The following is a 72089-nucleotide window of genomic DNA, read 5'->3' on the forward strand; positions in this document are numbered from 1 at the left end:
TTAAGCGTGTGACTAGGGAACTCAGCTCCTCTTTTTCCTCCTCCAGTGTGAGAAAAGAGGCCAATCTCACAAGAGACAAAAGAATCAAGCTTTATTTAAAATTCAGACAGAAAAGGCAATCATTTTTTAGGTTTAAGTGGTCACTTGCAAAACAATCAATGATACAGGAGATAAAAGTATAGAATATGAAAATCACAGGCAATATTGTAATGAACACCAGTAGAAAAATCACAGAAAATACACAGAAAAATGTAAAGCTTTGAACAGACCATAAGATGTATGAAATCACTGAATCACTAAACATCAGAGACAACAAAGTAAACTAAAAAAAATTAAAAAACGTACAATGAAAATAAAAATAGTCTCACATAGGTAAACTTACTCCTCAAAGGTAAATTACCTGAAGCAAAAGTCTTCCCCTTTCTTCCTTCTTCATTTTTTAAAAATATATTGCAACCATTTTTCAAGGGCTCAGGGGTGTTGTACCTTTACCTTTACCTACTCCCCAAGGCACAGCTTTTGTTTTGGTTTTTAAGACACAAATACTATTCCTACTATAAAAAGGGAAGCATCTGGCTGAACTTCCTGCCTTTGCAACATAATCTTCAACCATGCCTCAATCAGACAGAATTAAATGTCTAAGGCTACCTCCCATGAGGATTGAAAGTGGGCTATTCTCACAATAGATACTTGCCAGTTCTATATATTATTTAATCATTGTAACCATGATTATCGATGCAGAGAAAATTTAAGGAAGTCTCAGTTTAAGCAGAAAGGAATTCTTTTAATTTCTACTTCCTCCTGTGCTCCATCTGTATATTGGTAAGTAAAGTTCAGATTATACAAAGAACCATATATTTCAGGAACACCATATATTTCCAATGGCTGCTCTGAGGGAAAGCAAATGTGCTGAACTCATGGAACTTCTCAGCATTTGGAGAAGTAGATGAATGAAACAGTATTTTAAGGTGAGCAATGTGTTTTTAGCCATATCAAGTTCCTTTTATTCAAATGGGATGTTCAGCTTCAATAAAATCAATTGTACAAACATTTGAGGAATAAGACTTTTCAACACAATCAAAGCTTACATTGCACTAAGCCATAATGTGGTTTGCATGATTTTGGTTGTTTATAAAAGTACACACATCCAGAGCTTCTGATTTGGTGTGACTTGTGAAGCAAGACAATAATAGGTACCCACAAAGTAACAGTAGCAAGTGAATTTATAGCAGCCATTTATCTTTGCTGTTTCACCAAAAAATGAAGCACATTCTAGTCTTTTAAAATAACAGGGCATTGGAGCATCCTTATTGTATTGAACAGTACAATATTTTACTCCATCTTAAAGTAGTACAGTCACTCAATACTTTTTAATAAACAAATCATTATGTTTGTTATTTACCAGTATCTTCCCTTTTTAAAAAAAACATCTTTTTTATGCTTCTATATTGTAGGAAGTTAAACTGTAGATCAGCCGGGTGTTGTTTGACCTTGCTTGTGCTAAAATGCTTGAAAATCATTTTAACCAAAGGCCCTGAGAGAAGTGAAAAACTAATGTACTGTGCAGAACAACACTGACAATCCATGCCGCTCCACAAGCCATTACTTTACATGATTTTACATTTGAACATGGAACCCTATGAAGATGGGGGGAAGCTATTCATCAGTTACCATGGATGACTCAACTGTTGGTTAAAACCAACCATACCAATTTGTTTACTGATTCTATGCCTAGTGTTCTACAGACTATGAAAGCAGTAGTGGGTCAATAGGTTGGCAAGAAAATTAAGTAGCCAAAGATGACAGGTTTCAAATGGGGCCTTTGGGTTTTCCTGTGTTTAAATTGTATTAGGTCTATTCTCAATTTTATACAATAATTTGCAGGAAATAAATGGTAATTGTGCTGCTGATTTTCAACATTGATATTACTGAAATTAAATGACATTCACAAAATATTTGGGGGGGGGCACCAAAAAGATTTTCAGGGCTGCATGTGGTCTTGGGCAGGTGATTATATTTTTCAATCACTTTCCTTGAAGTCATCAGCCTACAGTTCTATAAGATTACATGGTGTACCAAATTGTAAGCAGGAGGAATTGACAGAAAACATATGCTGACCTTCGTATATTGTCATTTAGAAATAATACTCTAAAAATATACCATTTGTAGTGTCTTCTCAAAGTAGATCTGAGACACAAAGCATGATCCGTTAAGAGAAGCGATCATTTTCAACTTTATAAATAATTGTCATTATGCTATGGTAATTTTCACTTAACAGCTGGTGGCCTTTGATGCTGACAGTTAGGCTACCAGCCAGAACTCTTGTTACATCATAAAACCTTGCTCCTTAAAATACATTAATCCACTGTATCTCCTCAGAAGCTCAAAGACCATCAGAGCAGACAGGCTAACCTCACCCAATGAACAGATGTATCCGTCTTATTAGGGAACTTAAATCAAATCAACCTGAACAACAATGGCAAGACACAGAAAGAGTTGTGCTTGTAGATCTAGGCGCCAAAAGCCTCGGCGGCGTAAAAGGGGACAGAAGAAAAAAAAAACTTGCAAAAAGCAACTAATCAGTAAGAACAACGGTAACAACAACATCCTTGCTCTTAATTTATACTATTTATTGCCTTATTTTGGTATGATCTAGGTTATTCCCTCTAAATTGGCAGACTGGTTGCGATTCATATATTTTAAGGATAAGATGTTACATTGAGGTTGGGTCATATGTGAACTGAAAAGATCTGCTATTATATCTCAAAGCAAATTTCATTACCACTATTCATAATAAATTACTTTTAGAATAGTTGCCAAAAATATTTAGAATGTCATCATTTTGTGACAAATTCAGATTTCCCTTTGTTCTAGGACCTCTGTGTTCTAGAACATAATACATATGACTTATTTCAGAATAGCATGGTACACTTAGAACACTAAAGAACATGGTATGCTAAGCAAGAGGTTATTTTGTGCAGGAATTTAATAACTTGGGCTGATGAAATGACACCACAAACTCAAGCCAAGCCATGACCAGAACTGTCATGACTAAGATGGAGAACAATTATCCTTCCTTTACACCTTGTTTCCAAGTTGCTGCAAGGTCACAGGGGGTGAAAAAAGTGGAGAACAGAAGGAGTTGCCACTGCACAGTTACACTTGCAGCTGTTCCTGTACCCTGTATTGTTTTCTGGAGGAGTAATGGCTGCTTAACCATAAGCTAACCATTATTCCAGGTTCAGATGACATGCTAAGCCACGTCCAGAACTGCTTAACCATGGACAAAGCAAGATTACAGATTGTGATTAATGGGGTCTCAACTGACAATGAAGTGCCCAAGTTTCCAGGTTCAGATGAAACGGTAAGCCAAACTATAATATGGCTTAGCATGTCGTACGAATGTGGTCTATCGCTACATATCAAAAGTTCTCTTGTTATATGATAGGTAAATTCTCATCTCTGAGGGGTGCACAGATTTCTAGGGCAGAGACTATAAGAAAAAAAAACTAATTTCAAGCATGTATACACATCCTAAAGTATAGATACACCTAATCCTTCTTCCTGCTTTGTCCTCCTTCCTCTAAGCAACTTTGAACAATGGGGGATTTTTTGGTGGGAGGAGAGGAGATCCAGAAAGGGATGCTATGGAGCAGCAAGCAGGTTGTTGTTGTTTTTAAAAAAAGCTGTTTCCCAAAATGCCAGTTGAGAAGCTAAAAGTAATATGTCAAAGAATTGTCAATAAAAGTACCAACTAGCCAACTGTCACAATTCAGCCTTTCTTCATGCTATCCACCAAGGCACAATTATGATTTAATATTTAAAAATAAATTTTAATTTAATTTTAAAAGGCACTAATTTAAACATGGAAAGGTACATCCAGGTAATCCTGTTTAGAAACGGCCAAGGGCTTTTAATACACAATTGCATCTAACTACATTCATCAGGATTCCTTAATTCAAGAAAAAAATACATTCTTATTTATTTATTTAATTTCTATAGCTGCCCATGTCAGTCAATGATTCTGGGTGGCTTATAATTCAAGCAATATATTACAGTCAAACTACCCAAAAACATTTTAATAAAAACAATAGAAACATGCAAATTAAATAAATATGGCAGCCGAGATACTTAGCCAATACAGCCAGGAAATGGGTCCCTTAACTCATTCAGCACCTTAGGCCCAAGAACATAGCCAGGCGTTTAGGCCTTTTGAAAGACTAACAGAGTTTGTAGATTATTGTTACCTCAATCTTGTATAGAGCATCATTCTGGCAGAATCTAAACCAGAGGTGTGCAACATTTTCTAAGTCAAGGGCCACACATGAAGGTCATGCAACAACTTAAAAGAAATATACCTCCTTTCATATTAATAAAGCAGCTGTGGCTTTTTAAAACGTGCTACAGAAGCTATTCCCAAATATATATATATATATATATATATATATATATATATATATATATATATATATATATATATATATATATATATATATATATATATTTCTGAGGTTCTCGCGGTATTTGTATGTGGATCTTTGGTTATTGGGTTTTCTCCGCGTAAGATTCAAAGTATCTAGCAGCGTTTGGCGAGGTCCCACTCGCCATCTTCAGGCTGGTGCTTCGGCTTGTGCCAGTGCAAGCAGTGCTTGCACTGGCACTCAGCACTAGCCTGGTGGCAGTGGACCTCGCCATGCCAGATACTTGAATCTTGCGGAGCAACCGAATAACAAAGATCCATATATATATATATATATATATATATATATATATATATATATATATATATATATATATATATATATAAACTTAAGAAAACATATATATATATATATATATATATATATATATATATATATATATATATATATATATATATATATATATTCCCAATTATATATATATATATATTTCACGTGCATATACAGCTATTTATAAAGCATCTCTTTTGGACAGTTTGAAGAACGTACCCCACAGTTTTGTCCTGGAGGGCCATGGGTTCTACTCCAAAAAAGGTAGTGAGTAGAACTGTAGAATTATCTATGTTGCATTTTGCCGAGAGGTTTCAGACTGTGCTCCTCTGTCCTACATTCTACACAGACCCAATGAGTAAAAATGAAATAAGATCTATGAGCATTTCTTGAAAGATACCACACCCATATTGATAGCATCACCCTTTGTGGATTATTTGATTGTTAACCAAAAGTTTCAGACAGTTGAGAATCAGTGTTTCATCTTACTGACAATACCTGATAAGAAGCAAACTCCAAGGAGATGACACTGGGGAAGCAGCCTTAAATGGAGAACAAAGTCCAAGTGTAGTTGTGCTGAGATTGACCTAAAAGAATGGATAAAGAAAATGAGGAGACATGAAGATGGAAACAGTGAAGATTAGAGAGAGGGAGGGGGGAAAAGCAGGGGAGGAACTTGTGATGTCTGCATATGTGTATGTCTGTGATTGAGAATTAGGAGTTTAACTGTGTATTGTAAGTATGGAGAAAATTATATGGACAAAGAAGAAACACAGATGTTTGAGAGGTTCCTTAAGCAAGAGAGACAATTATGGGTCCCAATGTGTGATCCTGTATTCTGTATTCTGAGTTTCAGGGCACATTCACATATGCCCTGTCAACAACTCAAAGATGCCTCACTAGCCATTTTTGAAAGGCCCTTCCTCATGACCCAAAACTTCTTCTCATCCCAACCCATAGCTGAGGCAAGTCAACTTTGGATTTAGCTCATGTGATGTTAAATTGGTGTTTACAACTATTCTCAATACAAGTTTTGTTAAACTACATAATGTCACTTAGGCAGCCATTGTGGCAATTATATGGCAGCATCTGGATCTGACAATCTCTTAATGGCTACTTTCAACTGTTGTGACCATGCCCCTTTTTTCCAGTGGTTGCTGGCATATCATCATGGCTATTTTGATTTGTGGTGCTTGGCTGATGTGACATCAAGAAAGGAGAAGCAGCACCCAGTACATGAGAGGAAACCATAGTTCAGGAACTCTCCAAAGTAACCAGCCTCTCAGACCAAAATAGTCACAATGCTGTGACTTTGCAAATCACTCTATGGCAGGGGTGTCAAACTCACGGTGTCGCGTGACATAACACGACTTTCCTCCTCCCTTAGCTAAACTGGGTGTTGGCGTGGCCAGCACATGACGCATTAGGCCCGTGGCCTGCAAGTTTGACAGCCCTGTTCTCTGGCATGTTGTTTCTATGGGTCTGCCAGGCAGAGGTCCTCACCTAAATGCTATTGCAAGAGCAGCAGCAAGGATCCATGAAAAAGCAGTAGACCAAGACATCTCCAAAGTGACCTGCCATCAGAACTTTTACTGTCAGAAAAGAATGGAGAGCACTTTTTTCCATTTACTACATCTTAATTTGTCCCACAGTAATATAGCTTTTTATCAAGAAGGTTAAATACAAAATCTTGGATATTGGATATACCAACATTCTATTGTTGTTTTTTAACTGAACCCATTAAAGTTTGGTCTCCAAGAGTGATTTAACTCTGCTTTTCCCAAAATGCAAGACCAAAGAACTAACCGTTATTTTTCGGACAGGACTGACTTTAAAATATTCCTCTGATGTTCATTATTCGTGTATTCAGATATTCCCATCCCATTTCTTTCACAGTCCCAAAATCAGCTCCAGAGATCTCTCCCAGATAGATTTCAGGAAATTGTTCTTAGTTGCCTAATTAACAAAGCATAGATTAATTATGGAGGAAGAGCAGATTTACACTGGCATCCTTTGCAATTCCTCACAGAATGGAGAAAAACATGTTAGTCTTTGATTTGGATGTGTCTTCATCTCTACATCTATTTGCATTACTTATCTGCTCTTCTCCACAGCGTATATTTCTATGGGTTAAAAAATGAGTTTTTATTTTGAGGGTCAGAATCCCCATCCCCACCTATCTTTCTGGGAAACAGGTATTTTTTGACTGGTTACAATCACTCTGTATAAATTATTCTTTACATTTGTGGTCATTTCTTCACTAGTGATTTATAGTATCTTAGGATCATCAAACATCACTGAGATACTCTAACAATAATGGCAACAAGCTTATACTGTCTCAATAGTGTCTTGGTGATACCATAAGACAGTCTTTCTCAACCTTGATGACTTTAAGATGGGTGGCCTTCAACTACGAGAATTAGCTGGGGAATTCTGGAGTTGAAGTTCATTGAGAAACTCTGCTATAAGATGCTAAAATTCCTGGTCAAGAAAGTGGCTTGTAAAAATCTCACAACATTCCAGATATATTTGTTGACCTGAGAATCTTTACTTTATAAAACATTTATCCTACAAACATTATTTTTAAACAAGATTATGACTTTTGGATTAGTCATATGAATTTAACTTACAATTACTATTTGTCATTAGAATGTATTACAATTTTTAATAAGCCACAATGACCACCGTGGAGAGAAATTTCTTTGTAATTTTTTATATTCAGTGAAAGCTGTATGTTCCCACAACCATTAAAAAAATGAGGAATTTGGGTGTGGAATAAAGAAAAGTGACTGGATGAAAAGAGTAACATTCTACTCAAAATGTATTCAGATGATACAGGTGATAATCATTTTGCATAATAAGAAAGCAAGGTATATGGGTAGCATGTGCTAAGTGATGCAGTTTGTCTCAAAGTTTTTCATGGCATGTTTTCTTAATGATAAAGCATTGTATTCATGTGTCAACAGGGTATGTACGTATCTCAACCACCTGCCATTACAAAAGAAAATAACCCCTGCTTTGTGACCCGCCTTGAAAACATCTGTTTCATTGCCATACCACACATGAAAACGCCACCTCCTTCGTGAAGGTGAACAGCAACCATTGGGAATCATCAACAACAACATCTAAGGGACTAGAACATCAGAGAGTTGACAATGCAACAACTGATTCTACTGATGGAAGTGATGGTAGCCTGTCAATACAATTGATAAATGCCTCTGTTCTGCAATATATTCCTCCAGCTTATTGGGAAGAAGGGCATTTCATAGACTAGCTCTATCATTAAGCAGAACATCACCATCACTTTAGGCATCTGATATGGACTAGCAGAACATGCAATTTATTTACTGTTATTCACTGTGTATTCATTGTGTATTCACTGCAAGGAGGGAAGAAACTCTGGGAGTTTCTGTCACATTTGCTGTTATATTTTGATCAGTCTTGGGTAGCATAAGCCTTGATCTAAAAGCTAGGGCACCATATGGGGTTCTATCTCAAGCAACAATTGCATTTATTGTATTGTTTTGAATACATTGAGTACATTTAAATATTAAATTTAATTACTTTAAATTAAGTATTTAATATTTAAAATAGATTTCTTTAAAGATAAAGTAGAATTAAAAAATGAGTTTTCTGCCATTATCCCATTTATTGCGGCACCAAAGAAAGCTTTGCAGCCTTGTCCCCTTTGAGCATTCAAAGCCTTCTTCTAAGAATATGAGATAGTCTCTGTTTACAAGAAGGGAAGAAACATGTATGTTCCTTTCTTTCAGTTAATGACCAGCATAAAACAAAAACAAAACAAAAAAGTGAAACAATAAAAAAGAAATACAAAGCAGATCCAAATGAGCTCTTGAACAACGTTTGTGTTTTGATTATAGAAGTATAATATGCTATAGTAAAACAAAATATTGCCAAGACTTAAATTCAGAACTAAAACTAATATTCTGAATCTATCCACAAAGAGAGGGAAAATAGTGGAAAGTACATTAGTGGATAGTACATCTTCATAGTAAGAAATATGTGAGTTATAAGCTGCATAGCCAATTAGGGAAAATATTTTTTCAAAGATCCGTGAGGAGAGTTAAAAATACAAATGTGAATAACACAGTCCCAAGAGAGAAGAAAGGAAATTGGGTCTACAATAGGTTATTAGTAATAGTAACAGTTACATGCAGTATATATTACAGGGACTAAAATAAATAGACTAAGATATTGAAGTTTGGTATTAAAAAATAAACCTGGGGACTTAAAGCAAGAAAAGAATATTTAATATCAACTTATCTGAAAGGGAATGGATAAGTTATTGGATCAAGAAATTGACCAGGTGATTTTAATTAAAGGAAGACTGTTCAGTTTAAAACACTATTGATGATAGCATTAATGATAAAGAATTTTTAAAATCTGGTTTTTAATGTATATTTTCCTATGTTCTAGCCGTTTGTGGATTTTAATTGCTGCCACATTATAATCAACATATAGATAAATGTAATGACCAATGACCTATTAGATAAGAGAAAATCCACAAAGCATACATTTTGGCCTACAATATGTAGGTGGCTTGGGGTGAAGAAACACGGGAGAATGTACCTGAGTAAAAAGTATTCCACCTTTTATTGAAAAATAGATAGAAGCCTAGTAACCAAGATTCCATGGAAAAAGTTCCATTCATACCAATGGAACTTCCACTTGCTCTCCTTTCTTTAATCCCCTGAACTGGTTTGGAAAATGAAGATCACGTGACCAAGGGGTGCTGCAACAGTCATGTGAGAACTGGTTGCAAACCTCTTTTCTCAGTGCTATTCTACATTTGAACGGGCACTAAATAAATGGTTATAAGTTAGTGACTATCCATATGGTAACTCCAGCTAAATTCTAAATTGAATTTAGAAGCTCAGGGTTGGCTTAGATTAGTATATAAATCAGAAAATCAGGTAGGTCTTGGGAATGTAAGCTGAACTAAGAAATAAAAACAAAATCTTTTCTATACCAGTACTAATTACATGAACATTAGCAATACAGCTTGATTTGAAGGACCCTACTTTTTTACTGTAATAATTGTACTCTCCAATTATTCATTTTCTCACCATTTCTCAACTCAAGAGGCTATTTTAAAAATTATACAAGCTTCAGAGGTGGTATTCAGCAGGTTCTGACCAGTTCTGGAGAACCAGTAGCAGAAATTTTGAGTAGTTCGGAGAACTGGCAAATACCGCCTCTGACTGGCCCCGCCCCCATCTATTCTCTGCCTCCCAAGTCCCAGCTGATCAGCTGGGTCTTCTTTTGTTGCCCTGCACAAGAGAATGGAGCTGGAAAGCAGGTTAGTGGGGTGGAGAGGGAATGGAATTTTGCATGCTCGCTAAGCCATGCTCACAGAACCGGTAGTAAAAAAATTTGAATCCCACCACTGACAAGCTTGTGTACGTGATTTATGATTTTGATGATTAGACAAGACAGATTATAGAAAGAAGAGCAATATAATGCATATTTAAAGAGAGAGAGGTCAAAATACATTTGCACTTATACCATAACTGCTGTGGTAAATATCGGAAGCCACCTTTTTCTATTTTCTTTCTTTTCTATTTTTCTTCAACTTATTTTCTTTTATTGCATTGTTTGCTTTTTCTTTGATTTTTTTTTATTCCCTGTGTGCTACTGTGTGTTAGCCTTTTGTTTATTAAAGATTTTAATAAAAATTATATGTAAAAACAGATTATGCAGTTTTAATTTTTTTTTTTAAATAAGCAATTCTAATTCTTGAGCTGTTGTTCTTTTTCACCTTATGCAGGAATAATAATAATCTTAATGGCCTCGTATGGTTCCTGTTGTGTTGGTGTGGTTCAGAAAAAGGTGAAAGAGAAAAAGGAAAGAAATTCAATTCTGGCTTGAAGTGTAGGCGTATTGTGAGGAGAGTGCTAGCCAGGGTTCCTGTGGGTCAGAGAGAGAGCGAGAGCTGCTGCTTGCCTTACCCCAAACTGGAAAGAGAAAGGAGAGAAAAGAAAAAGAGAGCATTAAAAAGACTGTTGTAAAAGAGAGTGGCTGTAGAAAAAAAAATGCAGACTAAGATTGGTGTGTGTGTGTGTGTGTGTGTGTGTGTGTGTGTGTAAGAAAAACTGGCAGGTGGCTTCCCTGGAGGAAGAGAAGCATATTCCTCATGTGACAAAATTTTCACAAGACTAGAAAGAGGCTGTCTTTGACAAAATTCTTTGAGGTAGACTGGGCAGAGAGGTCCTTCTTCCAAGGAAGGAGACACAGAAGGTGATCAGGTAAATGGATCCAAGGAAAGGAGAGAAGCAGGACTGAGCGCTCTCTTTTGTAAGCCCAGCACTTTTCTTTTACTTTCTTTCTCCCCCCCTCCCAGAAATGAGGGAAGGAATCTGAAAGAGAGACTTAAGAAACCAGGATCTTGTTGTAAACACCTATTGTAAATAGTTCTGCTGTCTATAGGGGCAAAAAAGAAAACATAAAAGCATCCACTCTCTAGGTTTCTCTATTTCAATTGTCATTCTTGTAAACCTAAATATCCCTGCAGTTATTTTATATTTCTCCTCACTTTCCTTCTTTTTATTTTATTTATTTTTATTTATTTTATTTTGTCAAGCAATTATAAGATAACAGGTATAAGTATAAAACATAGTTATGAATACATGAAATAGATACATATAAGAAAATAAAAAGAAACAATATGACAGGGACGGTAGGCACATTGGTGTGCTTATGCACACCCCCTTTTGTGACATATAGAATATATATTTTGTTTCTGAATACTGTAAAACGTCTGTAATGATTTTTTAACCAGTAAAAACAGAAAAGCTACCTGTAACCTGAATACCTTCAATAAACATTGAATGCATAGCCACAAAATCCGACAGCTTTCATCTAATACTTTAGCTGTTCAGCACTACTACCAGTTGAATCATGCATGCAAATATGTAAATGTTATGGAATCATGTCAGAAATTCTTAAAATGATTAAACTGAGAAAAAAAATATTCAGGCTAGAAAAATGATGCATTCACATTTAAACAAAGTGAAGAAAAGATGCTGATTTTTCTGCTGTTGTTTGTATTATACACAATAGTAAAAATGTTGAAAATATTCCATGCATTGTGTTCCATTGCACAAACATGACACTTCATTCAGCTCCCATTCTAAAATAATACCATTATTATGAGTCAATAATATGACTTCAAAGTAAGTGTGATATCTCCTCCTTAGGCAATCAGAGATCACTTCAAGTCATCACAAAGATGTCTCTTAGTCATGCTTCAAAACGCGTAAGATTTGTTCTTCTATACAGCTGATATAGTTACAGGGAAGAATATATCATAATAAATTTGTTAATTTCTGAAGTGCCACACAAATTCTTTGTTGTTGTTCTGAGTTAATCATGAGTGAGAACCGTCTGAATGATCCAAATATATAAGCACCATCCAATTTCAGAAAGCTATTCGAATTCTGTGATAAAAATTATCCTGGTTAGTTTTTTCCAATTTTGCAGAACAAGGTTCATAATGAACTAACATAATAAGAACATAAAAGATGTTCTCCTGGATTGGTACCCTAGCCCCACTAGTGTAGGATTCTGTTCTCATACCAATCAATTCTGATCTCGCCAATCAATTGCACAAGCAAGGCCATTAGTTGTCCAGTGGACGGTTTCAAAACAGTCAAATTGCCATCAAGGCACTGATACCAATTCCACATGCAAAAATTATAATGTCCATGATCCGGTATTATTGAGATACTGAACATTTCAGATCACCTTAAGTAAAAAAAAATGGTATTGCTATTTCCCCCAAAGGGTAAAGAGCCACAAATTATATTCAACTGCCGTCAAGAATCGGAATATCTAAGAGAACTGCTCAGCTTGCTTATTCAGATCAGTTTGCTCTGCAAGTTTGCTTCTCTATGCTGAAGATGAACAATAAACAACTCCTTATTACAACAGAGACAGGGTATCTCAATTTTTTTCCACATAGGATAAAAAATGATGATAAGTGCTCAATAGGTTTTCTCCTAAGTGGATACTCAATGACCTTGAAGACTCCAACAAGATAAGAGACACACAAAGAATGTACTATTGTTGACCTCAGGAGAAGATGACCTTAACTGACTTTTATGACTATCAATGACAGCTGCAAAAAAGATGACTGACTTTAATACTTAATGTTATTAAATATCCAACTCCTTACATCTTCATATTTTTCTAACTTTTCATAGTAATTTTCTGCTTTAGAACTATTTTATGTCTTAATGTGGTTGAAACTATGAATTGGCCCAACCAAATGCTGAATGTGTTTGTTCCTGGTGCAAAATAGCCAATTATCACACAAGGCTGGAAATGGCAACCTGTTTATTTGTACAGCACTCATGTCCTTTCAAGACTAAATCACAAATCCAAAGCTCATAGTGCACAAATCAGCATAGCTTTTACACACTTTTGAAAAATAAAGGCACATGAAGGCAACAAGCAACGAAGTAGTCACACCCATGGTAGAGGATGGCCCTCCCAGAAGGTGGATTCATTAATAAAATATTACAGTGCTTCCCTTTCTGTCTATAACTGATAAGGCTGGTAATTTAATATTCAAAAGTTTCTAGTTAATTTTATCTGAAACAGGAATTGCTGGCCTGGTATGTGTTCCTTGATAAAGTTATCACATAGCCTTTGGGGAATTTTAGGGCAAAAGGATGAGCAAAAAGGAGCGGCCCAAAGAGAAAACATCTTAAAGCAAAATGAAGGTTTGTCAACAAAATGGGGCATCTCTACCTAAAATTAGCTATACCAGTCCTACAAAGTCTAACACCTAATCTCAAATGTCAACATAGTAAAGACTACATACCTCAGTGACCATATTGAAAAATACTTTGTAGAACATTATGAATTTGGTGAAGTACCAGAATTGCTAGATCAACAAGAAGTGGCAGAATTAAATAAGAGAGAGTTTGGCAGTTTATCCTACTGCAAACACTATAACCACACTACACAGCTGACACCAAATTCCCATATATATTATTGCTTTACTTTTAGTTGTGATTTCACCCATCCCAATAAAAAGATTCCCCAATAGTATCAATACATCTGCCTCCTTAAACTTCTGAATATCCATCGTTTGCTGCCGTATCTATTTTACTAATCAGGAAAAAGATGTACTAGTCAGGGATCTTGTGCAGAGCTTTGGACTGAAGGAAATATAATCATTCAATTTGATCTATGAGATGTCCTTGTCTCATTTGCCTTTTAATCCTTTCAAAAGTGTTTATGAAGTACTTTTCCCTGACCCTTTTTTTTCTACTTTCCCAAAAATGCATGTTTGCAATGATACTTATGTCATGAGTTTTTTGAGAATGGGAGTATAGATAAGCAAGAATTTCTATTTTTACAAGAATATTTAAAGCATAGTTCATGGGCTTGGTTTATTTACTTCTCAGAATCTCTTTCTGAAGCTACTCAAGTTCTGAGGTGGTTTTGCTTATTATACTTCTATGTTTCAGCCTGAAGAGAGACTATAGTGGATATGCCTGAGTAAGCAGCAGATATGAACATTGAAGTTAGGATAGAAGAGGAAAGAATGCTAGGACTACTATAATAATAAAATAATTCCATAGAGTAGGCCAATTTCACTGGAGAATGTCTGTTTCTATTTCTCCTGAAACTAATACTGCATCTACAACCTGCTGCTTCTGTGAAAATATAATTCATCATCTCCCAAAATCCCCTAAGAATGGTAGATTAAGTCTCGATTGCATGCTGGCTGGGGAATTCAGGGAATTTGAAGTCTATACAACGAAAACACTGTCCTGGTGAATAGATGCAACTCATCAAATTATTCCTCCCTCCTTTGGAAAATGTATTTTCGCCTCTGAACATTTCAGATACTGAACCAATTGTTAGTTTTACAAGATCAGTTCACACAAATCATGATTAACAGGTGCCAGACAAATGGAAATATTAAAAACCTAAGATATTGGTTCCAAATAAATATATTACAGTCTTAACATTATCATTAATATTATACATAATGGGAAGGTAAGTAGCATTCCAGATCAAAATTACCATAGCAGTGCATTTGATTCATCATATTTTTTTTTAATCATGTAAATAATGCACTAAATTTGGGGCGCCTTGATTGTATATGGATTATTGTGAATGAGTTTAAGAACAATCCATCTATTAAATCTTTATACATGAAGAAGTACAAAAAACTTTAGCAATACATATTGACTGGGATTTTTCAGTGCTTAATGGCAAAAGGAATAGAGATGCTAATGTAAAGTAACCCACTTAAAGCAATAGGTCTAATTTTAGGCTGAAAATGCTAGGCAACAAATGAGAAGGACTATAAGAGGTTATAGGTTGTCCTGACTCCATTTCCCCCCTCCATTCCTTTGTGTTTGCATTCTGCAGGTAACCCATATCTCAGCCTAGAGGAAGGACTTATGTAACCTGGATCTTTACAAAAACAAACATCAGTATTGTAAGTTATTTTGAACTAATCGTTCAAGATGAAATAGAAGACAAGAGTTCCGATTCTACTTCAATATTTTTTAATTACAGTTGGACTTAAATATGCATAAACTAATCCCAAAAGGATACACGTGGCATTTTATAAAAGATCATGAAAGCATATTGAGTCAAGCAGCATTTTAACTACTGTATATACTGTCTATGCTGATCTGGCCAGAGGAATCCTTCAGTCTTCTTAAAATTTAATTAACTCCTTAAATTCAAAATATCAATTCTGTTAGTTGTAAAGAAAATATGAGTTATCAAGACACAGTACCATCTTGTGGCAATTAACAGTATTATTCAGAAAACAAGCCTGAATGAAATGCTAGAAATATCACCAAGACCAATTGAAACAGTGCACTTAAATATATGACATATTTATTTTTTCAGTTTTGGAGGGGGTTGTTAAAAAAAACACAATTATCTCAAATCTTTCATCTGGGCAATGTTTTCAAATGTACTTATCTACTAATCTGGATGCTTTTCTGCTGATATGGCTTTTGGAAAATATACAAAACCTAAACAGTTGTCAGAATTTTGACATAATACTACTTATTCCAATTTATGTATTTATTACACAGAAATCAACCATATAACTACTTTCTAAATTTTAAATAAGGATTTTATATTCATTGGGAAAAAAAACATCTTATAGTATCAAATATCTTAAATTCAAATTCACACAAATTCTCCAAATTCCATGAATTTATCTCTTTGGGCATGATAGAAGTTTCAAAACCATATTACAAATTAGAGAAAACAGACAATATTCTTGTTGAGTTCTACCTCCATTTTAATGACTAGTGAAGAAAATCTATCCTGTGTTTTTACATTATTATGAGTTTTTGAATTACTAGAGTTCACTTTCTGAGCAGTTCTAGCATTGAGTCGCTTTGAACCAGTTCTTATCAGAATGCACATTCTTGATTCTTTTTCTTATCAGAATCCAAATTCTTGCTTCTATTTACTTCAAAGAAATAGAAACATTAGGCAAAGGCACTTGTTACTAAAAATATTGTCTCCCTGCTCCCATCAGGTAATTGCATGAGTTGAAGGATGAATATTCTACAGGAAAACTAAACATGCAAGATTTGATTACACCATTGGGAGACTTGAAAGAACAGGTTAGGGATAGAAAACCTATGCAGTTATTAGGAATAGAAAAAAACTTCATGGCACATAATCAATCAATTTATATAATGGGCAAGATCCTTACCACCCTTTAAAATTACAGTGATATAATCTTCATAGTATGAAGCCAGTGGGGCCATATATTCAAAAGATGATCAAACTTGTTCTGAAAGTGCTTTCTACTTCAAATGTATGTACCATTCTTCCTGTTCTAGGAACCTTTCTGTATTATTGTATCAATATTATCAAAGATGTTAAGGGTGCAGCAAATCTCTAAAATTCCTGAAAAATGAATTATGTTCAGATAAGTCCAAAGATCCTGCAAGTTATTAGTATAATATAGCATAGTGAAATGTAGTGTACAAAATGAAGCATTAATTCTTTTCCACACCTTTTTTAGGCTTTGTCATTCTATATAATTAGAGTTCAGTAATTAGAGTTCAACAAAGTAGACCATAATCTACTTCTTGGTAAACTAGAAAAAAGTGGGATAGATGGCATTACCACCAGATAGATTTATAACTGGCTGACAAACCATACTCAACAAGTAATCCTTAATGGTTCCACATCCACGTGGAGGGAAGTAAAGCAGTGTGCCACAAGGTTCCGTCTCAGGCCCAGTACTCTTCAATATCTTCATAAATGACTTAGAAGAGGGAATAGAAGGGGAATTTATCAAATTTGCAGATGATACTAAACTGGCAGAATAGCCAACACCCTAGATAATACCGTAGGCTCAAGATCCAGATGGATTTCAACAGACTTTGAACACTAACAAAATGAAATACAATGTAGAGAAAAGTAAAGTCTTACACTTAGGCAAGAAAAACCAAAAGGACACGTACAGATTAGGTGAAACCTGGCTTAATAGCAGTAACCGTGAGAGGGATCTTGGAGTCCTAGTGGACAATCAATTAAATATGAGGCAGCAGTGTGTGACAGCAGCCCAAAAAGCCTGTGCAATCTTAAATTGCATTGACAGAGGGATTGAATCAAGATCACGTTGAGGTACTAATACCATTCAATAAAGCCTTAGTAAGACCACACCTAGAATACTGCATTCAGTTTTCATCACCACACTATAAAAAAGATGTTGAGACTCTAGAACAGGGGTGTCAAACTCCCAGCCCGGAGGCCGGTGTGTCACACGCTGGCCATGCCCATATCCAGTTTAGCAAAGAGGTTAAAGGTCATGATACATCACGTGATGCCACTGTGATGCCACACGTTTGACACCCCTGCTCTAGAAAGAATGCATAGAAGTGCCGCAATGATGATTAGGGGCCTAGAGGCTAAAACACATGAAGAACAGTTGCAAGAACTGGGCATGACTAGTCTAGTGAAGAGAAGGACTGGGATGACACGATAGCAGTGTTTCAATATTTGAGGGGCTGTCACAGAAAGAAGGAGGACAATCTATTTTCTAAAGGTACCTCAAGGCCAGACAAAGAACAATGGATGGAAATGGATTAAGGAGAGAGATTCAACCTAGAAATAAGGAGAAATTTTCAGACAGTGAGAACAATCAACCAATGGAACAACTTGGCTTCAGCAGTTTTGGCCGCTTGGAGGTTTTAAAGAAGAGATTGGACAGCCACTTGTCAAAAGTGGGTATAGGGTCTCCTGCTTGAGCAGGGGATTGAACTATTTGTTTTTATTTATTTATTTTTGTCAATTGCTTACAAGATAGTAGGTATAAGTAAAAACATAGTTATGAATACATGGATACATATAAGAAAAATGAAAAATAAAAAAATAAAAGAAATACGACAGGGATGGTAGGCACGTTGGTGCGCTTATGCATGCCCCATACAGACTTCTTAGGAAAGGGGTGAGGTCAATAGTAGACAGTCTAAGGTGAAAGTTTTTGGGGTTTGGGGAAAAAACCACAGAGTCAGATAGACTATTCCAGACATTCCAGTCGTATTTCCTGCAATCAAATTTGGTGTGATCAACCTTGAGTTTGTATCTATTGTGTTCTTGTGTTGTTATGGTTGAAGCTGAAGTATTCATTGACAGGTAGACAACATAGACAACTAGTTGACCTACAAGTCGCGTTCAAGTCGAACTCTGTGATTTTGTAAAGTCTGTTTTTAAAAAAAATACGAGGGCAACAAGGATACAGTAAATCCCTCGTTATCTTCGGAACTAGGAGAACCATTGAAAGAATGAGAAGCCCTTCTTTTAGCAAACTTCCCTATCAATGGAGGACTACATCCCCCAGAATACCACGCACCCATACTCCACGAGATTATTGTCAGTCGGACGCCCTGGCGTAATACAACGACGCTGCGGAAGGCACAACCGGAACTTCATGTAGCTTCGCCCCGGAAGTAGTCTCCCTGACTCCATCTAATGAGCCGGTGCGGGAAAAGAAGCGTGTCTTTTCGCCGCGTGCGAAGGGCTCGTGGCTATGGCTACCCTCTTGGTCGAGGACTTGCTGGCGCGCGCCGAAGAGCGCGAGGCGGAGACCCAGCGCTGCGTGGCGGTGCAGAAGGAGCTGGAGTTGGAGTTCGACTTGGGGAACTTACTAGCGGTGGATAAAAACCCGGCTCCACGCGCCCTTGCGCGAGTCTCCTCGGAGCGCGAGTCTCTCCTGCGCGCTTTGGCCCGAGATAACAGTCAGTTGCTGGTGGGCCAGCTGTGGGCGCTGCCGTCCGAGCGGGTGGAAGGGGCGCGGGCCCCGTGGTGGCCCGCCTGCCCGAACCCTCGACGCGCTTGCCCAGGGAAAAGCCGCTGCCCAAACCTCGGCCGCTCACCAAATGGGAGCAGTTCGCGCGCCTCAAAGGCATCCGGCCGACGCGGAAGAAGCGCGGCACCTTGGTCTGGGACGAAGCCGCCAAAGAGTGGCGACGGCGCTGGGGTTACCGCCGAGCTGGCGGAGATCCTTCCCGCGACTGGCTCTTGGAAGTGCCGGACTCGGCCGACCCGATGGAGGATCAGTTCGCAAAGCGGCGCCAGGAGAAGCGGGAGCGGGTGGCGCGCAACGAGCTCAACCGCCTGCGGAACCTGGGGCGCGCTCACCGGGGCCGGGGGCGGCCGACCTGCACCCGACGGGCCACCAAGACCGGGCCGAGATGGGCCGCGCCTCCGTCCTGGCTCGCGTCTCCACCGCCTCCCGCGGCCGCTTCCAACCTCGCCTTCCCAAGGAGCCCGCCGTCGCGCAGACCAACACAGCCCGCGGAAAGAAGCGTCGTTTCCAGCCGCTGCTGGGAGACCTTGAAGGGGAGAAGAAGCGGCACCTGGAGTTAGCCCGCAGCCTGAGCAGCAAGAAGCCGCCCCTGGACTTGACCCGCGCGGTCAACAAGCAGCTCCGCGAAGAGGAGGCCGAGGCTGCCAGAGGCAAAGGCAAAAGGCGCGAGCAGCGGGGCAAGAGGGGTCGAAGGCAGCAGCAGAGGTCCGGACACGCCAGGGGCAAGAAAAGCGCAGGAGCAGGTCGCAGAGGGAATCCGGGGGATCTGGAAGCTTCAACAGGAAAAGAAAATAGCAGACTGAAGCGGTTTATTTTATGTAAGGCTGCAGCAAAATGTGGACTTGCTAAGTTAAACATTATTCTAACTTTACTTTGGCTTTTAGCCCCCAAAGAACTTTGTGAGACCTGACGAAAGAGCGTATAAAGACATTGGCAATAAATTAAAATGATATATAAAGTTTGAAAGAATCTACTCACTTGAAGAAATATCACATTAGATGTACAGTTCAGACAATGCCTTGACTGGGAATTGGAATGACTTCAAAGAATAAAACTTCAAAGCAGTTGAAATATATAGAAGGACTTGCTTTTTTTTATAATGAAGTCCTAATATGCCCTTTTAAATGAGAATTGAAATGGACACTTCTCAGCTGCAGTGTTTTTCTGTACTTCTTTTTCATGTATCTGAATTATCTCCATTGTCAACCAGGCTAAAGGCAAATCACTAGAAGAATATTGTGTTTACATCGTGGTAACTGACTTTTATATCTGTTGAGATTATAACTGCATATAAAATGTCAAATTGTCTCATCGAAATACCATTTTCATCATTTTGGCACTATGAATTCTGATTTCAGCAAAACTGTAGATTTTGTCTGGGGAGATGTATGTGGATATATGTACGTGCCCACTGTTCTTACAGCAAGATTAAAGACATTGAATTAAACCTGTGTTTTTTTTCTGCTTCCCAACAACCTCAACTTTATTAAAAAAATGTATATGCTTTATATGTTAAAAATCCCAAAGTAATTTATAGGAATATAAAATCTATTAAAAACAAATGTTAGATGAAGTCAATGGTTGGGAAAGGTCAGCATAAAAAAGTTTATATGTTTTTAAAAGATGCACTAAATTATTTACTATAAGGCCTAGTGTATAACAAAGCAAGCACAACACAGAAGACTTGCCTCACTATAATGTAAAATTAGATTAGACTTGGTTTTATTTTAAAAACAATTTGTGTGTGTGTGTGCGTGTGCGTGCACCATCTGTGGTAAAAAAATTCTATTAAGTGCTCTACCCCAACTCACCAATCTTTCTGGCTTTGCAGACCAGCAGAGTGGGGTAGAGAACAGTTCCGTGTGAGCTGCAGGCAAATGTGCACACCCACTGCTCCATTTGTGCAAGCGGCCGGCAAACCGCTCATGCAAGTTGCGTGCACGTGCGCATGCTTGTCCGTTGCTCATGCAAGTGGGGATTTTTATACTTTGAAATAGAAAATTCTTTGAGCTTTAAAAATTCCATCTTGCAAATTAATCTTGAGGCTTGGTGACCAGAGCCTAAAAGGATTCTTTTTTAAAAAAATCTACAAAGTGATCAATACTAGTTGTATCTGGATTTATGTTTCTCATTAAAGATGAATCTACAATTGGCCGTATATTTAAGTAATAGAATTTAAACAAACAGGACATAGATTGTCTCCGTGAACATAAAAATATGCTATTTTATATGATATTTCCTTGGAGGGTGGAACCTTTTTATTAATTACAACACTACCTTGTTATATGAAAAAGTGTTCTACGGAATTAAGAACGTGTATGCTATTTTTTTTATTCCATTTTTATATGTGTTATTGTCAATGTGTGAAATTAGGCATTTTATAGAATGTCTAAGAAATCTGTAGAATGCTAAAAAATAGGACATCAAAATATGAAGCACAACATTTCACACATTGCCAAAAGACAAAACAGCGAAGTATAAAATACTCCTGCTAAAATGCCATTCTAGCCTTCCTTGTTGCATGCAACAAATTTTGGTCTTTTTTCAGTAAGAATACTTCATTTTGTATTTTTCATTTTCTTACATGTCTTTTCAATAAAGGCTTAGGGTTAGCGAGATAAAGTATATAGCAGTGGTTGGGGGGTGTCATCATAGGGGGTCCACGAAGGCCTGAAGAAATGCCATGATTTAAACTTTTAAGTCTTGGGGGTCTGTTGCCATGCTCCATGGGCACAAAAGGTATTTAAAAAGGATCTGTGGTGAAGAAAAGGTTGAGAACAAATGGTATTTAGCATATTAAAATAACAGACATTTCATACTTCGCCTAAAACGTCACACATTCTATAGATTTCCTAAGGATACAATGCCAGCTTTTCATACATTGTAGGTAACATATATAACTCAAGGCAGCAAACATACCTGCAAAATTACAGGTACCAATATATTTTCTCATTTCTGGACATATAAGGAAATTTTTAATGGACCTTCATGTCCATTATTTATTTGATTTATATTCCACCTTTATACCCAAATAGTATATGCCATTCAAACACAATAACATGAACACAAAATGCTTAGTATTACTGTAGAGATGCTAAAAACACTGCACATTCCAAATAAGGAGCTACACAACTGGCAATCCAATTTTCTGGCCCTTTAATATCCCCATATCCTTTCTACCGGTAGACCTTCTTTACATGAGCTAAGAAACTAAGTCTGTAACTCCAAAGAACACAAGATTTTGTTAACAGCATTCATACCGTGGTTTATGCAAGCCAATTTTGCTGGGGTCACACAGCATAATGAACCATAAACTAAGCCAGCAGAGTTTATGAATACAGTTTGTATATGGCTGGCTAATTTGTGATTCAATATGTGTGGTGCTACTTTAATGCAGTCAGCGTCGGACCCGCACCTGTGGCAAAACCTGTTGCAAGAACTGGGCATGACTAGTCTAGTGAAGAGAAGGACTGGGATGACACGATAGCAGTGTTCCAATATTTGAGGGGCTGTCACAGAAAGAAGGAGGACAATCTATTTTCTAAAGGTACCTCAAGGCCAGACAAAGAACAATGGATGGAAATGGATTAAGGAGAGATATTCAACCTAGAAATAAGGAGAAATTTTCAGACAGTGAGAACAATCAACCAATGGAACAACTTGGCTTCAGCAGTTTTGGCCGCTTGGAGGTTTTAAAGAAGAGATTGGACAGCCACTTGTCAAAAGTGGGTATAGGGTCTCCTGCTTGAGCAGGGGATTGAACTATTTGTTTTTATTTATTTATTTTTGTCAATTGCTTACAAGATAGTAGGTATAAGTAAAAACATAGTTATAAATACATGGATACATATAAGAAAAATGAAAAATAAAAGAAATACAACAGGGATGGTAGGCACATTGGTGCGCTTATGCATGCCCCATACAGACTTCTTAGGAAAGGGGTGAGGTCAATAGTAGACAGTCTAAGGTGAAAGTTTTTGGGGTTTGGGAAAAAACCACAGAGTCAGATAGACTATTCCAGACATTCCAGTCGTATTTCCTGCAATCAAATTTGGTGTGATCAACCTTGAGTTTGTATCTATTGTGTTCTTGTGTTGTTATGGTTGAAGCTGAAGTATTCATTGACAGGTAGACAACATAGACAACTAGTTGACCTACAGGTCGCGTTCAAGTCGAACTCTGTTATTTTGTAAAGTCTGTTTTTAAAAAAAATACGAGGGCAACAAGGATACAGTAAATCCCTCGTTATCTTCGGAACTAGGAGAACCATTGAAAGAATGAGAAGCCCTTCTTTTAGCAAACTTCCCTATCAATGGAGGACTACATCCCCCAGAATACCACGCACCCATACTCCACGAGATTATTGTCAGTCGGACGCCCTGGCGTAATACAACGACGCTGCGGAAGTCACAACCGGAACTTCATGTAGCTTCGCCCCGGAAGTAGTCTCCCTGACTCCATCTAATGAGCCGGTGCGGGAAAAGAAGCGTGTCCTTTCGCCGCGTGCGAAGGGCTCGTGGCTATGGCTACCCTCTTGGTCGAGGACTTGCTGGCGCGCGCCGAAGAGCGCGAGGCGGAGACCCAGCGCTGCGTGGCGGTGCAGAAGGAGCTGGAGTTGGAGTTCGACTTGGGGAACTTACTAGCGGTGGATAAAAACCCGGCTCCACGCGCCCTTGCGCGAGTCTCCTCGGAGCGCGAGTCTCTCCTGCGCGCTTTGGCTCGAGATAACAGTCAGTTGCTGGTGGGCCAGCTGTGGGCGCTGCCGTCCGAGCGGGTGGAAGGGGGCGCGGGCCCCGTAGTGGCCCGCCTGCCCGAACCCTCGACGCGCTTGCCCAGGGAAAAGCCGCTGCCCAAACCTCGGCCGCTCACCAAATGGGAGCAGTTCGCGCGCCTCAAAGGCATCCGGCCGACGCGGAAGAAGCGCGGCACCTTGGTCTGGGACGAAGCCGCCAAAGAGTGGCGACGGCGCTGGGGTTACCGCCGAGCTGGCGGAGATCCTTCCCGCGACTGGCTCTTGGAAGTGCCGGACTCGGCCGACCCGATGGAGGATCAGTTCGCAAAGCGGCGCCAGGAGAAGCGGGAGCGGGTGGCGCGCAACGAGCTCAACCGCCTGCGGAACCTGGGGCGCGCTCACCGGGGCCGGGGGGCGGCCGACCTGCACCCGACGGGCCACCAAGACCGGGCCGAGATGGGCCGCGCCTCCGTCCTGGCTCGCGTCTCCACCGCCTCCCGCGGCCGCTTCCAACCTCGCCTTCCCAAGGAGCCCGCCGTCGCGCAGACCAACACAGCCCGCGGAAAGAAGCGTCGTTTCCAGCCGCTGCTGGGAGACCTTGAAGGGGAGAAGAAGCGGCACCTGGAGTTAGCCCGCAGCCTGAGCAGCAAGAAGCCGCCTCTGGACTTGACCCGCGCGGTCAACAAGCAGCTCCGCGAAGAGGAGGCCGAGGCTGCCAGAGGCAAAGGCAAAAGGCGCGAGCAGCGGGGCAAGAGGGGTCGAAGGCAGCAGCAGAGGTCCGGACACGCCAGGGGCAAGAAAAGCGCAGGAGCAGGTCGCAGAGGAAATCCGGGGGCATCTGGAAGCTTCAACAGGAAAAGAAAATAGCAGACTGAAGCGGTTTATTTTATGTAAGGCTGCAGCAAAATGTGGACTTGCTAAGTTAAACATTATTCTAACTTTACTTTGGCTTTTAGCCCCCAAAGAACTTTGTGAGACCTGACTAAAGAGCGTATAAAGACATTGGCAATAAATTAAAATGATATATAAAGTTTGAAAGAATCTACTCACTTGAAGAAATATCACATTAGACGTACAGTTCAGACAATGCCTTGACTGGGAATTGAATGACTTCAAAGAATAAAACTTCAAAGCAGTTGAAATATATAGGACTTGCTTTGTTTATAATGAAGTCCTAATATGCCCTTTTAAATGAGAATTGAAATGGACACTTCTCAGCTGCAGTGTTTTTTCTGTACTTCTTTTTCATGTATCTGAATTATCTCCATTGTCAACCAGGCTAAAGGCAAATCACTAGAAGAATATTGTGTTTACATCGTGGTAACTGACTTTTATATCTGTTGAGATTATAACTGCATATAAAATGTCAAATTGTCTCATCGAAATACCATTTTCATCATTTTGACACTATGAATTCTGATTTCAGCAACACTGTAGATTTTGTCTGGGGAGATGTATGTGGATATATGTACGTGCCCACTGTTCTTACAGCAAGATTAAAGACATTGAATTAAACCTGTGTTTTTTTCCTGTAAGTTGTTTTTCTGCTTCCCAACAACCTCAACTTTATTTAAAAAATGTATATGCTTTATATGTTAAAAATCCCAAAGTAATTTATAGGAATATAAAATCTATTAAAAACAAATGTTAGATGAAGTCAATGGTTGGGAAAGGTCAGCATAAAAAAGTTTATATGTTTTTAAAAGATGCACTAAATTATTTACTATAAGGCCTAGTGTATAACAGAAAGCAAGCACAACACAGAAGACTTGCCTCACTATAATGTAAAATTAGATTAGACTTGGTTTTATTTTAAAAACAATTTGTGTGTGTGTGTGCGTGCGTGCACCATCTGTGGTAAAAAAATTCTATTAAGTGCTCTACCCCAACTCACCAATCTTTCTGGCTTTGCAGACCAGCAGAGTGGGGTAGAGAACAGTTCCGTGTGAGCTGCAGGCAAATGTGCACACCCACTGCTCCATTTGTGCAAGCGGCCGGCAAACCGCTCATGCAAGTTGAGTGCACGTGCGCATGCTTGTCCGTTGCTCATGCAAGTGGGGATTTTTATACTTTGAAATAGAAAATTCTTTGAGCTTTAAAAATTCCATCTTGCAAATTAATCTTGAGGCTTGGTGACCAGAGCCTAAAAGGATTCTTTTTTTAAAAAAATCTACAAAGTGATCAATACTAGTTGTATCTGGATTTATGTTTCTCATTAAAGATGAATCTACAATTGGCCGTATATTTAAGTAATAGAATTTAAACAAACAGGACATAGATTGTCTCCGTGAACATAAAAATATGCTATTTTATATGATATTTCCTTGGAGGGTGGAACCTTTTTTATTAATTACAACACTACCTTGTTATATGAAAAAGTGTTCTACGGAATTAAGAACGGTGTATGCTATTTTTTTTTATTCCATTTTTTATATGTGTTATTGTCAATGTGTGAAATTAGGCATTTTATAGAATGTCTAAGAAATCTGTAGAATGCTAAAAATAGGACATCAAAATATGAAGCACAACATTTCACACATTGCCAAAAGACAAAACAGCGAAGTATAAAATACTCCTGCTAAAATGCCATTCTAGCCTTCCTTGTTGCATGCAACAAATTTTGGTCTTTTTTTCAGTAAGAATACTTCATTTTGTATTTTTTCATTTTCTTACATGTCTTTTCAATAAAGGCTTAGGGTTAGCGTAGATAAAGTATATAGCAGTGGTTGGGGGGGTGTCATCATAGGGGGTCCACGAAGGCCTGAAGAAATGCCATGATTTAAACTTTTAAGTCTTGGGGGGTCTGTTGCCATGCTCCATGGGCACAAAAGGTATTTAAAAAGGATCTGTGGTGAAGAAAAGGTTGAGAACAAATGGTATTTAGCATATTAAAATAACAGACATTTCATACTTTGCCTAAAACGTCACACATTCTATAGATTTCCTAAGGATACAATGCCAGCTTTTCATACATTGTAGGTAACATATATAACTCAAGGCAGCAAACATACCTGCAAAAGTACAGGTACCAATATATTTTCTCATTTCTGGACATATAAGGAAATTTTTAATGGACCTTCGTGTCCATTATTTATTTGATTTATATTCCACCTTTATACCCAAATAGTATATGCCATTCAAACACAATAACATGAACACAAAATGCTTAGTATTACTGTAGAGATGCTAAAAACACTGCACATTCCAAATAAGGAGCTACACAACTGGCAATCCAATTTTCTGGCCCTTTAATATCCCCATATCCTTTCTACCGGTAGACCTTCTTTACATGAGCTAAGAAACTAAGTCTGTAACTCCAAAGAACACAAGATTTTGTTAACAGCATTCATACCCATGGTTTATGCAAGCCAATTTTGCTGGGGTCACACAGCATAATGAACCATAAACTAAGCCAGCAGAGTTTATGAATACAGTTTGTATATGGCTGGCTAATTTGTGATTCAATATGTGTGGTGCTACTTTAATGCAGTCAGCGTCGGACCCCGCACCTGTGGCAAAATGCTAGGATAAAAAAGGTAAGATATCCACCAACTAGGTCTAATAGGTCTAATAGTCTGAAAAAAGATGAACGCATGGCTGTACTCTTCTTCCCCGCTTTGATGCCAAACCCATTCCGGTTGTCAGCGAGCTGCTGCAGCGGATTGCCCAGCATAGGAATAGAATAGCCATTTCTTCCTTTCTCTTTTAAAGCGCTTTACTCAATTTGTCCTCAACTTCGCTTTCCCGTCGTCCCTTGCTATCCCAAGCAGAGCGGCAGAAGTCATGGCAGGAGGAGGACGCGAGAAGGTGGCTCGTTTGCTGAAGCAGCTGCAGCTGGCAGCGTGAGTGTTTGTGCCTTAAGTTTCTTGCTTCCTATGGGAGCGCCTGGCAAAAAGCAGCTTGGCTCACTTTCCACGACATTTGAATCAGGCTTGGAAGCTTCGTTTGGGAGCATCTGGCAAAAGCAGCTTGGTTTACTTGGTTTGCTTTCCACGAAATTGGAATCGGGCTTGGAAACTTCGTTTCTTTACGGCATTAGGAAAAATAAAACCGCAGCAAACCTTCCGTGTAAGGAAAGATTTGAGAATTCTACAAGTCCTAAAGCCAAGTTTGGGGATAATTATCTTTGAAGCCGATACTTTAATTTACTTATTTCCATCTAGTTTCTTGCTAAGAGAGAGACAAGCAGAATGCTAGTCTTTGTTTCAAAAAGTTATTTGATCAAGCACAGAAATGGACTTTGGTTTATATGTAACATTTATTTTCGAAGTAAATACAAAAAAATAAAATAAAAGAAACGGAGTTTAGTGCATAGTGAAACTGAGCAGCAACACTTCTATGTAATTTACAATTTTATTTAATATTATTCATGCACTGAATGTGTAGCTACCCTCTGCAATATTGCAGAATTGCAATATTGGGGGGGATGAAATATTGAAATATAAAATATAGTAATTAAAATGTCATACGTTTTTTCACTGAAGAAAAATGAAACCAATTAGTAATTGTGTAGAATAAAGATATATTTCCCTATGTAGTTTGCCCTTTTTACAAATATAAATAAAACAACTCACGTAAACATATCTTTCAGAGGAGAGCAATACATTTTTAACAAGAATTGAATGATATTACTTCAAAAATGTGCAGGTATAAATGGATTAGAGGCAGTAGGTGGAAAGTGTTGACATGGGAGACATCCATATTTATTGAATCCTATTAAAATAATGGACCATGAATTAATGTTTATTGTATAAAATGTTCAAATTGCCTAAGTTTTAAAGAATTTTAAGTAGTGTGCAGGAGCTGGAGCAACAAGTCTATGCAAAATAATAAACAGGTAAGAATTCAGTAATTGAATAAGTAGTTTTAAATTATATGCTACTTGTAAATACACTACTTGTAAATAAATTCCATAGGAGCCAATGAAACTGTTCTATAAACATGGTTCAATGGGCTAGGCAAAGTGAACATGAAACATACCCTTAGCCTTAGAAAGATACTTTAAAGTCTTAATAATTTGTTGCTCCTATAACTACTTTATAAAATAAAAGATAAAATATAGCAAAGATAAACAGCCATTAATAGATGTAATAAATAACGAGTTGAAATCTTACATTGCAAATGAGTGTAAATTGCCTCATTTTAAGCCCTGTTTAAATTTAATTCAGATTAGATTGTGACAATCATTGCCATTTCAATAAAATGTAATTGCCACTAGATGGCAGAATATGCTTGTAAATTAAAATTATAAATTGTTTCTATATAGAAAGTTGATATTTCCTCTCAATACTTCGTTACAGTAATCATTTTCTTTTTTTCTTTTCAATAGATGCATGTGTCCAGTTCATTCTCACACTTACAGTCAAGGTGAACTGTTATTTTGTGTGTGTATGTCAGTACATTAATTATTCCCTGTTCCAAGTTCTACAAATATTTAATGACTATTACAAAGAGTAATTATTTTACCAAGTAAACCAGGTCAATATATTTTTCAAGAATTAAAATCTAAGGATTGATTGACAGCATACTGTTAGCAAATCGTCATGCTGTACCTGGTGCTGCATCAGAACCTTTATGTCCAGGAAGGCCTAGCGTTATTGGGAGAGAATGCTTTTCATTCCCCAAGGTCAATTATCTAATAGGTAGTAGATCTTAGATGAATTGCACAGTATCTAAGAGTTTGGAGGAAGTGCAGGTTGGAATCTACTCAAAGTAGGTTGTACATACTTTGAGTCTAAACTGTAGAAAGAAACCCTCCTTGGTAACCCCTGATTGGATAATCATACGATGAAATACATGTAAGATGTACTAACTCTGTTTCCTCAAATGCTTTTATTTTTTAATTATACTGTATATAAAATACTATGTTTTATATATAATAATGTTACACATAATAATAATAATATAATACTTGTAATAATATACAAGTAGCCCTCGATAACCCATAATTGGGACCAGCAACTTCATCATTAAGTGATGTGGTGGTTAAGTGAAAGATCATGTGATTGTGCTGAACTTACAACAGATTGTACTGAACTTACAACATGGCACTATGACTTGTGGTCTTGCTGCCAGATTCTCCACTGACTTTGCTTGTTGGAAGTCAGCTGTGAAGCTTGCAAATACTGATCACCTGATCCGGGGACACTGTGATGGTCATAAATGTGTGACAGTTGTGAAGACAGTTGTGCATGGCAATCGTGTAACAGTGGGAATACTGCAATGGTCTCAAGTTCAAGCACCAATCATAAGGTTACTTTTTCAGCAGCATTATAATTTCAAACAGTTACTAAGTAGGACAGTCATGAACCGAGGAGTACCTGTATTTTTCACTATCAGCTTAGATGAACTATCAGAAGAAATTGCTGAATAGGATAGGAAATTAAAGCAAAAAGAATCAGAGTTGTAGAACAAAAAAAAAAATCCCAGTTGATCCATTGCAAAGTTCTACATTCTAAAGTTTGGTTAGAGTTTGGTTAATTCTGTAAGCTATCTAGAACATTTTGTGCCAGGGTTCCAAGTAATACACCCATAGCAAACATAACTCCGAGTTAGGTAGATTCCTCAAAGAATGGTTTTATTTGGATATTGGCACAGGCTGGTGAAAACTGACTCTAAATGTTCCCATGGTTTTCATCTAATTAAAAGTAAAAGTCTCCTCCCTCCCAACCATCAGTCACATGCTCCAATCAAGTTGTCATCTAGTTGCCTAGTAACTTCACTCCTCCCCTCTCTGTGGGAATGTCCTTGGTTCCCAGGAGAAAGTGTTTTGTTTTCACTACAAACCCCAACTATCTCTATTCCCCCCTCCCTATCCCCCAGCTCCAGTGTGGCAACACTGAAGCCTCAAAATGGCCTTGCTCTGGTCAGCTTCAGGGTTGACATTTTGCTTCTTGGGCAAAGTGGAAGATATCAGATTTAATTTTATACTTTGATTGCTGAATTGCTAATTCATAAATTCTATGATTCTAGGAAAATAAACTCTGGACATCCCATCCCTCTGGAGAAAAAATATAGAATCACTTATTACATTTGGGGGTGGGGGGCAACAATTTGACTGTGTTCTTTCCATGTTCATCTCTGAAATCTGTGAATAGCCAAGGAGCACTCAATCCTATGGCAGTGGTGCATCTAATAAAACGTGGGATCAATCAGTGTATGAATTAGATCATTCAGATCCACATATAAGCTGCATAGAGGAAGAGCATCACATATATATTACAATAACTCTTGTTTGATTCATGTATTGTTGAATTTAATAATTTGTTTATTTGCAAAAAAAAATATACAGCCTCCACTTAAAAATAAAACCTCAAAGTAGATTACAATTAAAACAGTTCAAGCAATAGGAGTAAATGAAGCTGGTCATTTACAGAGCAAAACTTGCTGGTTATTTATTTTAATTTTAATTTTATTTTTTTATCCTGCCTTTATTATTATTATTATTATTTATAAATAACTCACGGTGGTGAGTATGCCTTATATACTTTTTTCCTCCTATTTTCCACACAACAACAATCCTGTGAGGTGGGTTGGGCTGAGAGAGTGACGGGTTTGTTATTGTGCTTTTATTTTTCCTGCCACTTTGCATAATTTAATGAAATTCTGTATAAATTCTGTATAAATTTCAAACAATAAATATTAAACCACAGCGATGAGATGGTAAAAGAGTAGCTTTATTGTAAGCCCTCTTCAGAACCATTCTATGTTTCAAAAATACACATGTTCCAAAGAGAACAATGCATATAGTTTTCCAAAACCAATGAAGTCTTTAACAAAAGCTTCGCTCTACCAGATAATATAACAGCAGGATTTCTATTGTACCAGCCAAAGAAAATAGTGGAAGTGGCTTGGACATGTTGTTGGGATGTCAAATTAATCACAGAAATTATTGCAGATTCAGACATTAGAGAAAGTTGACCGTGAGCAGAATCGATGAGAGAGACCATAACAAGCAACCCAAAGACAGCAGGTTTAAGTGCAGATAGAGAAAACAGAAATGTTTCTATATTAATTGTTGTGTGCATCACTACATCCCAAGGCTGATTAGCAGGCTTATTATCGTGGCTTAGTTGCTTGGCCATAAATTCAGAAACTAAATATTGAATTCAGCTTCCAGGCAGAAATGGTTTGACTGGGCAAGGGAACCAATGTCTAATTTATTATATAGGGAGGGAGGGAGGGATCCATGTGCTGCTCTCTGGAAAAAAATGTGGCTGGATTGGCTCCAGACTTAGCTAGAAAGCAAAGCATTAACCTGGTTATTATAAAGGTGAGTACTATTTTTTTCGATAGGCCTACTCTAAATGTAGCTAAATAATGCCATATTTGGAAGGGAAGTGCACAAAGGGAAGGGAAGGGGAGAGAAAAACGAATCGCTTATGTTTGAAACATAACATATCCCAGTACAGTATTAAGCCAGACCTGCTTAATATTGACCTACTGGTATAGTTTAGAGGCAGGGGACTTGTGTATGCTGTTCTATCAGTGCCCCCCAATACACACTTAGAATGGCCAAGCAAAGCTAATACCCATGGACATTAATGTGCCTGCTTTCCTTTGTGCCTTCCAGGTTCCCTGATTTACCTGATCTTTCTAAAGCAAGTTTAAGACTTGTGGACTTCAACTCCCAGAATTCCTGAGCTCACATGACTGGAGGAGGAATTCTAGGAGTTGAAGTCCACAAGTCTAAAAGCTGTAAAGTTTGAAGACCCCTGTTCTAAAGATTCTTCTAAATTTAAATGAATTTAAATGGGAAGATAGCAGACTGCAAAGTGCCAGCCTTAGACCTAGAGGTGTTCTTAAAATTAAAAATAGTACCTTAAAAAGTTGAACCTCTGGAGTATTAGAGTATCATAAAATTAAAGGTAGTAGAGTCATCATGCCAATTTTCTTTTTGATAAACGCTTGCTTTGCGATTGGAAATGCCTTTATGATGGCTTTATATGTCTCTTCAGTTTCCATGACAGGGATGGCATTTTATAGATTTACCTTCATCTCTATGGCAAAGTTCTTAAAAATTACAGAACCCCAAATGCAATACCCATTCCAGTAGAATTTCTGTCGTTTTCCATAAACTAAGCAGCAAGCTAACTTCATTGTTTTCATTCCAGGTACTAAAGACATTGCTTTGGGGAAAACAGACTATGCCTTTGAGGTAAAGACAGTAAACAAACTGCTACTTGTTGAAACGAACACTTCCATTAGTTACATTAAAAGTGACTTTTCTGTTTTAAACTATTTTTACTGAAATGTATTTTTCTTGACTTTTCCAGATGGCTGTTTCCAATATCCGATATGGAGAGGGAGTTACTAAAGAAGTGGGAATGGTATAGAATAGTTTATAATATTTCCAAAAAGTGGTTACTTAATTCTTTTTTAAAAAAGAGAAAGAATTTTATATGCATTATATCTATATCACATAAAACAGAATTATCACAAAATATCCTTCGTCTGCCATTGTTTTTAGCTAGGTCAGCTAAGGATTATGAGATTTGGAGTGAAAACATATGGAGAGACCCTGATTTGGAAAAGTTCCTTTGGGTTTTTGGAACATTGCAGTCAAGGAATCAGTGGTGCATTTCAAAATAGTTTACCACCAGTTCAGTGGGCGTGGCTTGATGGGCGTGCTTTGTGCATGCACACACATTTTGCATGTGCACGTGTGCCAAACACACACTTTGTGCAGGCGCAGAGGCTTTCCGACTCACCTCCTGCAATCCTGCATTCTCCCTGTCGCTTCAGCAGCTGACACGTGGCAATCTGCTACGGCGTGCAAAGCAGCTGCACTTCAAAAGCAGGGAATAAAGGTCAGTACGGCAGCCCAGGTGGGTGGCTGGGCCCAAGAGCAGCTCCTCAGAGAGAACCGGTTTGGTCTCCACCGATCTTCAGCTCTACTGGTATGCCAGAACTGGGCTGAACCGGTAGAATACCACCACTGGACGGAATTAATTATACTCATCCAACTGGCTCCAAGGCACCCAACTGGAAAAGATAATGCAATAGATATCTTTGAGACCATGTTAATCTGTTAATGATTCTTTCCATTTCAGAAATCCACATAAAAATGAAAGTGAGGCATAATTTGGGAGCCCTACAATGGGCAGCCAACTACCAAGTTGAATATTTAGCATTTTACAATGGAAGCCATTTTCAGATTTGTCTTTTCCCTTTCTTTGATTTAACTACATTTTCATTTACTATAGGACTTGCAGAATTGGGGTGCTAAAAAAGTTTGTGTGATGACAGATAAGAATCTTTGTCAGCTTCCTCCCATGACAGCAGTGTTGGATTCTCTGACAATCAATGGCATAAACTTCCAAATCTATGATAATGTAAGAGTGGAGCCCACAGACCAAAGGTATTTATTCTTTCCTATGTTTGTGCAGCCTACATGAATAATTAGGCAGAGATGGAGAAGCTATGCACTCTAAATATTGTTATGACTCCTTGTCTGGGGGTGGGGGTAAACACATTATGATATTTTATAAATTGTAAATTGGATAAGTGCAAAATAAATTGAAATGGTTTTTTTTTTTCATTTCAAGTTTCCTAGATGCCATTGAGTTTGCCAAAAAGGGGGAGTTTGACTCCTATGTTGCCGTAGGCGGGGGTTCAGTCATAGATACTTGTAAAGCTGCTGATCTCTATGCATCAAGTCCACAATCAGATTTCTTAGATTACGTCAATGCTCCTATTGGAAAAGGCGAGCCTGTTACAATTCACGTCAGACCTCTGATAGCAGGTAAGGAAAAGCTCTGTACTGGGGGAGAGGGGTAATTGTAAAACAATAGAGCTTGTGCGATAGGTTTGAGTTCTCATATCATTACTTGAATAGATTTTGTAAATTAATTGGATCGGATTCTCTGAGCTATTTGGGGAAATCACACCAAGGAAATACTCGCATAGCTAGAGAACCTTTCTAATGATTACATATAGTTTTCATTATAATAGGGTGCTGTTTTTCTTCTCACTCTTGTTTTACAGTTATTTTTTCCTAATTTGCACCATTTTCCCCAGAATGGTTCTACATAATGACATTATATTGCTCCTAAAGCAGATACTGACATATAATATAGCAGCTGATAACCTTGCAGTATACAGGCTGTTTGATAATTCACAATGAATTGGTTGGTACACTGATGAGTAAATAACTTTTATTCATATAGATTACAGATTACAGATAATCAGAGTTGGAAGGGACCTTGTAGGTCATCTAGTCCAACCCCCCGCCCAAGCGGGAGACCCTATACCATTTCTGACAAATGGCAGTCCAATCTCTTTTTGAAAGTCTCAACTGATGGTGCTCCCACAACTTCTGAGGGCAAGCTGTTCCATTGGTTGATTGTTCTCACTGTCAGAAAGTTTCTCCTTGTGTTCAGGTTAAATCTCTCCTTGTTCAGTTTCCATCCATTATTCCTTGTCTGGCCTACAGGAGCTTTAGAAAATAGCTTGACCCCCTCCTCCCTGTGGCAGCTCCTCAAATATTGGAAGACCGCTATCATGTCTCCCCTGGTCCTTCTCTTTACTAGACTAGCCAAGCCCAGTTCCTGCAACCGTCCATTGTATGTTTTAGCCTCCAGTCCCCTAATCATCCTGGTTGCTCTTCTCTGTACTATTTCTAGAGTCTCAACATCTTTTTTATAATGTGGTGACCAAAACTGGATGCAGTACTCTAGGTGTGGTCTTACTAAGGCTTTGTAGAGTGGTATTAGTACTTCCCTTGATCTTGACTTTATCCCTCTGTTAATACAATTTAGGATTGCATTAGCTTTTTTGGCAGCTGCTGCACACTGCTGGCTCATATTTAGCTGGTTGTCCACTAAGACTCCAAGATCCCTCTCACAGTTACTGCTATTGAGCCTGGTTTCATCCAGTCTATATGTGTACTTTTGGTTTTTCTTGCCTAAGTGTAGGACTTTACTTTTCTCTGTATTGAATTTCATTTTATTAGATATGGCCCAGTGTTCTAGTCTGTCAAGATCCATCTGGATCTTGAGCCTATCTTCTTGGTTGTTAGCTATTCCTGCCAGCTTAGTATCATCTGCAAATTTGGTAAGTTCCCCTTCTATACCCTCATCTAAGTCGTTAATGAAGATATTGAAGAGTAGTGGGCAGACAGAACCTTGTGGCACCCCACTGCTTACTTCCCTCCATGTAGATTTAGACCCATTAAGGACTACTTGTTGAGTACGGTTTGCCAGCCAGTTGCAAGTCCATCTAGTGGTGGTGCTATCTATTCCACTTTTTTCTAGCTTACTAAGAAGTAGGTTGTGGTCTACTTTATCAAATGCCTTGCTGAAATCTAAATATATTATGTCCACAGTATTTTGCTGGTCTACTAATTTAGTCACTGTGTTGAAGAATAAAATAAGATTGGTTTGACATGATCTGTTCTTAACAAACCCATGCTGACTGCTAGTTATTACTTTACTTGTTTCTAGATGTTGGCAGATCTGTTTTTTTATTATCTTTTCCAGTATCTTCCTGGGTATTGATGTTAGGCTGATTGGTGTATAGTTTCCTGGATCTGTTTTCCCCCCCCTTTTTTGAAGATGGGAACCACATCAGCTCTTTTCCAGTCCTCTGGTAGTTCCCCGGTGCTCCAGGATTTTTCAAAGAAATGATGCAGTGGTTCTGAGATGACCTCTGCCAGCTCCTTTAAAACTCTGGGATGTAATCCATCGGGCCCCGGTGATTTGTTTAATATGTGCTATTGAATTCCAGATGTAGTTGCTTCAGCTTGTGGAATAATATTGTAATATAATAAGTCATCAGTTCCTGAGGGCAGCATATTACCCCACCTCTGCTGTATGTTATTGTGTGTGTAATGATGTGTAACGAAATGTACTATTAAATTTAATTTGCTCTTTTCCAAAGTTCCTACAACAGCTGGAACTGGAAGTGAAACCACTGGAGTTGCTATTTTTGATTACAAAGAATTAAAAGTAAAAACTGGTAAGGGTTTTGTATGTATGCATTTATTTTTATTTTATAATACCTCTTGGCTTTCTTAAAAATTTCTTTTCTGAAATTTTATTTAAATCTCAGTAATATTCTTAATTATTTGAAAGGTTCAAATACTTTGCAGACTCTAAATCATTTTAACTATTATTGCAAAGTCTATTTAGAAAGTTCTCGTTTCTGGGTATACCTATATATTTTTCTATATTTAGGCATTGCATCTAGATCCATTAAGCCTTCTTTGGGTATTATTGATCCATTACACACTCTCCATATGCCAGAGCGGGTGGCAGCTAATAGTGGTTTTGATGTGCTTTGGTAAGTGTATTTCATACAACTTTTTAGCTATACATTATTAGATAATTTTACAATTTGAGACCATACTGTGTTGATATTGTATGTGGGAATGACCTTGGGAGATATGAGGAAGATGTGTAACCTGGGCAATGGTCCGATAAGAGGCAGTTCAGTCCACAGGTAGGGGAAAAGCATAGGAAACATTTCAGAAGAAAAGAAAAGCAGAAACAGGTTGGCTGTTCCTTGGGTATAGTTTGTACGTCCAACAGGTTGTGGTGTTGAGGCTCTCAGATGGAATCATGAGGTCTGTTGCTTTTGCAAGGTAGTCATATTTAGTTGGGAATGAGGTCTAGTTTTTGCCTCATTAACTACAGTTCCAGCTGTATTTCCCTGTTTTTCCATGCATTCAGCCAGAAGTCTGTCTGAGGACAAAAAGGTGGAATACGTAGCCCATTTGATCCAATCAAGACAAGCTCTACTTATCTTTTATTGAATCATACTGCAAAGTACTTCAAATTATTTTGTTTAAATTGACCTTAATGAGCTACAAGAGAATATTTTGGTTCTGAAGAGGCATAAAAGAAACATTTGGAAAACATTCATCCTCTATGTAGTTTATTATTATTAAACCCTCTATGTAGTTTATTGGTAGCACAGTATGATGCACATTTTCTGTGGTAAACAGTTGGGAAATAGTTGCACTAAGTATGAAGATACATTACTACCATTTTAAAAATGGTTTGCAAATACTGTAGGAGACAACCCATAAAGTCAAATTCTTGTGTATTTCTCCCCACTTCCTCATTCAATCTGATAGCCATGCTCTTGAATCCTACACTGCTCTTCCCTACAACCAGCGCAGCCCTTGTCCTTCAAACCCAGTGAACCGGCCAGCTTATCAAGGAAGCAACCCCATCAGTGATGTCTGGGCTGTCCATGCATTACGGATTGTTTCTAAATATTTAAAAAGGTACAAGTCTTCAATGACCTTTTATCCTTGTATTATTTTTCCCCTTTCAGTATCCAAATGAATACTTAAACTTTAAAATATACAATCTGTGTTGTGTGTGTTATGTGTTGTGTCCTATAGTATTCTTCACCAGTAGTAAATAATGGCAGAGAATGAATAATAATCAGGGTACTTCCTGAAATAAGTTTATAAAGAACAAATAAAACAGTTCGCAATAATACAGTGCTATCTGGCTATGTTAGATTACAAATCCCATTGTTCCCAGCCAAATATTTGAGGAATTATGCAGGACCTCAAATTACTGAAAGACTGAAGAAAAGTTAAAAGCATTCTTATTAACTTTTCTTCCTTCTTTTTCTTTCTTTTTTCTTTCTTTTCAATCTTTTCTTTTCTTTCTTTTCTTCCTTCTTTTTTTCTCTCGTTTATTTGTGTATGTATCATTGGTTGTTTTTAATTGTAAAAACTAATAAACTGTTTTAAGAAAAAAAAATTACTGAAGGACTGGCAGTTACAAAGTCTACCTAAGCAAATCTGACACATCACAAAATTTGGATACTCACAGTTTATTTATTTTTTATTTTTTATTTATTTTATTTATTTTGATTTGTCAATCGCTTACAAGATAATAGGTATAAGTATATACATAGTTATGAATACATGAAATGGGTACATATAAGAAAAATAAAAGAAACAATAGGACAGGGACGGTAGGCACATTGGTGCGCTTATGCATGCCCCCTACAGACTTCTTAGGAAAGGGGTGAGGTCAATAGTAGACAGTCTAAGGTTAAAGTTTTTGGGGTTTGGGGAAGAAACCACAGTCAGGTAGAGTATTCCAGACATTGACCACTCTGTTGCTGAAGTCGTATTTCCTGCAATCAAGTTTGGTGCGGTTAACCTTGAGTTTGTATCTATTGTGTGCTCTTGTGTTGTTATGGTTGAAGCTGAAGTATTCATTGACAGGTAAGTCATTGCAATGTATGATTTTATATCCCATATTTAGATCAGACCGAAGACGGCGTAATTCAAGATTTTCTAGGTCTAGAATTTCAAGTCTGGTGGCATAAGGTATTCTACAACGAGTAGAAGAGTGGAGAACTCTTGTGAAATATTTCTGGACTTTCTCAACTGTGCTAATATCAGATACATAATGTGGGTTCCAGACTGATGAGCTGTATTCAAGTATTGGTCTAGCAAATGTTTTGTATGCTCCAGTTAGTAGTGTGATATTACCAGAGAAAAAGCTACGTAGGATTAGGTTAACAACTCTTAATGCCTTTTTGGCTATGTAGTTAAAGTGGGCTCTAGCACTTAGATCATTAGAGATGAGTATTCCAAGATCCTTTACAGAGTTTGGATCATCAACAAGATCTTGACTATTCAGCTTGTATTTTTTTTCTGATATTTTTTTTTTTGCCAATATGTAAGACAGAGCATTTATTTGTTGAGATTTGAAGTTGCCATTTGTTTGATCATTCTGATACATAGTCAAGATCTTTTTGAAGGGTAGCAGTATTGTCTGTGGTATTGAATAGCTTTACATCATCAGTGAAGAGAACGCAGTTGCTCTTAATATGATCACAGAGGTCATTTATGTAGAATATGAAGAGAGTTGGTGCTAGAACACTGCCTTGGGGGACACCACTATTGACAGGTACAGAATTTGATAGGACACTCCCAATTTTGACCATTTGTTGTCTGACAGGAATGCTTCTATCCAGTTATGCAGGTGTCCAGAGATACCATGAGATTTTAGTTTTAGGAGTAGTTTGTCATGTACCACTGAATCAAAGGCTTTGCAGAAGTCTATGTAGATTGCGTCTATTGTTTTGCCCTGATCGAGTTGTGTAGTCCATATGTTTTTGCAGTGTAAGAGTTGCAGATTACAGGATAGTTTTTTTCTGAAACCAAATTGTTTATTGGAGAGTAGGTTGTTTGTCTCTAAGTGGAGGATAATGGATTGGTTAATAATTGATTCCATGACTTTATAGGTGACGCAGCATAAAGAGATTGGTCTGTAATTTTCAACTAGGCTGGGGTCTCCCTTTTTGAAGATGGGGATGACCGTGGCTTGTGACCATAGGTTAGGCAAGGAGCTGGTCCTGAAAGATTTTTCAAAGATTATGCTTAGAGGTTCTGCTGTGGCAGTGGATAGCTTTTTTAAGAAGTAGGCACATATTCCGTCTGGTCCAATAGATAGAGATGGTTTTAGGTTGCGTAGTGCTTTTTCAATATTGTCTTCTGTAAAATCAATATGTATTAGTTCATTGTAGTTTTCTGTGGTTCGGTTAGGAAATACTGGGCATGATGCATTGCTGTTTACAAATACTGAGCCAAAGAATGTGTTAAAGATGTTGGCTTTAATGGTGTCATCGTTGCAGTCTTTACCATTAGGTCCTATCAGGGGTGGGATGGACCTTGAGTCTTTTAGTTTGTTGTTTACAAAATTGTAAAAAGGGCAGGTGGAATTTGTGTGTAGAAGGTTTTCCTCTTGTTTAATGTGATAATTGGTGCATTCAGTCTTTATCTGGTGGCATAAATTTTTGTATCGGCTTTTGAAGTTGGCAACATGACCAGGTTTGTTTTTCCGCCAGAGTGATCTCTTTTCGGATTGAAGTTTCCTTATTGTTATGGGTAATCTGTTTTGGGTTTTTTTGGAAGTTGTTATTGGTACATATAGTTTGATGACTCTTTTGACTTCAAGTAAAAATATGTTGTAATGGTCTTCAACAGTATTGCATTCAGTGAATAGAGATTGCCAATCAAGGGATGAGAGATTGTTGTCTATAAGATCATAGTTGACTTTTTTGAAGTTATAACTGGGGATTACGTCATTGTGATGATTTTTGTGTGGGCGTATGTTGAGACAAAAGTCAATCATATTGTGGTCACTGTTGGAAAAGGGTTCTTTAGTTTGTATTCCATAAATTAAATTCAAACTATTGCAAAAGATGAGATCAAGGCAGTTGTTAAGTCTAGTATTGTTGGTTACTAGTTGTTCCAGTCCCAGATTTGTAAGAGCATTGTAGAAGGTTGCATGTATGAGTTCAGTTGTACATTTGTTTAGGGTCCAGTTAATATGAGGTAGATTGAAGTCACCAAGAAAGATAAAAGTGTGTGGGCAGGATGCTGCCCATGTTAGTAGTGTATTTAGCTTGTTTACATGTACAATGTCATAATCAGGTGCTCTGTAACATAGTAAGAATCGAAATGTGATATTTAAGGATAGTTCACAGATGATAGTCTCAGGAAGAGCAAGCTCCTGAGTAACTTGGATGTTTTTTAGATGTAAGGACTTTTTATAGAAGATAGCAACACCACCTCCTCTACGAATTTCATGATCTGATCGGTAAACATGATAGTCTCTTACTGTGGTAATGGAGTCAGGGAGAGATGTGTTGAGTCATTTCATGATGTCGAATTTAGCCATATTTAGTAAGAGGAGAAATTCAGGTATTTTATTCAAAAGGCTTCTTGCATTGAGTAGCTTGCATTTAAGGCCAACTGTAGTTGGAATTGAGGTAGCTAGGGGCGTGCGTGCCTAGTCTTGGATGGTGGATTGGTTGAAGTACGGTTGTGGTTGAAGGTTGAAGTCCTCCTTACTAAGCAAGAACACAAAATCTTTATGATGCTAACTCAAAACAAATGTAATCCATCACACTCTTGATCAAGATAGTTTGAGTTTCTTCTCCAACATGTACGTTTTGAATATTGATATTGTTATATCCTTTCTTCAGGGAACAGGAAATGTAAATGTTCTTTCTTTCTACTCCTCAAGGATTCCTCAAAAAATTCTATCAATATTTGTAGATAGGTGAAGAAGCACCTTCAGTTCACTGTATATAAAATAGGTAGGGTCTTTCTTTTATCCATTTTCTGATAAATGAGAACCCATCTGTAGATTAAATAAGTTGTCTGGATAGTCTGCTGCTGTCCATTCCTACTTGTAGTGCATTTCCCTTCATAAGCTGTGATACCTAACAGTGCTACAACAGTCACTTATCCTCATTCCTACATAGCATAGCTAGTGATAGAGTTGTAGTATGATGCAGCTGAAAGCCACCAGACTGAGGAAACTGAAGCTGCATTTTTCTGCATGAAAAATAATACGGCTGCTGCTAAGATACAACCAAAGGATTTATTGTCTATGAAAAAAATGAAGAATAATAATTTGTTAACACTTAAGAATGTATCTTCTACATATGAACAAATCTGCTTCCCTGAATAAAATATCGTTATTATGGGCAGAGCCATAAAGAATCCAGAAGATCAAGAAGCAAGATTTAACATGCATCTGGCAAGTGCTTTTGCTGGCATTGGGTTTGGAAATGCTGGTGTACATCTTTGGTAAGTTAAGTACATCATTTTTATTTGCATTAATAAAACAAATACTTGGTTAAAAATTAAAAGGCTTCAAAAGAAACAACGTAGGTAAATTCACTTGAGTTTTGATTATATCACCATTATTAAATTTCCCTTTGCACAACTGAAATGAAACACTTTGGCTGAGAGGATCGGGAGGTAAGGTGCCCACCAATATTTTTTCTGTACCTTTCTCTGGACAATTACATTATTAGTAACTTGTATCTGTTCAAATTGTTTACATGATTTGTTTATTCCGTAATTTTGATACTAATTGAGGTTCTTTGTTCTTTCCAGCCATGGCATGTCTTATCCAATTTCCGGTTTAGTGAAGAATTATAAAGCAAAGGATTATAATGTGGATCATTCTTTAGTGGTAACAATTTAATATACTTGTTAGTCTTTTGTCTATAATGATATGTTTGTTACTATGATTTTTCAGTGAATTCTGTCAATGGCTATTGGTAACATAAATTGTCTAAATAAAATGTGCTGTACTGTGCTTTGCTTTGCTTCAGCCACATGGTCTTTCGGTCATCCTCACCTCTCCAGCAGTGTTTACCTTCACAGCACCAGCATGTCCAGAACGCCACTTGGAGGCTGCCCAAATCATGGGTATGAGTCTGTTGATAAAAATCATAAATTAAAAAAATCTGCCAGAGAAGATGGAGACAATGTTTGCCCTTCCTGACAATTTGACATTGGAAACTGCCTAGGAAATGAAAAGGCTGTTCTCATTTAACCCGTGGAGGATAATGGAACTGATATAAGGAAGATCATTGATATTGATCCTGGTAACAGAAGTTATCCTGGTCAACTTTAATGTTATGTAAAACATTCCATTTCTTTTGATTGAAATGCCTTAAGAATGTATGAAGAGGATGGCTGGGTCAGTCCAATGGCTCATTTCATCCAGCCTAGAAAACCAGGTATATTCCAGAAGTACACAAGTAAGACAGGAAGAGCCCACTTTGATTGTTCTCCTTAGTCTCCACTTTGATTGTTCTCCTTAGTGTTCCCCAAGCTTTTAAAATATGCTGCCTATAATGCTGCATGCTACATTGCAATTTTAGTAGGTCAACCTCCATAGGTATGTCTAATTCATTTTTAAAATTCAAATTTGTGTTGGCCACACATCTCCTGATAGCGTTGAACTTCATAATTTAATTATATGCTACTCTTTTCATGTGCATATCAGAAAGCTTAGTATGAGTAAAGTACAGAAGACACAGTTTTCCATCTTGCTTTATATGAACACTGAGATTGACTTAGCTTGCCTTGGTAAAGAAAAATAAAACATGAAAGAAGATAGGTCCAACAAGCAAGGGGAAAAGACATTAATTTGAGAATGTTGACAGGAGTTAGATTTAAATTAAATTAGTTAGAATTAAATTCTCTAAAGTGACAGAACAAAACCACAATGGAATGCTGAATGTGGCCCCTCTTCTAAACAACATTTCAGCAGCTGTCCCACCTCACCTATCTGGCTGCCATTATCTCTAGCTAGCATACCTGATTTAGAATGAAAATTCTAAATATCTGGGAAGCTTCAACTTGGGTTGGGCAGCTTTCAAATAATGGGTCTTACTAAATGCAAAAATGGCAAACAAACTATTTTTCACGGCAGCTAATTTGGTCTCTCATTTTGCTCCCCACTTTGGCTCAGACTATATTTTTAAACCACTTTAATAGAGAAATGATTTGATGAACTTTAAGTTGATGTTGTTCTTAGAGAAATGTTTTAGTGTATAAAGATATACGTTAATGAGGTATTCAATGTTATGATAAGTTACAACACTATTTCTTCACAGACTAGATGTTTCTTTTATATTTTAGGAGCTAACATCAGTAATGCCAAGATGAAGGATGCTGGGTTTATTTTGGCAGACACTCTCCGAAAATTTTTATTTGATCTCAATGTTGATGATGGCTTAGCTGCCCTTGGTTATTCAAAAGCTGATATTCCTGCATTAGTCAAAGGCACCCTGCCTCAGGTATGATATTTTGCAAGATCTGCTTCTCTGAAAATAACCACCAGGTCTTAATTGATCATATTTCCATGCTGGCGCTTAGAATATTTTTTGTTTCTTCTAGCAGCAATGTATAAAGAACAAGTTATTATAGGGCTTCACTTTTTTTTCCATAGAAATTTTGTCTCAAAAAGAGAGTGAAAAGAAAAAAAGTAAACATTTGCTTATCCAGGGACATTTAATGATAATCACACTTAGTCTCAAAAAATGGCTGTCCCATTGCAACATTTGATAACAAACAGCTGTGTATATGTATGCATGAGTTAAATGAAGTTATGAGAAAAAAGACATGAAGCTATTACTTATTCTTTCAGGGTCACAAATAGCCCTCTGTAGGCCATCTCTATTGATCACTAGCAGTGTATCTTGAGTGCTATAAGTCACCAATATTTGAAGGGCCTCAAATTCCCTAAACCTATTAATTGCAGTATGAGGGGTTTTTGTCCTTATTTTTGCTGTGTCCATTTCATCCAGTTCTGACAATCAGATTGGTCATTGAATTTTGCTAATATGAGGCAAAATTTTCCTTAGGACATCTGAGATATTTTTCTATGTCACATATATTTTATGTCATAACTTACTTTACAAACTTTCCAGAGTTTCAGAAAGTTCACAACACAGTCCGTATTTCCACTGAACATTCAGATTTGTTACGTAAACCTTTAGATCCAATGTAGGTGGCTGTTTGTTCACCACATGGCTAAAAAAGAACAGTAATACAACTGCTGAACTGTGGACATGCATTGGAATCTAATATTCAAAAAGAGCATTCTATATACCTATATATTTATATACTTAGCAACAGCAACAAACATTATAAGAAATTTAATTAAATATGTCCCAAATCATCATCTCTTTTCCAATGGTCTCTTTTTCACCATCTTTTGCATCGTCTGCCATGATGTCATAAGCCTGCTTTAAGCACAGAGTCCTGGCTTCCCTATTAATTCAAAACTTAATTAAAAATATCTTTATTCCAAAAGAAATAAGATTGCAGCCTTAGTTACTGAAATACTAACATCATATATCATAAAATTACTGAATGTATACTAGTAGGATTAGTGCACAAGGCAGATTGTGCCAGATCTATCTGTGATGTATATTCTACCTAGCTATTGATTTTGTCTAGAACTTTACAGAATGTACTCTTTTTCTTCTTATAGGAAAGAGTGACTAAATTATCCCCTCGCCCTCAAACAGAAGAAGAGCTGTCAGCCCTGTTTGAAGCATCCATGAAATTATATTAATTTGTTTCTGATTTTTTCTTTTTTTTAAACTTTAAGCAGTGTTTTCTCATTTCAGGAGATGAATCAATTCAAAATATTATATGGGGATTATATGTAAATGTTATTTCCCATTAAGAGCTGTAGCATTTATGTTTATTTTTACACAAGATTATAATTGGAGATATTCAGATTTCATTCACTAGTGATCACTGGAACTAATTACTGATAGTTTTATTTTATGAGAATACAGTAAAGAAGTTTCTGGTTTGCTATTTCACTACTTCTGTGCCAACTGGGTCAAGCAGGGATACATAATAAAACTTTTATATGTTCAAAACTTTCTGTTGTGTATTTTACTTTTATTATTATTGGTTGTTGCATATAGCAGTTTCTCTTCATAATTTCCATGTAAACAAGGATGCTTTGTAGTTTTTATAATTGAATGCTTGGCTCTGTAATATTGTACCCAATTGATTTTGTAGTAGAACTGTTTTGTGGCAGTATATTAAATGTGAGTCTGAAGGTCCTCTGATATTTATTGCTTGTAAAAGAGGATGGCAAAAGAGGAAATCATGGACAGTCTTTCTTTCCACTAAGGCTACTATATCTGATCTCCAAACATTAGATGACCAGAGGATTAGAGCAAAGAGATTGAGGATTGAAGAATCTCTTAATTCCTTGATGTCCTCTAGTGATTTTCTGGATTTTGTCTGGATCAATCCAGATCCAATCTATTTTTTTCAACCAAGATCCAATGCACTTTCTAACCCAGGGTAGTAAAATACTATGTAAGATGTGTGGTAATATGTCAATTTTTTTTCTCTCTCTCTCCCGATGTCCCTCTCCCTCTTTTGTCCCTTGGCTCCTGAAGACTACCTGGGTAAGTGTTTGCAGTTTCCTTAGCAAGATTTCAGAAGTGGACATTTAGGAATTGTGGATTTTTAACGAATAGGCTGACCAACCTTGCAAAACTGCAATAACCAAAGCTCTTTGGGAGAAAATATGCCTGTTATATTGTTTGATGGGATTTGGCATACATATTGTATTCTTCCCTTTTATGGAGATGACCTACTACAGATATACACATATGCACCCTATCTATAATCTGTAACAAGGTATAGAGTCTCTTCATGTACTATATTGCATACTATCAAATTAAAATTAACTGACTGTAATCTTTGCATAATTGATAATGGGTGCAAGTTGTATGAACTAGGTAGTGTTCCAAAAGCTGCAGTCCAATTCCAGCTCCTTGATAAGAGTATTTGTTGACATACTGCAGATATAGTTTTTATAAATAAAACATAATTAAAACATCCCTCTTAACAGACAGAATACACATAGAAATCTATGGCCCTCCAGATGCTGGATTTCATCTCTTATTAGGCCAGGGCAGGTCAAGGAGTACTTCACAAAATGTTAAGCATATCTGACCTTGAAAAGCCATCAGGAACATAAACAAAAATTGAACATCCTCATGATCAACAGCTATCATTCTTTTTTTGGTAATGTTATTGTTTTATTGTAAAAAGTAAAATATAAAACAAAACAAATGCATATGTTCAACCCTAACAATAATAAAAAAGTAAAAAAATAGTGTACAAGAAAGAGGAAAAAATGATGTCATTCTTGTAGCCAAAGCTTTTATTCTTAAGCAGAGTATTTTGTTTCTCTTAAATTTGCGGGGAATTATAACATTTATTTAAAAAAAAACATTTATCATGATTTGCCAGTAGAAAAATCCTCTGGAGTATAATAGCTTAATTACAGTACAAAAACTAACTTTTGTTTCATGGTATATGGATATGTTATAAGAAGCATTTTCTTTACTGAATATTTGAGAATATCAGTTGGGGAAAACAAAGATGAAATGTGTTATAGCTTTCCATTCTTGTATATGCTCCAAAGTAGATCTTTTATTATTTTGATTTACTTTTCAGCACTTAAAATAACTGTCGGAGTCCTCTGCTCACTGATGACCAGAAAGTGGTCTTTTTTAGTTTTTGGTAATAAATTTCTTTTGATTGTTTGACACAAGAACAATGAAGGATTAACAATTCCATTTGTGGCCACAAAATTCCCCATCTGTTTAGGGAGTTTGTGTTCAACAAAAACTGGATGGAGACAAATGAACAAGCCAGCTGAGTCTGATGTTAATGACATCATTCATGAAAAAAAGAACATGTGGCATCATAAATCAAAAACTAATTGAACTTTCTGCTGATTGTATTGACTACTTGCTGAACATTTTAAATATTCCAAAAGGCTCTAGAACAATAACTTTCTTTTCATTTGAATTCTTTGTCATAGGGTTTGATGCCATAGGAGAGCTTCAGGTTGCTCAAAGGAAAGTCAAGTAGTGTAAGGCTCTATTTTGTTTTGTTTTAAGCCACAACTATTCAGATATTAAAAGCAAGAGTTCTAGTCTTTGACTTAGGCTAATTCACAGAGTGTTGGTCTCCTATTTCTAGGGCACTTAAGTTATAATTCTAACCACTTCAATGTGCATTCATAGAATATAAAAAGAAAAGCTCTCTAAAGCTTCTATATCTATCTATCTATCTATCTATCATCTATCTATCTATCTATCTATCTATCTATCTATCTCATTCATCTTATCCATCTATCCATCACTGAAAACTAAAATACTCTTTCCAAGGTATTAGTAATTAAAGGGATCATAATACAAAAACTAAAATATTTTTATTAAAAATAAAAGCAATTATGTAAATGTAAAATAATATTAAAACATCCACAATAGCCATAAACAGCATTCATCAATTTGTATCAGGAACAGGAACTTTCTTAAGTAACAATAGCAAAAACTGGAAAAAAAATCAAAAGCCCTCTCAACAGCTCATTCTTTATCTTGGGGGGAGGGCAGTCTGCTGTCACAAAGGAAGCTATTCCACAATACTGGAGCCATTATTGAAGAAATATTATTTCTTGGCTTCAATCCCCTTGACAGCATGGAAGTACATGATAAATAAGAGCCTCTTTCTCAATTTCCGTATGAGGATGGATCAGTTCTGGTTGGAGACAAGAGTCTAGAAAATATCTTGAATTAAGCCATTTAGCGCTCCATAGGTCAAAACAAGCACAGAGTAGAGGTGTAATGACCAGGTCATGTTTTACTGTTAAGAGGTAGGACTACATCTGAACCAATTGTTGAATCTTCAGAGCACTTTCATATGGATGCTAAATAAGAGAACTGAACTCTATGATATCCCTTAACTGAGTGGCACCAGGTTGCCTTTACAACAACAGAATGAAATTGTTCAGTAGGAAAGGAATGGAATTACTGCAACACAGTGCCTCGGTCCCCAATTCCTGCATGTGATTAATAAGGATAACTAAATTGTTGGTATCACATGACATTAAAAGATCCAAAAGGATTAAGTGGGAAACACTACCTCCATTTAATATAAGTCTTGACAAAGATAATTCATGAGCATGACAATGCAGTTGGCCTTAATCCTTGACTAGAAAAATTTAAGTAATCCTTTATAATAAAGCTGTTTCTCCAAAAGGCAAATAAATGCTGGACATTTCCAATATACTCTGCACTTTTATATAATATTTTATAGTATCATTCTGCTGAACACATAATTCCCATTGCATTGTCTCATTTCTCTTTTTTCATCTTCTAATCTTTTCTATTTCTTATCCTTCCTATTGGGTGCATATGATTTATCTTGTTTATAATTTATAATTAATGATTGTAACTATGATTATGACCTATAACCTATTACTTGCTGTTTATACACTGTGAGCTTATACACCGGAGACAAATTCCTTGTGTGTTTGCTCACACTTGGGTCTATTCTATTCTGTTCTATTCTATTTTCTATTCTATTTTATTTTGATGAAAATGTAACACATGTATCAGAGAAGAAGCTATTGGAACTTGATTAGCATTTATTCCATCTGGTGATCTTAGCATGAGTGTAACCCCACAACAAATCAGAATCATCTATTAAAATGCCTAACTATAGATATGAGTGATTTAAGCAAAATGTTTCTATTTGAAAATATTGAATTTGATGCTAAACAATTAAGAAATATAGAGCGATTTGCTTAGTAGTTTGGAAAGTGTAACTTATTCAAATAATCGTGTTTTTTGGTCTCAACATGTATTAATTATATAAGTCTTTATTTCTCTTAATAACTTAATATTTCTGATTTCATTTTTCACTGATGTCATTTCTCTAAAATACAAATAATTACACAAATACAGCCCAGCATTCCTTTAGCTTCCACTTACTATGCCCTTGGACAGCTGTAAATTATATATAAATGATCAGGGCTAAACAAATAAAATATTACTAGAATGGCACTGTGGTTTTAATGAATAGTAGAGCCAAAGTCTAGTAGAAGAATTCAACCCACGTGGATAGGAATACAAAATAGAAAATGTTTCAAGGAAGACTGAACTCACAGACTTACCCTGTGTTTTGTATACTTGGACATTCTGATCAAAAGGTTTTGGTAATCTCATCATAGAGCCAGATGAGATTACAAAAATATATTGATCAGAATGTCTATGGAGGTTCTCAGTTATCCAGGTCATGGTTGTCTCAAAAGGCACTTTTTTCAAACAACAATTGGACTCTTTTTTGAAGACATTTCACTTCTCATCCAAAAAGTTTCTTCAATTTTAACTGGTGGGAGGATGGAAGGATTTATACTCTTTGCAGTCAATAAGTCATTATTAATCAGAAATTCAGAACCATTGCATGAAGGCAGCCAAGAGAGGGGAATGAAATTGCACAGATTTACAGCTGCAGTGATGGAAATTTAGAAGTCTTCAGTGTGGATTCTTCCAAATCGGAGTACCAGCCAGGAGAAGATAAGTTGGACAGAGCTTTTGAAGAGTCCAGGAGATAGCCAGTGTTGTGGCTGGGTTCTCTGGAATTGGAAGTTGAAGTCCACACATATTAAAGTTGCCAAGATTGAGAAAGATTGGACTAAGCTATTGCCTCTAAAGAAAGCTGACAATTAATGCTGTACCATAATTGGCTTGAAATTTCTCATAAGTTTTATTTCTGTGCAATGAGGCTTCTGTTTTACTGCTTAATTAAGTGTACTGCTAATTAGGGGATACTTCAGGCATTTCTTCACATGTCTCTTGAAGGTGTAACTGGTGAACTTATTACTATTGGACATGGAAAGTGCTATGGGAGCTTGTAATTAAATAGAGTGCTATGATCTCAAGCTTGGATTGAATATAGAATTCATGTTGTTCTATTTGTGCTGAAAGAAGGAAGAAAGACAAATGATTTTTTACAGTTCCTTCTTTCCTTTCCTTCTATTTCCTGTAAAATTTTCTGAAGAGCTGAGAAACCATTTGGATTAGTATAAAAGATGGGGTATAAAACTCCAGGAACCAAAAAAAAAATGGAACTTGAAATCTATCAACAGGTGAAACTTTTCTGTTGCTTGGGAGATTATGTGCCAAATTGATTTGCTTTTGAATGGCTTTGGAGATATTTGGGGGGCAGCCACCTGCTGGGCCTGGATGCAATTAAGGTGAAAATGTCACTGTTTTAGTCAAAATGAAGCATTTATTCGAGTTCTGGCAAGTGGAGACTCTCTAACATGCTGACACTAAGGTAGAGATACATGTCTCTTATTTCCAAGTCTCTATCTTCAAAATAGTCTCTTTGTTTTTGCCCCCTATTGTTCTGCAACCTGTCCACAATCCCTCTGCTGTACAGAAAAATATTGTACCAAGACTCTAATGGAATAGCTGGGCTATTATTATACTTGCATTAATTATGTGCCTCTTTTTAAAAAAGTGAAATCTACTTCATTTAAATAAAACTTGGAGGAAGCACTAGGATACCCTTAGTAAAACTCAGAGTACTGCAGATTAGAATGCTCTGTAGCAGGGGTCGCCAACCTTTTGGACATCAGGGACCACCAAACTCATAATTTTAGATCCCAGGGACCACTAACCAGTTCTGTGGGCGTGGCCTAATTTGTGCGTGTGGCTTGGTGGTCATGGGACTGGCTGGGCATGGCTTGTATGTAAATATTATAAATATTTATATAAATATTGAATTTTTTTATAAAAAAGAGCAATTTTTACCCCAAAGCAGGCAGATTGAGTTGCTCACAGAATCATTCAGTGATCTATCTATCTGCCATCCCTAGCTCAGTCTCTCAAATTTGCTTGCCGTGAGTCTGCACTGAATTTTCTTGCAAGCAAACCTTCAGTCCAATGGAGGTTCGGCTGTACTTGAAAGCAGAGCCGAAGATCTAAAGACTAGCTAGAAAGCAAGAAATCCAACCATTTCCTGCTTCCTAGCTAATCTAAATCTCCCGGCACAGCAGAACAGCTGATGGTCGGAAAAAGGAAAAATAGCAATTTAGCAGGCAAGTTTACCGGGTAAGGAGTAAGTGGGCAGGGAGGGTTCCTGTGGGCCATGTGGGCGGCACAGCCTTGTGTTTCTGCACAGCCTGGATTAATTGCTTTGGTGGGGGGTGCTCTGAGGTTGAGATTTCTCTGTGGCCCACCAAAATTTTCTCACGGCCCACCGGTTGGTGACCGCTGCTCTGTAGCAAAGGGAAAGAACTTCTGACAAGCAATCTTTGAGTCCAAGGTTGCTTGTCACAAGTTTGTCCTTTAAAAACCCAGTCCAGGTGGTATCGTCTTTCATTCTTGTTATGACAAAAGAGATGACTTGAAAACTATTCTTTGCACTGAACTGTTGTGCAGTGAACTTTCAATGTAAGGTCTGAATATTCTATAAATAGTTCAACTTTATATTTATGAGCATGCACAGACATGTCTATGTATTTAGATTTGCTCAATTTAATCATGTTTTTGATTCTCTAGTTAGGGAAAACATTGTCATCCTAAACTCTTCTTCTTTGGTATAAATATATTTTCTTACCATTAACTGAATAGAGTGTTTGCATCTCAATGCTCCTAAATTATTCAGCTTGGCAGATGTTGTTCATTAGATCTGTAAATGTTATTTGACAATTTGACATCTATTTTTCCACTTATTGCATTTGCTGACCCTTGATGTGATCCATTAGTTGCTGTAGAGAAAGAGCTCACAAGATTAACTTCAGGGCCACTGTAACACTCCAGGCATCTAACAACTAAAGTTACTGAAATCCATGTGAATGTGGCAAATCTAGTTGAGTAAGGCTTGGTCTTATCCTGTTACCTGCGAAATGTTTCATTCTGTAACTCATGAGAAAATGAATGGCTACTTGGAACTGATAATTGCCCCTATGTCCTATAGATCCATGTCCCTCCTGTCCATATAAGATCTGCCAAGATATGACATGTGGATACATGTTTGAATTCATGTTTGGAAGGTGGTTCCGTCTGCATTGAATAAAGAGGTGGTGCCCCTCTCCTCAATAAACCATCACTAGACCTAACAGTTCTGGAAATTTTTCCACCTCCTTTCTTTCAAAACAGCAAGGTATTCTCTTACCAATTAATGTTGGTGCTGCATTTCTCTTCTGCATCCCACCCTGACTGCAGTGTGACTTCAGCAAGTTGTACTATATAGTTTTCCTTTGGCAAAGACAAATGCAAAATAGGACTTACTGTAAGTAGTTCAGCCTATTGTTCATTGCCATCTCATCATCTTCATCAACTATGACACTTACCAATTCTTTGTCTTTCCTCTTGTTCTGCACATACCCAAATAACACCTTTTGTTATTTTGGGCATTCATTGCAAGCTGCAGATCATTCTGAGCTGTAGCTTTCATGACCACATACTTGAATATTTAGGCTATGGTTTTGTCATCCCATCCATCTGGAGTAATATCCTTCTCTTCTGCCAGTCCCACCCTCAAGGTTCAAACATCTCCAACTCTGGTATCTTTTCAATATGCCTTAAAAATTGGCTTTTTCTCCACATTCAGAATAAGATGGTTCATATATGTTTGTTTCACCCTCCCCATATTGCATTTTCTTATTTATTTATATAACATTTTGTTTTTAATTTGTACATATGGCATAGTTGCTGTGTACTGGATGATCTTATACATTAAATAAAGATGCAGACAACAGACATACAGGTAGTCCTTCCCTTACAGCCATTCACTAGTGACTGAAGTTACAATGGCAGAGAAAAAAGTGACTTATGACCATTTTTCATACTTACGACAGTTGATCAGCCATGTGATCGAAGTTTGGATGTTTGGCAACTGGCTCTTATTTTTGACGTTTGCAGTATCCCAGGGTAAGGTGATCACCTTTAAGTGAAGCTGATTCACTTAACAACCATATAACTTGCTTAACAACTGTAGTGATTCGCTTAACAATTGTGACAAGAAAGATTTAAAATGGGCCAAAACTCACTTAACTATCTCACTCAGCAACAAAATTTTGGGCTCGGGTGTAGTCCTAAGTCAAAAACCACCCATACTATTTTCTTCAACACATTGGTTTAGAACTCTGGAAATTGCAGGCCAAACCAATTAAAAATGTCAGATATAGGAAGGCTGATATAAAACCCTTCCTAGTATGCAATAATCTCCCTTTCTTGATTAGTATGAAAATTTATAAGCTAAAATGTTTTCTGAAAAGAATTATTTGGAAAGCAGCAAAGCTATCAAGATCTTACCAATTCTTTTCTTAGGTCAACTTTGTACAATGCTTATTCTCAGAAGCTTTTCATGGCTCTACCAGATAATTTTTTTTGAAAGGGACGGGGTAGGCATCTGGTGAAACTCAATCATTGCATAAGGGATTTCCACCCCTAAAAATACAAAAGATTTTTTTTTTCCAGGCCAACAATTATGCAGTAGCAATAATCCCAGAGAGCGTGCCAGATGACCCGCTTGTTGCACTTATAATGACATGCCATCTGGTGTCTAGAACAAATGATGCCTGGCCGTTTGCCAAAGAGGACTCCTCCCAAGTGTTGAGTCAATCTATTTTGTTGTGGCAAGCTTTGGGGAGCTCTACTCTCCCACAACTGAATGCACCGCATTCACTTAGAAACGTCTGTTGAGTGTTTTATATATATAAGTAAAGCCTACTCAATTCTAGGCAGATTTTTCTGTTATGAATCAGACATAGATGAGACACTGGGCGATGGGAAGTTAATCTATGTTAACTTCTGCATAATGGTTATCATTCCAAATAGTTCTGTGACATGGTTAACAATATACAGTATATAAGGGCCTAAAGAGTCGGTGAAATAGTCTGTCTTCTACCTGTATAGCTTACCACAAACATTTTCAAAATTCATTAAGATACAAAGTAGTGCATCTTACTACATATATTATTTCAAAAATAATAGCTGCACCCAGAAAAATTGTACTGGAATCAGTCTGTTTTCTACATCATCAGTCTGTCCCTACATGCAAAATATAGTTCAAGGCCAGTGTGGCACAGTTATAATTAGAATGTTAGGATAAGCTTGGCAAAACCTAGATTCTGATCTCCGCTTAAGGACAATGCATACCGATTATTTTCCATTGCACCTTGAATCCCACATTGAGCTCCTCAAGAGGAAAGCAATGGTATCATGTATGAAAGGCAACTTACCTTTCTGTACACATTAAGGAAAGGAACAGCTACCTCTGTTATTAACTTACAGGAATTTGTATAACCATCCTACTTTTACAAACATTCAGAGTGCTTAAATCAGTGACAAGAACAAGTTAGCAGCAGATTTATTAGTAAAACCAGAGGTAGAAAAGAGTCAAGGATCTCCATGGGAAGATTTTTGTAGGAAAATAATAAAAAGATACTTTACCACAGCTACTACAAAACTTTGTCACTTCCAGATATTTATGCTTTAAATGTGCTGAATTATATTGCTTATACAAAGTGTCCTCAAAATCTCCCCTACCTCCAACCCACACTTCTTCTCCTATTAATTTAAAAAGTTTGCTGAAATTTAGAGCCTATGTTCTGTCTTTCATTTTTAGGTATCACACTCCCTCCAATCACATATAGGTTCTTCATTATATATTCCCATCAACTAACCCTACTCCCACTCTTAGTAATACTGTAATTCTAATTTCTCTTTATCTTTCAGGTCTTTCTTCAAAATTGTCCCTTGATTTCATCCCCAAGTATCCTTGTCTGACAAATTAGTTTTACATCTCCTGTTCTCACCAAAGTACAAGGCAAAATTGCGTTTCCAAGAATTCCAGTATTTGGTTGTTCCAGACAGTAACTTAGTAAGTAGAAGATTAATGGACTTCTGGTGAAAAGATGGCCAACTGAAGACATGCCTAGGGAAGAATCCCTGAAGTGTTTTCCCCTGGACTGTAGCTTTTTCAACTTACCAACAGAAGGAACTGGCATTCCTTTAGATTATATGACTCTCCTGGCTTAGGGAAAGTCCTAGAATTATCTCACAAGATCCTCCAATATAGCAAAGGTCTGCAAAAAGTTTCAGGAGCTGTACTTTGAAGCAGCCTGCATGTCGAAAGCTGGGGGGAACAGGGCTGCAATCAGTTCATTGTTGAAGAAGCAGCTGTTTTGATATTTATTTTTCAAACGGACAGTAAGTTGTTCCTTTCCTTTCTTAATCTTTTTAAGGACTATTAATTTTTATTAAGCTAAAAGAGGCTTTCTTTAGCCACAGCCTGTTAAAAAGTTAAAGAAGGAATTAAGAAGATGGAGCAATTAGAGATGTATTTGAAAAATCTTTAAATAAAATCCATCAGTTCATAGATCAGCTATGCTCCAAGAATGTTAAAAAAAATAAAGTTTTAAAAAGGATGTATAGAAGAAAAAATATTCTGAGGGTGATTTGAAGGGAGTGATCTAAATTTAATGAGTTAATTGGAGTTAGTTGGTATTTTATTGGTCTCAAAGTTTAAAGTATATATGTTAAGAGGAAGTTTTAAAAAGATATATTAGAATGTTTTGGTTTTAGAAATATTTTTAAAGAAAAGTTTAATGTTTTAAAATGGATGAAAAAAGTATTTTTCCTTTGTTAAAGAATCTGAAAGAATACAATGAATTTTGTTAATATAAATGATAGTTTATAAAGTGCAAATAGAAATATATAATATTTCCACAGCAAGAAAGATAAAGCAGAAATAGTTAAATTGATTGTTTTATTCAAAGAGGAGAATATATTTAATTATATTTTTTATTTGGATATCACTTCTGGATTTTATGCTTGTGATGGAAAAAAAATGAAACTTTGACTTCAGTTTTACTGATTAGATAGATTTGTTGTTATAGAAATGGCTAGTTATATATTAATGTGTAGAAGTAACAAGTTGAGGATGTAATGTAGTGCGTTAATAAAAGTCAGAAGTCAACACTTTTTTCTTTCTTCCCTTGTACTTCATATTTTCTTTCCCACTCTTTTTCCTTCCCTTAATTTCCTATTTTTATTTGTATTTTATACATTGATAAAACAATAAGTCATGAGCAATGGGAATAATATAGAGAAGGCAAATAATTGATTATGTGGGAAACAAATAGTGCATACAAATTCACACACGTCTTTTAAATAAAATATCCATTAAGAAAGCACATGAATGTTTTATTTATGGTGTTAATGTGGGACTGCATTTTATGCAAAATCTGTTTGGTGAAACCAAATCTGTAGCAAATTAACAATAACAATCCCCAAACAATATCCACAAACAGCACTTCATCAATATTTTAATCTTATAATTGAAGCTAAAACTTTAAAACACACATATTAATAAATGCTGTTACTCTCTAACATGCATGCTTGGCTCTTGCAGATATATTCCACTTAAACATAAAAATGCAAATGCGTCTAAAACTGAAAAAAGTACAAAAATGTTTAACACATCAATGGCTTAAAACAGGAAAGGGGGAAATGTGCTAAAAGCAACAAAAGAGCAATTAAATTAAATTGTCAACCAATAGCAATTCCATTTTGTGCTACTAACCAGAGACCTATGTTAAGTTTTGACACTGGTGACTTTGGTACCATTAAAGAAACCCTACTTGTAAATGTACAAACCTTGTGCGAAGTAGTATATATAGTTTAGATATAAAAAAATAACATGGATAGAATCCAGAAACTGCAAGGCACTGTTAATGTATGTACTGCAAAATTTGTATCACATTCACTCCTTTTCTCATCCCACCACTACACCTTTCTTCTAACATCCATTCCAAAAGAAAAGAAAAAGAAAAAAATCCACCAGAGAATTCTTCAGAGTACTTCCAGAATAATTCAGGAAGTTATAATCTGAGAGGGAAAAAATCCAAAAAGCATGCTTTAGGGCAACACATATGCACACACACCCTTTGGACCTTGGCATATTGATTGCAATTGATACAACCCATTTAAGTACAATTAAGAAACTACATATACCCAGCAGTAAAGGGATTCATACATGTGTAAACTACTTTATGAATTCTCATCAAAGCTGAAACAGCTTACTTAGAGTTAGACTAATATACTTTGTAAGGAGAAAATGTTGGGCATGCTGGTACGTAGTCATCTGAGTAATAGTCTCATTATGCAGCAAATCATAGTCACTGAGCTCCTTTATATTTTAGGGAGGGAGTATTCTAAAAATCTCACTTAAAAAGAGAACAAAACAAACAATACCAAAGAGTATTCCAAACTGTTTTCTTACATGTTGATGAAGAAATCTGTTTTCTACCAAATTATTCTGACAAAGGCTAACATTTTTTAAAACTGGCCTATATGAAAGATAGCAAGATGAATATTTTATATATAAATATTGATTTAGAATAAATAAATAACTATAGTATAGGGGTCTCCAGCTATTTTTTAAAGTATAGATTGTTTTACATACCACATACAATATTAAAATAAGGGGGAAATTCCTTTTTTGAGTTCTTGGTAGTATGTGGTATCAAGTTTCTTTCTAATAATTGTTTTTCCTTCTGCACAGCAACAGTTGATATCAATATAACTTGAGAACATGCCATCATTTTATTTGTCATTTTACATACAGTGCATATGATGCTCGCTCTTTCCATCTCTCATAGCAGCAAGCAGATTCTGCTACTAGCTATAGCAGCACACCCAGAAGTGGAGAGGAAGAGTGTCAGATATATAAATAGCTAAAAACTATAGTATACAGTATACAACTCTACAGTATAGAATTCTATTTATCTGTCAGTATTTAGGTTGACAGCACACCATTATGTTCTATAAGAAATTCACTAAAAAATAGCTACAAGAACAAAACCAAGACATTCCTTCAAATAGGACAAAAATAAGTGCAAGTGTCTAAAACAAGTAAATTGAAGCAACTCCCATAACCTGTGAAGATTAAAATCACGAACAACTCTTAAATTAAAAAAAAAAGACTATTTTGCTTTTTAAGCGGTTTTGTAACTATATTATTGGAGCTCCCAAGAGCAGCTATGAATTATTTTAAAGGCAATTCCAAATTTCAGAACTAGCAGTCATGGACACTTCCCCTTTAGCTTTGTATATGTCTAGGTACGGGTAAATGTTGAAGTGAGCTAAGCTACTATAGAAATAGACCAACAGCATGTGCCACAACTATGGCAGTAATTCATCAAGCATGATCATAGAGACAGCTACAGTAGTTACCCACCTATAAGTCAGTTAAGTTCTCCCCATATCAAAACAGACCCAAATGTAACAGGGCCCATGGCTGCTTGTTTCAAGAAAAGTAACTAAGTGAACCAGTTTTTTTTCATGTCACATTTGTAATAAAATGCAATGGGATTTACGCCTTCATTAAAGCCACAATAAGCCAAATTGTGTCTTACCACATTGTGTTTCTTCATAAAGGTTGTCCCTTTAATGTTCAATTTATAGAATATGTAAAATTAAAGTCAGGCAGATTTTAAAATGACTATGTAAACTACATGATTGAAAAGGGAATAGTGCAATCTTTAAATAGATGAAATGCAAATTAATGTACTTCACAGACTGTAATATTGCTGTAATATTCCAATGCACCAAGTTAACTCTTCTTCTTATGTCAACTAGAGCTATTTTATTACAAGCTCTGAAGACACTGTATGTGTTTGTGTGTACATACACATATATACAAAGAGGCTGAAATTTGTTTGTGACCACATACCATTTCAGCTGTTGATATTAGCAGAGCAGCCTTATCAATTCAAACATCCTGTCACAGATATATTCCTCCATTACAATACTTCAGTGAAAGTGCTCATCCTCTCTCCTTTCTTTTTCACAATGAAATCTATGCTACCCTGAAAGAACAGCCTAAGTCCAGAACAAGTTCTCTTTGAGACTTGTTCTGGACTCATGTTTAAAAAATATCATCGTTACATCAGCTAATTCCTGTATCACAACTTGTTCCATTATCTTTATGTGAACTGCCATGGACAAGGAGCAAAATAGAGCATACTATAAACAACCAGATGACTTGAAGCTCCTTCCCAAGTTTTGAGATATTAACTTCAGCCATGAACATTCTACCAACTTTCCAAAATGGTTATCATGGTGGCTTTTCTTCTTTCCTACTGCCTAAAGGTAATTGTAGAATCAAGAGCCACTAGAAGCTTGTTTGTATATTCCCTAATGCTTGCCTCAATATTTATGGAATAGCAACACTCTCATAAACTGAGAATAAGCCATTAAAGAAAGCAACCCTTCTCTTCCTATCTTAATGGCATAAAGAGAACTTTTTTCCCCTTTCATAGTGGCGTTCAGCCAAGGTTGATCCATTTCTTTTGTCCCGATCTTCCAAAACCACATGTATATATTTCTTACTGCCTTTGGTATATTTTGCAAAGATCCATCAAAATGAATGGAATTCCAAAGCCTTAAAAGCCAAAGGATATAGGAGGCAGCATCAGATTTGTGAATCAAGAAACCTAGTAAAGACTGGCAGTAAAAAGCAAAGTATAATGGTATATGGATGACTGGAATGCAAAAGGGAAATACAATTCATCTCCAAATGAACCAGATAGAACTGAAGTGATATATTACTTAGGGCTTAGGCTACACTAAGAAAAGTAGGAGGCAAAATGCACATCTATATAATTTCTGAACAAAGGGTGGTAAATTACTATTGCTCCTTTCTCTATTGCAGCCAAGAGCAAGTTTATGTTGCTTTGCAAAACAGGAAATATGTGGGTACTAGATGAAATTGCAGCCTCAAGCTTTAAAATGAAACTAAATTATACACAAACTGTCTCACAATTTACAAACACTATTCTGCTCCCACATGCTGTACAATACATTCAACAAAGGTCTCAGTTTGAGATTAATGAATACTGACGCTTTATCCTAATAAAAATTAAATTCATATCTTTGTCTTCTCGTACTAGAAGTACCATTCTCAAATAAATACATATAACACTGTGGTTAATTCTGTGCAGCATACCTTGTATAAGTAGTGCAACTGTCTATTCTTCCTTTAGCCCCTTTCTTCATATTCAAAATTGCTACATTAGCAAAAGCATTCTCAAAAAGTACTGTACATTTTTCTTTCATAGATTACCAAACACCTCTAAGTCTAATCTATAGTAAAAGTTTCTTTAGAAGAAAATTAGATGTATTTACTAAAGAATAATTTAGAAAACCGACTGGTAGAAAAAATATGTAGTTATTTCTTTTACCATTCAATTTAGTGGTCTTTCAAAAGACCATTTAAAAATTGCTTTTAAAAAAGGATGGGTGTGATATTTGCATCCCTTGTATTTTTCAAAAAAAAGGGTATTACAATCCCCTTAGAAGGCAGCTTCAAATAAGTACAAACATATTTCAGCTTAAAGTCTGTAATAAAAAGGGTGGGAAAGGTAGATCGATATGTTCTTAAGACAATCATAAGATGAGAGCCCTTGAAGTGCTGCCAGAAGCTGGGTAGGTGCTCAGGTACCTTCTTGCTTGCTCAGTCATAATAAGTTGATCTTCTGTCTTCCCATAAACAACAGCTTCCCATTCACAATTCGCCTGTTATACATAGTCCAGTTAATAATTACATTCAGAATCAAATCAATTAAGTGCCTTAAAGCCAAGGGCTAAAAATAACCAAACATTAAAATAAAAAAGCAAGAACTCAACATTTCTCAATTCCACTTAATGACTCAAAAGACTGCAATCCTTAGTCCCATTCTAAGAACTAGATATAGGAAAATAGTACTGGTCTCCTGACTAGCCTAAATAAACATGTAAAATTATGTAAAGCACTTTGAACACCAGGATATTGAAGGCGTAAAACTCATGGTTAGAACCAGTTAACCCTCCCAATGAAGCTACACGGGCATGTATGTTCAGGCATTGCTATTAAGAAGGTCTGAGTATGTTTTCCACAATTTATTCAATCTTCATTATCTAATTTACTCAAAAATTAGAAGACAGTGGGGATGTAGTACGTATTGTGTGTGTACAAAATTATGGAATGCATTAAATTAATAATGCAACTGAACACTCAGCAACTGTATCCTAAGGCTTTGGTAAAGACATTTTACTGCAATAGCAATTTTTAACTTAATGTATATTTCTCTTAATTTTGAGTCCTGAATCTGAAGGAGCAAGCATTTTGCAAACACAGGATATTTTAATAACAGAACCCTTGATTTTTTAATACATTAATAAATAATAGAAATATTATAATCTATAAAATTATTTTTCCAAGACAAAGTAAATAGAGTTAAATATTGAGAGTTCTTAAATACTGACCTGAAGAGGTTTTTCTCCTTTAATATTTTTTGAAGTGTATGTATTCAGCTTTTTTTTCCATGCTACATTCAGTTTTGTTGAATTGGAATCTTGTTTCTCTGGAGTTGTGTTGTCTCTATTGTCATGTATTTCCAATAACGGTATCATTAGAAGTGATGTAGTATAGATATTCTCTGACTATATTGCAAAAAAAAAAAAGTTTAGTACAACTAGTATCTTGCTGGAGAATTGTAAGTTTATATAGTTAAAGCAGCTTAAAAATACCATCCTGCAGGCTTGTATATTGAAATTCTGAGGCAAAGCTTTACAAGCATTTATCATTTTTTAAAAACTAGCACAAAATATTAAAAATAGGCTTTTATTAATCAAGAAGCTTCATTTAACTCCAAGAATTCAAACTTAAAATATTTAAAATTCTCAGTGAAACTATTCTAGCATCATTAACCTGAAACAGAAACTGAGAACTGCACTGGAGACAAATTTCTTGTCTATCTATTCACACTTAGACAAGCAAAGCATTCCATTCCATTCCATTCCATTCTATTCTATTCTATTCTATTCTATTCTAAACATTCCTATTCCGTTGTATCCCCTTTCTTAGAGCAAAGTAGACTAGAATATAAATATAAAACTAGCTACAGGTAGTATTTGTTCAGTAACCACTCATTCAGCAACCATTCAAAATTATGATGGCACCAAATAAGAAGTCTTTACAACTATTCCTGCAGCTATTGCAACGTTCTCATAGTCACGATTGTGGTTTGGGCAGTTGGCAATCAGTTTGCAATTATAACCATCAAGTGTTCTGAAACTTTGCAAGTGATTGTCATTTGCAAACTGTATTGCCATCTTCCAACAAGCAAATTCAATGGGGAAGGCTGCAAGAAGTTACAAATATGACTATGGAACGCTGCGACAGTGTAGGATTCATCCAATAATGGCAACTGGAACTGCTGCAACTGCCATTGTAAGTCAGTGCCATCACAAGAAGTCATGCCTTTTTTTAAAAAAAATGATTTATACTTTTTTTCTTTAAAGTATATAAGTGCTTAATAATGAAGTCATACTTTATGATCGCATTGCTTAGCAATCTAATTGCCAATCCCAATTTCCATTTTTAAGCAAGGACTACCAACATTACACTTGCTGAAATGAAAAAAGTTAGGCCACTGCTTATTCTTACAATTACTGATCATTATCGTTTTTAGTATCAGTTCTTTTAAATACTAAAATGTTTTCTTGCAGTAATTGTTGACAGGAAAAACATTGGTTAAAGTTCTTGATGCTGTAGCATATTCTAATCTGTTTCTATTTATTATTAAATATTTGAATTTCTGATATTATGGTACTGACCTGCATATCTGAAACATTATCTTCTGCAAAAAAAGGGTCACCAAGGTCTTCTTTTTCCCAAGGATCCAGGACCAATGATTTCCTGACTTTCTTTACAGAAGTGTTCTATGATCAATATTTTACAGAAAAAGAAGCAATTAAAAGTATTTCCATTGTTCTTGAAATTCTAGGGCTATATGCAGTATAATTTACCTCTAGTTTGCATCCTTTATGGACAGACTCTTCCTCTTCCCTGAAGAATATATCTGTTCCAGTTTCCTCTTTTAAAACCTCTCGAATATCTTCTTCCAAAAAGGCAAGAGGCTGTGACTGAAATTAAATGATTAAAATAACAGAAAATAGCAAGTTCATAATTTTTTATTACTGAAATCCATTGTTGTAAGCTGCTCAGAGTCACTTTGAAGTGAAATGGGCAGCAAACAAGTTTAATTTATTATGTAAAATATATAAAAGACACAAAATGTATTCAAGATATACATTGCTTGGATTGAGTATGTTACATCTTGAAATTCAGATTTTCTCTTTATAGCCAAAATCCATTGAATCAAGGTTGATAAAATTGACTAGTTTTATATTTTGTCCAATACACAAGGAGTTTAAATAAAGTTTTTAATTTACAGAATTTATAGAAATATAGTAACATGACAGTTTAGATATTATAACACGTTTGACCTTTTCCAAATGTAAATTATGTAGCATTGCTCAACCATCAACTTTTAATCCTAAATTTAGGTTGGTAACATTACATAAGGGATATGAATCAAAATGGTACACACCACAATTTTCAGAGGACCATATTTCTTTTCTTGAGCAGCTAAAGCATTCTTAAATGGAGTTGGAGTTCTTGGTGTTGTGCCCAGTAGTGATCTTCTAATAGTAGGTGTCCTAAAACTATACAAAATCCCAAAGATGTATCAACAATTTTATGATAATCAAAATAAATTGTTCTGAATAAAAAAGCTTTATGCAGAATCTTTTAATCTTTTACATTTTGCAGTCATTTTTAGTTCACTTAAGATTTACTTCCCTTTTTATTTCCCTTTATTTCAAAAAGCATATTTAATTCCTAATTCATATTAAATTATGTACCTACCCAGCATTTTCCTTTTGATCTTTGGGTGTTACATCTTTATTATGTAGGGGAGTTGTAATAAGAACTTTTTGGCTACAAATTGGAGTTGATGTAAATGGAGTATTTTCAACATTAAACTGCTCATTTCCAGAACATGTATTGAAGAACTGTATATAAATCAAGAATATAAAATATACAATTTAACTCCAACTGTTTAATGTCTGCAGTACTTATGAACAGCTCTATAGCAAGATAATTTTTCCCCATCTTATAATTTAAAATGTTGTTCCGTAGCTAAATAGGCACATGAGACCTTTGCAAAAAAACACACATTAATATGATCTACTTGTCATGACATTGTATTCTTTAAAGCATCACTAGAGTTGTAATCACTACATTTATTTACCTGAGAAGGGGAAAAAGGTAGTGTTTTCACTGGTGTTTGTTTTAGCATAGTATTGTTGCTACTAAGCCCATCATTCTGTTCATAGGCTGGTGATTGTCCAGTCCTGATTTTCTTCTTTTTGCGTAAAATTGTAGGAGGAGTACTGAATTTGGCTGTATTTGGAGATCTTGATTCTTCTTCATCACGTATTTTTTTGCCATCAAGTACAACACTTACATTAAACTGGCACTCCATGGCCCCATCATTATGCTGAATACGCATTAATTTTACTGGAGCTTGATTGACAGGTGAAGGAGCCGCATCAGAAAGGTCAAAGCTGGTGACATCACTCCATGCTACAGGATCCTCCAATATCCATCAACAGAACAGAAAAAATATATACTTACATCTCTTTAAAATAAGAGCTATTTATCTCCAGTTGAACTGTGATTCAGCTATATATTTATCATTTTAATGTATAAATACAGATCTTAACTTAAGTTCTAACATACTTTTAATCCATTTTTATAATCTAAAAATATAATCATTTTATCATTACAGATAGTACTTGCTTTGTTCAGTCATTCGTTCAGTGACCATTCCAAATTCAAATGGCTCTGAAAGGACATATGACCCATACTTAAAGTTCCAGGTGTGCCCTCATAATCACGTAATTGTGATCTAGAAACTTGGCAACCCATTCATACTTATGATTTATTGCCAAGCACCCTGTGATCTTGTAATCACCATTTGCAACCTTTCCTGCTGGCTTCTTCAGAAGGTCAATGGGGAAGCTAGCAGGAAAGGTGCTGCTGCCTGCCAAAAGGACACCCTCTGGTTTCTGGAGTCTGGCTGAAAAACTCTATCATGAAATCCAAGCAGAATTTTGGCATGGAACATTTGCAACACGGCGCGTTTGTAAGCCAGTCTCCATAAACTAGAAGATTCCCTCTCATTTCTGGAGACTGACTAAAAAAAGCATTCCAAAATCCAAGCAAAATTTTGGCAATAGAGATTTATTATAGAATAGGGAGGGTCAAACTCATCATCAGTCATGAGTCCCTGTATGCCCACAACAGATATAAGTCCAGCCCACCTTGAATTCTTTGCTTAACTCACTCTAATTCCACTTGACCATTAGTAGTTCAGATTCTTAGAGAACGCTTAAGCTTACAATAAATCTTTATACTCATTTGAACTGCCTGAATTTCCTCATTTCCTGACATTTACAGCCCAAAGATGCAGCACAGTGAGGCAAGGAGAACAGGATGTCTTAGGGAGGTGAGGGAGTGGTCCAGCAAAGGCTGCATAACTCTTCCTAGTTGGGAGCTGGAAATCCTGCTTGGATTTTGGCAGGGAGCATTTTTAGCTCCTAAGCAGAAATGTTCGAGCCTGTCCTGCACTAGGTCTCCCACTCTTCCCCTCACCAAGGCAACCCATGTTCCTTACCGGACACTCCATCTACTTCAGACCTATGTTTGCTTAACAACTGGAACTGGGAATGTCGAAATTATAGTCTCTAACCAAAGCAGTCACGACATCTTGCTTCATGACTGCTTCACTTGACCAAGATTCCAGCCTTAGTTGTGTTTATTAAATGAGGACTAGCTGTACTTTCTCAGATAATCCCAACAATTCAGATGTTCACTATCTATGATTTCTCTCACAAAAATTAATAAATAGCAATATCTCAGTTTTATTGAACAAAATTACTACTAATAATCTTAGTAAACTATTAAAATTTATATTTTTTCTGATTTATTACATGAATTTTATTAAGACTTACAGACTCAATGAGTTCCAGTGTCTCTGCAAATTCAGGTATGGTCTGTAGAGATGAAAGTACTGCATTTGCTTCCACAGCCAAGTATTTGCTAGGTGAGGTTTGCTGATTTATTGAAGCTTGTGTATCATCTATATCATAAAAGTCATTTGTTTGCTCCCCAAGGCTATTTAAAGTATTTGCCATGTTATCTTCCATGATGAAGTTTCCAGACCAATTCGAAAAGTTTCTGGCTTGCTAAGAACACAAAAAATGTTGCTGTTTTATTGAAAATTAAGCATGAAGTTATTCAAACTCACTATAGAAGATGTATGATTAATTAAGTTCACTGGCAATTATGGAAGTTGTGATATAAAATGGGCCAGAAAATCAATGTAATATAATTTTAATTAGTCTGTAATACATTTACCTGAAAGTAAGCCCATTTAATAAAGTGGCTTATTCCCCCCTCCCCAAAAGAAAATTACAAAAGGGTTATGCTGCTGATATAACCAAGTGACACATTCTTAAATGTGTCTAATTTTAACCTGTCAACAATCTTTATTGTGGTCCTAGAAATCATACTGCTAAATTTCTGTGATAAACTGTCAGAAACTAGAGGTGTTTCATTTCACTATTTTTAGGGTATATATTCATTCCTTTAAACCAAAAATAAATAAAAATTAATTATCAAAAGCACCAAAAAGAAGTCTCCTAGGCAGGGCAACATCCACTTGCATGACATCATGGAGTACTTCACCCCACCTGCTATGCCCTTAACTTGACTTTTTTGATGGCTGCTAGCCATCAAAATATTGCTTGCTCCTGCCTGGAGAAGAAAAGCTGGCTTAATAATTTTGCCAAATGATAGAGAAAGCATGCAATATATAATCCTCTAGCCACAAATTATGCAGTGATCCTCATGCTTCTCTCTCTGTATATGTATATGTATATGTATATGTATATATGTATGTATGTATGTATGTATGTATGTATGTATATGTATATGTATATGTATATGTATATGTATATGTATATGTATATATGGATCTTTGGTTATTCGGGTTTTCTCCCGCATAAGATTGGAAGTATCTAGGCAACGTTTCGAAGAAGTCTCATTCATCATCTTCAGGCTTCTGTATTCGGCTCTGTGCTTCTCAGAGTGATGTGAGCTTGCAGCTGCTTCTTCCTTTTAACTGCTGGTGGGGGTGTGACTTGATTGGGTGGGGGCTTGATTGGGTGGGGGCTTGTATGTATATGTGTATATATACATATAATCATATATATTATGTGTGTGTGTGTGTGTGTGTGTGTGTGTGTGTGTGTTTTCAAAGCTGAATACCATACATACACATACACAACACACACACACACAAACATATGTATGTTATTCGGCTTTGTTGGTATTTTCCCACGTCATTGTAGTTGTGCTTTTAAAGTTGTAGCAACGTTTGACAGAATCTCATCTGCCATCATCATTCTGCCGAACGTTGCTACAACTTTAAAAGCACAACTACAATGACGTGGGAAATATCTCGAACAAATACCATACATGTAAGTACACCTGAAAACTGAATACCATACATGTAAGTACCCCGAAAACTTAAGAATATATATATTTTCTTAAGTTTTGCGGTACTTACATGTATGGCCTTCAGCTTTGTTCGGGTATTTTCCCACGTCATAGTAGTGGTGCTTTTAAAGTTGTAGCAACGTTTCAGCAGAATCTCATCTGCCATCATCAGGCTTCTGTATTGTGTCCGTCTGAGTCAGACTTTTACAGTGGTTTCAGATTTAAATTTGGGGCAGCCTATTGCTGTGCCAGAATGGTTTTTCTTCATCCTGATTGGTTGGGAGTCTTGGTCTGTGTTTATTGGTCTCGGGGTTTGCTGTGTTCTGCTTGATTGGTGTCTCTAATATCTTCTGTCTGTTTTTGGCTCTTTTTGTATCTTGATTGGCTGGCAGCATTGTGTTACTTTATTGGAGGCCTTTAGTGCAGCTTGGCTTCGGGTAAATGGACGGCTATCATTAGTTAGGAAGCTGGGTTTCATCTGGGTACCTGGTTGGGATGTGTTTGAGCTGGAGGTATCAGGGGGGATCTGTTTGTGCCCAGGTGTTTGCCTGGCTTGTGGTGTGGAGATTTTTTTGTTTGTGAGTGCAGGCTTTCTTCTATTGGTCTGTCCAATGTATGTGGCCGGGCATGATGCACAGGGGACTTCGTATATGCCTTGGTTTTCCAGTAGTGTAGTTTTTTCATGTAGTGCCCTACATAAGAGGCACTACAGACAAAATTAGTAAGATACTATACCGACACCACATCAAGACTGCCTTCAAAACAGACAGAAAAATAGCAGCCATCCTCAGAAACCCCAAAGACAAAATTGACCTGGAAAACCAAGGCATATACGAAGTCCCCTGTGCATCATGCCCGGCCACATACATTGGACAGACCAATAGAAGAATAAGCACCCGCCTGGATGAACACAAAAATGCAGTCAAAAAGCTGGAACACACTTCCTCACTAGTCCAACACATGGAAGCCACAGGTCATAGCATCAACTTCAATGGCACCAAAACCCTAGCCACTATAGAAAACCCTAGCCACAGAATCATCAGAGAAGCCATAGAGATTGAAAAAAGACCAGAAAGCATGAATAGAAGAGATGATTCCACCAGGCTGTCAATCATTTGGAAGCCTGCACTCACAAACAAAAAAATCTCCACACCACAAGCCAGGCAAACACCTGGGCACAAACAGATCCCCCTGATACTTCCAGCTCAAACACATCCCAACCAGGCACCCAGATGAAACCCAGCTTCCTAACTAATGATAGCCGATCCATTTACCCGAAGCCAAGCTGCACTAAAGGCCTCCAATAAAGTAACACAATGCTGCCAGCCAATCAAGATACAAAAAGAGCCAAAAAACAGACAGAAGATATTAGAGACACCAATCAAGCAGAACACAGCAAACTCCGAGACCAATAAACACAGACCAAGACTCCCAACCAATCAGGATAAAGAAAAAACCATTCTGGCACAGCAATAGGCTGCCCCAAATTTAAATCTGAAACCACTGTAAAAGTCTGACTCACAGACGGACACAATACAGAAGCCTGATGATGGCAGATGAGATTCTGCTGAAACGTTGCTACAACTTTAAAAGCACCACTACTATGACGTGGGAAAATACCCGAACAAAGCTGAAGGCTATATATATACATACATACATACATACATACATACATATATATATATATATATATATATGTTTAACTTTCCCTGAGTCATCAAAGGAGATATAAAAAGCACAGAAAGTAGTATGTAATCCTAAAAGTCACAAGAAAAATATAAGCAATATTCTATGCCATCCAAATTTTCTCAGCTGCCCATCTGTTGAGAAGTGAAACATGATTTCTTCAACTATAGTTCAAATGCCATTACAGTATATTTGTTCATTAATTAATTTTAAAGATGTAAAAAGACTTAATTGCCAAAATTATGTAACAAAAATGTTACATTTATGCAAGCAGCTCTTACTGAGGACACTCTCTTTCTCCTGATTTCATTTTCAGCTGACATAAGTAGCAATTCAAGTTCTTTAATTTTTTTCTCTTTGTCAGGATCATCATCAAATGGCTGCTAGAATGGACATTGAGGGGAGGGGACACACAAAGAGATAGAATTACATTTAGGACACATCACTAGGAGATAATTTATAAGGGGCATTAGAATGAAATGATAACAGGACTTTTGTTAAAATTAAAATTATCAGGTGTAAGTAAATAGTAGAAATGCAGCTGATAACATGTGCTTAAAATGAACCTAGCTGTCTAATTTCCAACAATATACTTCAGAATAATTTCAGAGCAAAGTTGAAATCCTGACAGAGTTATAGTAGAGTCAGTGGTGCTCTGAGCTTGGTTGTTTGCTGCAGACATTTCATCCCTGACTAGGTAATATCATCAAAGGTAGAAGAGAGTGGTGTTTGCTTCCTGTTTATATACAGGAAGCTTCCTTGCCATTGTTGATGAAAGCCTATTATCACAATGATGAAATTGCCCTGAACATGATCAAACCTGAACTGGCACAGTATTTGAAACTGGACCTGATTATTATCAAATAGCGGGGAACTATTATCCTTTTATTTATTGTCACTTTTTATCAGTCTGATTTAGATCAGCCTGGCACAGACATATTTATATATTAGGCTATAGGCTAACTTGCAGAATAACAATAAAAAAAGTAAACAGAATTTGGCAATATTTTAAAATACACATCAGTTCTGTAGACTGGTGTTGATATAGATGTATAAGATGATCATAATTATTTTTATTTCATAATTGCTCAGTGACAAAAAATATTCCTCGAATTTTTAAATACATTATTCTTTTGCAAGATATTACCAATTTCCATCCAATCAAACTGATACATTAAAAAACAAAATAAGCTGAAATTCTGGAGAGGCAAGTAATGGAAATTTCATACAGTAGACCAATATATTTGATACTACTTAAAAAAAACTCCCAGATTTATACACATGGATTTTATCTGCTATCCAAGATCTAAAATAATTCAGCTGCATTAACATATGCTTTTTTTATCAAAATAGTTCCATTTTCTTAATGGAAAGTGTTCAAATTATTGGACACAATAATATGTCAATCCTTTCAAAATAACTGAGGTTGATTGTATTCCTGAAAATAAGGTCCCTATTAAGAATATTTTTTCATATAACAATTAAACAGAAATATTTTTGTGCTGTCATCATGTCAGAGAAAGGGTAAAATGTGAATATAGTTACCCAACAATTACCTGAATAAAGTTTGAAGGAGCTGCAACATCTAAACAGCTGCTTTCTGTTGAAACATACTGGTAACCTGGTATCTAACAAATCAATAGTTATTTACACAAATATAATCAATTATCTCTGCACAATTATTTCCACAGAATAACTTAAACATTTAATTTTAGAAAAAAATAATTTGAACATTTCAAAGAATTATTACTTTGAGACAAAATAAGAATATTAAGAAGAAAAAAATTGAAAACCAAATATTTTCAAGAACAAATATTTACAGTGAAAAAGCAGTTTAACTTAAAAAATATATCAAAAATAAATCAACAAGAAAAGGTTAAAACAATGCTGAAGGTATTAAAAATTCTGGATTCTTTCAAGTATCTCACCTAAATTATTTTAAATTATTTGCAGCATGAAGTTCTCACACATTCTCCTATAGCAGGGCTGTCAAAC

General features: G+C 36.5%; 4 protein-coding genes and 1 non-coding gene across 7 annotated transcripts in view; 3 read left to right on the forward strand and 2 right to left on the reverse strand.

Annotated features, from left to right (window-relative positions):
• Positions 1-9346: 9346 nt before the first annotated feature.
• On the reverse strand, positions 9347-9462 carry LOC113430105 (U6atac minor spliceosomal RNA). Its single transcript, XR_003373156.1, has one exon. It is a non-coding gene; the product is annotated as a U6atac minor spliceosomal RNA (small nuclear RNA).
• Positions 9463-18713: 9251 nt separating this feature from the next.
• On the forward strand, positions 18714-20533 carry LOC148131485 (ribosome biogenesis regulatory protein homolog). Its single transcript, XM_087961803.1, is given in 3 exon segments — positions 18714-19063; positions 19066-19421; positions 19424-20533. Coding segments are annotated over 3 exon segments (1185 nt in total). The 5' UTR covers positions 18714-18807; the 3' UTR covers positions 19997-20533.
• Positions 20534-23529: 2996 nt separating this feature from the next.
• On the forward strand, positions 23530-25333 carry LOC113429477 (regulator of ribosome synthesis 1). The gene has a single exon (XM_087961804.1). The coding sequence runs from the start codon at positions 23609-23611 to the stop codon at positions 24683-24685; it is 1077 nt and encodes a 358-aa protein (XP_087817930.1). The 5' UTR covers positions 23530-23608; the 3' UTR covers positions 24686-25333.
• Positions 25334-27586: 2253 nt separating this feature from the next.
• On the forward strand, positions 27587-46003 carry ADHFE1 (alcohol dehydrogenase iron containing 1). Of its 2 annotated transcripts, XM_026691962.2 has the most exons (14): positions 27587-27660; positions 29148-29185; positions 32932-32975; positions 33094-33147; positions 34024-34178; positions 34366-34562; positions 36698-36775; positions 36994-37099; positions 37896-38048; positions 42297-42395; positions 42708-42786; positions 42929-43025; positions 44247-44404; positions 45604-46003. In XM_026691962.2, the coding sequence occupies exons 1-14, from the start codon at positions 27602-27604 to the stop codon at positions 45685-45687; spliced, it is 1401 nt and encodes a 466-aa protein (XP_026547747.2). In that variant the 5' UTR covers positions 27587-27601; the 3' UTR covers positions 45688-46003. The 2 variants fall into 2 exon arrangements, with proteins under 2 accessions (XP_026547747.2, XP_087817931.1); XM_087961805.1 differs by lacking the exon at positions 33094-33147.
• A 13584-nt stretch (positions 46004-59587) lies between these two features.
• The window catches only part of MYBL1 (MYB proto-oncogene like 1), a 21449-nt gene continuing 8947 nt past the window's right edge, over positions 59588-72089 (reverse strand). Inside the window, exons 7-16 of one of the 2 annotated variants that reach the window (XM_087961807.1) lie at positions 71651-71722; positions 70376-70474; positions 66860-67093; positions 65095-65439; positions 64710-64855; positions 64393-64507; positions 63809-63925; positions 63617-63721; positions 62264-62440; positions 59588-61534 (exon numbers count right to left, since the gene is read on the reverse strand). In XM_087961807.1, coding sequence (XP_087817933.1) covers positions 61406-61534; positions 62264-62440; positions 63617-63721; positions 63809-63925; positions 64393-64507; positions 64710-64855; positions 65095-65439; positions 66860-67093; positions 70376-70474; positions 71651-71722 — 1539 coding nt within the window. In that variant the 3' untranslated portion in view covers positions 59588-61405. Of the gene's footprint in view, positions 61535-62263; positions 62441-63616; positions 63722-63808; positions 63926-64392; positions 64508-64709; positions 64856-65094; positions 65440-66859; positions 67094-70375; positions 70478-71650; positions 71723-72089 lie in introns of both variants that reach the window. The other variant, XM_026689298.2, reaches the window with a different exon arrangement.

Source organism: Notechis scutatus, chromosome 3 (genome assembly GCF_049901735.1).
Source record: "Notechis scutatus isolate UNSWTSFEM ecotype Mainland chromosome 3, rNotScu1.2, whole genome shotgun sequence".
Taxonomy (NCBI): Eukaryota; Metazoa; Chordata; class Lepidosauria; order Squamata; family Elapidae; genus Notechis; species Notechis scutatus.

What these genes read in the sequence shown, in the direction of transcription:
- LOC113429477 (XM_087961804.1), top strand. Translation starts at nt 23,609, where the DNA reads ATGGCTACCCTCTTGGTCGAGGACTTGCTGGCGCGCGCCGAAGAGCGC.
- ADHFE1 (XM_026691962.2), top strand. Translation starts at nt 27,602, where the DNA reads ATGGCAGGAGGAGGACGCGAGAAGGTGGCTCGTTTGCTGAAGCAGCTG. An exon ending in TTCTCACACTTACAGTCAAG is followed by an intron (nt 29,186 to 32,931) that starts GTGAACTGTTAT and finishes TTTTCATTCCAG; the next exon opens with GTACTAAAGACATTGCTTTG. An exon ending in AGTGGTTTTGATGTGCTTTG is followed by an intron (nt 37,100 to 37,895) that starts GTAAGTGTATTT and finishes TCAATCTGATAG; the next exon opens with CCATGCTCTTGAATCCTACA.